The sequence below is a fragment of the Ylistrum balloti genome, unplaced genomic scaffold (assembly GCF_031769215.1).
Source record: "Ylistrum balloti isolate Yb309-2 unplaced genomic scaffold, AGI_CSIRO_Ybal_v1 Utg370824, whole genome shotgun sequence".
Taxonomy (NCBI): Eukaryota; Metazoa; Mollusca; class Bivalvia; order Pectinida; family Pectinidae; genus Ylistrum; species Ylistrum balloti.
The window spans coordinates 212374-284462 of NW_026782476.1; the positions used below are offsets into that span (position 1 = coordinate 212374).

The following is a 72089-nucleotide window of genomic DNA, read 5'->3' on the forward strand; positions in this document are numbered from 1 at the left end:
TATTATGTTGTCACCTGCTTGTCACTCTATATTAGGAGACAGATTTACAGAAGAATTGTTATACTTTTTTCTGAATCCTATTTATATTTGTAATAATGATGCACAATTATGACACGTATGAAATAAATAAAATATGTTTAAACTAACTAAGTAGGCCATTGAACCATTGTTGATGTCCTTGTCAGATAACTGAATATTGGTAGCTTGCATGTCCTGAAATAAGATGAATTATTCATGACAAATGTCATACGCGGTTCGCTGTAAGACTTTCATACAAATAATTTATTACTGATGTAAAATCAATTTCATTGTTCACAAGAACATAACGACATGGATGGTGTAGTAACGGATGCGTACTGACAGTTCGTTACCAAGTTCTACCTTGGACCCAATGTTTAACAAATAAAAATGCCCACAATATATACAAAATACCGGCCTGTCTAACTGACTCAAATAACAATGATATAAGCTGTATACAATCCCAACTATACTCTAAACTACACCCGGTAGATAATTAACATTAATTGCACCTAAACGCTGATATCTATATAGAGTCTCAACACTCAACTAAAACACTGTGTCACATATATAGCCGTCACCTGTGTCGGCAGTAAATAATCAACCTTTTACTACAACACCCATGACTGCACAACTGGACCGAGACCACAATTAATTTCACTATATGTTTCATTGTAACATTAAAATTCATAACTAAGTCCCAAAGTTTCATCTACAAATTTCCATTTCACCTGGCCAAGATCAACATCTGAGAAGCAAAATGTAAAAGTTTCAACCCATCATGTTGGGCATTTTCTGGAGATATACCTCCATGTGTGTCACCAACGTCAATTATATACATCCGGGTCAGGGGTAAAGGTGAAAACAGGACATTTTACACCGTATCCTGCAGCACAAAATACATGTTCAATATGAATGATTTACACACAGACAGTTAGATCTCTATAACACATCTACATCAAATTTACAGGCAAACATTCAATTCAAAGAGGCATATTATTTTTTTTCCCTAATATACATACATTTTTTAGGGACTTCATTTGTGGGACCTGTACCCGGAAGTATTTAATTGTGGTCTCAGTCCAACTTGACCGCGGCACACTTTGACCACGTCAGCCTTTACCGCGACACACGTGCATTGACCACGTCACCTTTTGCCGCAACAATTTTGACCAAGTCACCTACACTGTATACACTGTGCTTCGGTACCCTGTCACTGTATCTGATAAATTACACATTACCCTGTACTGTGATCTCCCGTAACTTTGTACATTTGTATAAGATGTGTAAGAGTTATTGGTTCTGATTTTAAAGGATTACAGTGGAGCCCTAGCTTATTCAGCTAGGCCCAGACTTTTTCAGCCTGGTCACTGTTACCTTTTATTTTCAGCTAGAGATCCTTCACGTTCGCCTCTCCGTATCAGAAAGAAAAACTTTTCGTCTGATGGACCCTCTCTTTATACGACTCCAATCCAATGAAACGTTTTCTTTCAAACAACTAATCAATAGTGCTTTACTTTTACAAATTACAGAAATAACTACTACAAGTCTACACTACTAATCCTTTGTTGTGTATTAAATCACAAGGAATCAGTCGTTTCACTATTTTTTCTTGGCATGTATTGTATATCTGATGGAACATTTAGTAGAATAAGTGGACATAAGTTATCAGGGGCGATCCTAATTTTAAAGACAATATGTCGTGCATATTTCCTACCGAGGGTACACAGAATAACAATAATACCCTTTCGAATAAGACAATCCGGAATCTTTTTCGTGATAAGTTTGTACTTGGCGGAATTTCGTTAGTCCTATATAATTCCAGTCATCGTGAAAACCGCATTTAGTGATATCATATATATGTATACATATATATCTTATTTAATTAAAAAGTCTTCACAATAGAATAGCTAGATGATCTACTCCCTCACTGTTGGTTGAATAACCGTTAAAGAACGGTCTTTCCAGGAAAGCAGCCATAATTAGCAGCCATTATAACATTGATCATGATATTGGTACGGAAGAAGAAAACATGCACCACATTATATCCCCCGTAATGTAGAACCAACCCATAATCGAAACTCATGATGAGCTTGAAAAGTTTAAGGCTTAAAGCGGATGCTATTGGAGTGTATCATGCACAATTAAAATCAATATTAAATTGCTCTGATATTGTGAAGCCCAAAATATGTACGAAAACAACAAATTTGACGTTATAGGCGTGTGTATCGCTTTATTATGGATATATCTTATCATTCATACGCCGAATTCTCCATTTCCCGCTTTAAACTGCTCTGATATTGTGATATCAGCAAAAATTAAGGCGCATTCCGCCTCGATGCCAAATTCAGCGGTTTGTTCAACTTTTCAAAGGGCTCATATTTATTTGTTAATTGAACAGCAGCATACAAATCGTGCAATACAAATTTGGAGTATTTTTGTGTTTAAGATAGTACTTGGCTTGGCAGATTATATTCATAAATCAGTAAGTTACCGATAATTGCGATGCAATTAACCTTGCCTTTGTACATGCCGGAGAAAAGAAACATTCAACTTCTTTCTAGTAGTATCCATAATCGAGTCCCAAGCATGATGGGCCGAAAATGTGAATAATCGCTTCAAAAGTCAATAGATTCCTACAAACATCATATTATTTGAAGAAAGAAATGTAGTGATATGTTTCCGAAGGTTCGTCAAATTCACAGTTAAATAGGTTAAAGTAAATGTATTTGTGCTTTCCAGAAACAATTGTTCATTATTTGTATTATCAGGGAAAACAAATTCCATGAACATAATAACATGCACGCGCCATTTAAAAAAAAAAATTCGTGTATAGTAACCTGAAAACAGGAAGACACGTGCGTGCACCAAAACACTTCTTATTTGAGGCTAGACTCCATTTTGCTTTCGTTCCTGCCGACGAACTTCCATATTGTTTCTCAGATTGATTATTTGATTGACATCATTTCTATAATTGTATTTACAGTCATGTGCAATTTTTGCTATATAAACGATTACCAGATGGCAGTTTACAGTCGATATCAATACCATTTTGGTAACAGACATATAGAATGTTCTAGATTGTTCTGTAAAGTCCGATAGAGACCGCTTTCATAACATACATAAACGCGTTATTAGTTTGGTACTGATGCGGCAAAGGCACTTGACAATTCAGGTTCACATTCAAATGGCATCCCAAGAAAATAGAAATAAAGAAACACAGGTTTTATAAGCTGTTAAGGAAGAGACAAGATGACCTGTTGAAATAAGGTTTCACAAAACATTTTCTTGTTTATTTCATGGAAATTTCAGTTCATTTCCATCTTTTAATATAATTAGGTATAACACGAATGTTGAAATAGAATAAAAAGCGCAACAAATAATAGTACAGCTATGATGTTTTATATAGCTGAACAGTATTATATAGCTGAACAGTATTATATAGCTGGGCAGTATTATATAGCTGAACAGTATTATATAGCTGAACAGTATTATATAGCTGGGCAGTTTTATATAGCTGAACAGTATTATATAGCTGGGCAGTTTTATATAGCTGAACAGTATTATATAGCTGAACAGTATTATATAGCTGGGCAGTTTTATATAGCTGAACAGTATTATATAGCTGAACAGTATTATATAGCTGGAGTGCTTCTTGAAAGATGGAGATATGGAGTATACGAAAGTTGACGTACATGGTTATTTAGTTTGATACTACAAACATCACTAAATGGCAATATGAAGAGTCTAGACAGTATAGGATAGATTACCGTTGACATGGTCGTGTAACAAGGTAGGCTGAACCATTGTTGATGCCCTTGTCAGATAACTGAATATTGGTAGTTTGTATGTCCTGAAAAAACCATCGGGTATCAGTAAGATGCATTATTCATTCAAATTTCATACGCGGTTCGCTTTAAGACTTTCATACAAATAATTTATTACTGATGTAAAATCAATTTCATTGTCATCAACACATCTGCTAAGTGCTGTCAGGAGAGACGTATTTTTTTTCGTCACAAGAACATAACGACATGGATGATGTACTTAGACTCTGTGTAATATTGCTATTTTTTTTTGACATATATTGTGTGTCTGATGGAACATTTAAAAGAATCAGCGGACATAAATTATCAGGCGCGAACCTAATTTTAAAGTATCAATTCAGTAACCCAATTATAGCATGTGCTGTAGAGTGTTTCCAGACCGAATGTTTGTCTATCAACTACCAAAGTGAGACTAAGGAGTGTCAGCTTAGTAAAGACTCCCCCTACACCAACCCGGTGTTAGTACAGGAGGCACAATACTGGGAAATCTACTACCTACAGAAAGGTGAAGTATGATGAGGAGAGAATCAGTAAAACTATTACATTTATAGAAGATAGACATTCGCAAGCATGGTCACTATAGTCACTTTCTCAGTTTTCGTTAAAACATTAAATCTATTTAAGGATAAAAATGAGGAACAGCATTTCCGACAGATACATTTTGATTATTCTATCATAACATAACTTTGGCCAAAATTACGTCACCGATTATCAAGTCACATTATTTTATATTATAAATAATGCGATGCAGGTGATGCCTAAAAAGAGAGCAGTTTTTGTATAAAACTTGATACATCATATATTATGTCATCATCTGCCAGTTATGTAACAGTATTTTATTTTTGAATTCATACATAAGTCAAACATGACAGAACATATTTTAAATGACATACGATTTGAAAATCAGAGCTTTGTATTTCAACCCTTAAAACCTACAATCTAACTAACCACTTCATATTCATATTATGAATTTATCTATATGTACATACTTATACAGGTTTACATATCGCCAATTTAAAACTTAACCTGGTTACGATATCATTCAAAGTGTTCATTTTAAAGAATTAAAGCTTTCTAACAATTTTTTCTCGAGGTAATAATTCTTTCTTGAAGTCAGTGTACAAGTTATACTGGGTCCAGGGCGAGCCGGGAGTGGCGTACAGGATTTCACGTAATACTGTTTTGTCAACAAAGTTATCAACATAACATTAACCGGTGGATTTTTATAGCAGGTATTCCGAACAAACTTTAATAATGATATAAACTGATGTAGCTCTCTTTCAACTACAGTAACGAATACACCACGCTCTGATTGGTTAAAGTTGTGACATTTTACAAAGGATTTTTAATGAATGCAGTAATGCCTTATGATAGCACCAGGGAGTAAAATGACTCAAATTACATATACAGAATAAAAAATAGCGGCACAGAATAGAAAATTCGTCGTGGGCAAAAAATAGTGCTAGTTTTTAAAGTTACCCTATGTAGGTCAGTTTTGCTAAATGAAAGCAGAAACAATAAACATGGTACATTTCATACCTTCTGGTTTGCAGAATGCTATTTCAATAGAGTTCTTAGTATTCTATATACATCCAGAACAATTTAGAGTGTTCAAAACAAGTGTTAATCTTTTATCAAATTGGATTGGAAAAGTGTCAAACCTACGAGTTTCTAGTGTATAAGGCTAGGACTTTCAAATCAATTATTGTTTTCATACACATAAAAATCTTTTATGATGTTAGTGTATCTTTGCACAATGTAGGTATATCCTGTTTTACACTATGGCATTTTGTAGAGACATTTTGGATTGAAACAAAACTGCATTTCACGTTGGTTTAATTGTGTTCATCCGATGTCTATACGATATATGTTTCAGGTTAAATGTAAATTTATGTTTACAAAGGTCATCCCAATCGGAAGATAAGCATGTCAAAAATGTATATGCTTGGATTACCAGTACCTTAATATCCTTAAAGACACTCTTTTCTGACTAACCGAAGTCACATAATGAGAAGAAACTAATCATTGTTTCGTTAATGAATAAATCAAATGAAATTCTCTGTTTATATATCATATTCAGAGAAGGGGGCCATTGGGTTGTACAGAAGGCATGCTAGTAAATAACATCTTTCTATACAAAGTGTCTATTAACATCAATGTCAAAAATAAACTAATCAAGTTCGAAAAGGGGAAAAATCATAGTGAATGTAAAACCTATTATAATTCCAACATGATATGTACATTATTGTAAACCTCAAACAACGTAACTAACATTTCAGTAATATATAGCATCATCAGATGGAATTCTATATTAAAAAGGTTCAAGGAATCAAGTCGATACCCAAATCAAATCGTTACGTTTATATACATATACATTAGACGACACCATTTAATGAAATAAATATATATTACTTAATTTACAGAAAATGACTGGGAGCTGGTCTTCAGAGCTCAGGCCCACAACAACATCAGTCCTTATAATGCCTGGATAGGGACGTTGTCTCTACCAACATTAGTGGAAGAGGGCTGCCTGCTATTGATGAATACATCCACGTGCACGACCATATATAGAAACGACATTCTGAACACATGGGATTCGGAGAGCATTTCTGAGGCAAGTTTATATGTATTTGCTCCATTGTTTTGAACTACACCAATTTCTGAATTATAACTTAACGTTAAGATAAAATTCCCGTAGAATCCGCGTGAGCTTTGCTTGAATTTTTTGAATACTTTTAAATGCGTGTATCTTACGATTGACACTTATAGCTTTGTGTTACAGTTTTCTGTTTTACATTTTCGTCCATGACACCACTGATGTATTCTGAAAAGACGAAACCACAGTATATTACAGTTTGCTACCATATTTTGTTTATACTGCAAGTGTTATTCACAAATGTGTTGTTTTTTCAGTTCTCTGAATGGGATCACCTGTCATGTATCAGTCACGTCCCTGTAACTGATCTTCCGGACAAAGTCCTTTTGTTTTTGAATCAACATTCGATAATTGTAATGTTTGAGTATTTTCATCGCTATTCTGGATTTGTTTGTTTATTTCTAGTACTGCGGTTGAGCATGTTTTTCGAGGTATCACATTTACCTGCTATTGTGTCTTATAATAAAGAAGAGACAGCAGAAATTTATGACCACATAAAATTATGTAACACGACACTATTATGTCGCTATAAAATGATACTTTGTTCTTGTGTTAAAGAATTATTGCGATGTTGGCTATGGAGTGATGGAACACTCATATGCTTTCAGGAACCGATCCATACTGGCTAGAAAGGTGGTCGTATTTATACTAGACATGTTAATTAACTGATGAAGTACTAATACACATTAGCTTACTAGTAAACATGGATTGAAGTATACATGAATTGTCCACAAGGTCTTGCACACATAAATGGCAATAGATTCGTCTGTTTACAACCAGATAAAATTACACTGACCATCATACAAACTGCTTAGATAGGCTTCAGGTAATTGACTTATAATGAACTAATACATGAACATGTGAAGTAGATCAGTAACGACAGAATACCTCTGGCCACTGGTCAATACATAAATGTTCACAGTAGATGTCAGTTCTAAATTAACATAGGCAGATACATTATGATGAAACATCTAACTTATGTCTAGTATAATTTTGAATCTTACATATAAAATTGTTTATAGTTCAGCTATTGTGCTGATCCATTCCTTGATTAAACTAACAGGTAAAGCTAGAACTCTACAAAGCTGGTGTCAGAGTGGTAAACATCCGCTTTGATGGTAAAGGATCGAATTATATCGATTGGTTTGGCATCGACCGATTAATAGACAGTGGCTGGGAGACCTTGACTAAGCATCGCACGTTTAATCACTTCACGCTATGGGGGTAAGTTTCTTATATATCTAGATTAAAATTGTTAGGATAAGTTTGCGAAAAATTAGCATTTAACAAGTTTAATTTGAAAAATGAAAGTGTACACTTCTCGTTAGAGTGATCAAGCTACCGTTTTCAAATTGATCTTGATACATTATATATGTTACTAGGTTCATGCTGCTATTTGATCTTATATACTACCAATCTCAATACCAATGTAAGAATATTGGATTTAAATGGCCAACTCGAAATTCCAGTGATTACTGATCTGGTTTATTTTCTATCAACTCACCTTTCAAAGATTACGCTTTAGATATAATTATTGCCAGATGTAACATCATACATGAATATTGATAAACAGGATGATAAAAGTTTAAATTACTTTTGCTTTGCTCATTGCTGTTGATATTTCATTACCTAGGTCAGAATGGAGAAGATTTTTGATTAACCAGTATTATGGTGGCTGTCCCTTTGACTCTGGTTGGATGGCAGTAATTGAATCTAATCGGAATATGGAATTTTGTGCCTGGGAGTCCTCCTCAATTAGACCAGTATTTTTGTTTGCTAGAGGAGAAGACGTTACACGATGGATAAACTATGGTAAGATTATTAATAGAAGTAATTTTATCTGTAAGGTATAGGAATGGAAATGGTTTTGAAACAATGTGGGATGATGCAAATATGTGATAAAAGTTTTGCTTTCAACAAAGGTTGGTGGTTGTGGGAGTAATACGGAAATACATGTTTGAAGAAAATATTTATTCTGAGACAAGAAGAAATTTCCTTAGCACAGCACTGTAATAATTATGCGATATACAGAAATAAGTATTAAACAGAAACCAATGGTAGCGATAATTTCTAACTCAAAGATGACTCGTCTATCAGTTCTCATCCAGGTGGAGAAAATGAAAGCCTTCTTCACATAATAACAATTAAACAGTCTCAACAATCACATATACATTGCTAAGGGTATTATCTGGTCAATCAAACATGGTCGAAATAAATGTTTAACACCGGTGTGGTGGGGGTATCACTAACCGCAATATTCAATCTAGAATATAGTTTAAACGTTGTATCTTTCTTTATAATTAGTGTCAAGATTAAGTCGTAATGTAATGGAGGCAGGTACATGCTATAATACATCTAGTATATCAGATGCCTAGAAGGTGAGATGAAGTAACCACACGTTCAATTAATTTCTTAATTGTAGAAATTGTATGATTCACATTCTAAAAATAGTATTAGCAAAAATCAATTGAATTATGAAACAATGTAATATGAATCGTGTTCAAATCTTTTCTGTGTGTGTACCTCGAATGGTGCTGATTATGACGGTTGCTAGAGTATATACAACTTAAGTCAAACATACTTTTCCTTTTTGCTACCAGAGTAAAATTCTGCTTTGACAGCGCCATTTGTGACCATTCCGTTGATGAAGATACTCAAAACAAATCTTCAAACGTATTTCTAACAACTAAAAATGTGTAATTTCTCGGTCGAATTACATATTTCCTAATTAAAGTACGTACAACACAGATGCTCTGGGAACCATTCCCGCCTTATTGGTTTATAAAGATCGATACAAACACCGTCTACTCTCATCCATCTTGAAACAAACCCTCTCAATGTTGTCCGTTTGTTTTAATGACATGTTTACTTTCAGATCACGGCTTTGCAGATGTATTAGCAGTGTTCATCAGACGTTGACTCCGTTCGACTACCACGCACACCACAGTCTGCTAATGAAAATGGAAAACCAGCTCTATAGACCAATCAAAGCGTACTTTCTGGTGGTTTTGTATAGTCTCCAATCATAACATTCCCATTGATTAAAGATTGGATAGAAAGGAAGTGATATTTATTTGGTTTAGTTAAAGATACATTTGTAAGAAATAGAGAAGAAAAGGAGCGATGACAACAACAGTGAAAGTACCACATTTCACGAAGGAAAAGCGTCTTCTGATATGACAAACTCCGTAAATGGTGTATAAGATAAAATCCATTTATACCAATCTCACTGAGAATTAAAACTCCTCTTTTTTATATTGCACTAGAAATTGTACAAGATAACACTTTGCTATGAGATAATGACGACGACTTTCAAATCATTTCACACAGTCATTATGAAAAACGAAGGAAAGCGGTTTCATTTCTGCCAAGGAACAGGTCACATCCACCGTGAATGTCCGTGTAAACTTAAAATTCACCAGGACGGTGAGTACGGCATAAACACGACAGAGAACGACGACACGAATACAATGGAAAACGACGTCGACACAATATACGTATCTAGTGTAAACAATCCAGGTGCATGTGACAAAAATAGAATAGAATCATCGCACGGCGAGCAAAAAGAACGACAGGGAGTGCCTAGTGACCCGACTGTAAATAATGTAGTTCTTGGTACATCTAATGCAAACCGTATGAACATAAAGTGTGATAAGGTGTGGAACGCTTCTATCAATGGAGCATCGTTCGCGGAAATAGACAGATTGATAGACAAGGCAAAAAACATCACAGATGAGAAGGTTGAGAATGTTATTCTACATTTGGAACAAAAGACATTCCTACAACGAAAAACGACAGGTGACAATTAAGATCATTGAGGCACTTTACAAAGTCGAAAGAGCATTTCCGGAATCAACAAACGGGATTTTTACTATCATAAAAAGAAAAGGAAAAGGGACAAGACCAACATTTTCATAAAAAAGCTGTGTAACAGTAGGGATTATTTGTTACAGACTGTTACGATGCGCTTACAAAAGACAACAATGCCGTTGGTACATTCATTGAAAAAAAACGACATGGCAGGTATACATGTGGACGAAGCTTGGGCGAATAAATGGAACACAATGTACAATTGTATGCGTACTAGCAGTGTTATTGCTTGTTTCGCTGATGGTTTGAAAACACCCGCTGGCAGGAAACTTGCTCTGAGTAATAAAATACCCCACCGGAGGACAAACTCGACAGTAAGTCACAAAAGACGGATGATTGATTGTACTTTATAGTAATACAAAATGTATATTCAATCTGTGTCACACTCTTACCAGCTTACATGTATATTGTATATATGTATATAAACATTTGTAAATTATGCTAATAATATCACAAGTAAATGTTTGCTAACTGTCATTAGTGTAAATGTAAATGGTTTGAGGGACAGTAATAAGCGAGAGAGAGTACTACAATGGATAAATAGTCAACAAATTAATATAGTGTTTACAGGAAACTCACTGTACTGAAGCAGAACAAACTGCATGGAGTAAACGATGGTAATATATGTCTAAGGGGGGTAACAGCATTTGATGCCATGGAATTAGCTCATCAAAAGGTGTAGCAATACATGGTAATGCATGCAGTCAATACATATATTGGAAACAGGCAAAGGTCAAAATGAAAGATTTATTTCTTGTACGATAAAATCTGAAAACAAAAATATTCATTTGTGTACTATATATTTGCCTCAAATATTGGGAATGAACTGAAGATTTTCTTTAATACCATTGGCAATATTATTGATGACACTAGAGATGCTTCGTCTGAGTGCATTTTGGCAGGTGATTTTAACTGTACTGTTGATAATTCTATAGATAGAATTCCAACACAAACTAAACTAGATATTGGATATATAGAGTTTATTACACTTGTAAACAATAACAATCTAGAAGACATATGGCGGTCACAACATAATAATAGCAAATATTTTACGTTTAAACGTGGATCTTCAGAGTCTAGAATTGACATAATTTTCACACCAATGGTTTTGAATCATCTCTTTACTAATCCAAGTATTAAATTTTGTCCTTATAGTGATCACAATATGATAAAGTAAAAATGTTACCACATGACATAGAACGGGGTCCTGGTAACTGAAAGATGAGTAATCAAGTAATAGAAAAGTCATTATTCTCTAAAGGCTTTGAAAAGTGTTGGAAGAAATGGATATTAGATATACCAAACTACAGGACTATTTTAGAATGATGGGAAATAGCAAAAATAAAAATTAAAGAATTTACTATGGAAATAGGCAAACTATTAAATTCAAATCACAGAGTAATTAAGGAATGAGAAAAAACAATTAGAAATCTCAGAAGAAAGGAAAGAGGAGGAAAAGATCAAAGAACTGAAAAGAAAAATTAAGGAGCATTATGATAACAGAAGTAATGCGGCAAGAGTGAGGTCAAGGGTTCAACATTTTAAAGTAAGTTTACAGCTTATTTTTTCAATTTAGAGAAGAATAATGGTCAAAATAATTTATGGTATAAAATAAAAGCTTCAGATGGTAATTACAAAAGTGGCATACAAAATATAGTAAAAGAACAAGTAAGATTTTATGAAAACCTTTTTCAAACTGAGGGATGGGACAAAGAAAAAGTTGAAAGTCTAACACAACATATAGAAAACAATATTAATGAAGAAGAAAAAAAATAGACAGAGATATAGAAAATGAAGAAATATACAATACAATGCGTTCCTTAAAAAACGATAAATCACCTGTCGAAGATGGAATAATTACAGAATTCTATAAAAGATATTGGGACATTATTGAAATATGTGTTTGAAAACAGTCTACCATCAAATTCAGTAAGTAGGGGAATACTAAAATTACTTTCCAAGAAAGAGGGAAGAGAAGACATTTAAAACTGGAAACCACTAACAATGTTTAACACAGACTATAAAATTATTGCAAAAAATAATAAGTAATAGAATTAAACTTGTTTTACCAAAAAATATTCATTGTGACAAAAAAGGATTTGTACCGGGTAGAAATATTATGGACGCAAACAGACAACTACTGGATATAATTGATTACTGTGGTAGATGAGAATGGGGCAATAATTTTTATTGACCAGCAAAAGGATTTTGATAAAGTAGAATGGAATTGGATTCTGCATTGTTTTAAAAACTTTAGTTTTGGTAATTAAAATGTTAATGTATAATGCAATAACATGTATTGAAACTAATAGTTTTACTTCTAAATATTTCAAGTTGACGAGATCATCTAGACAAGGGTGCCCGATGGCCTCAATTAAGTATATTCTGCAGGCAGAACCTCTAGCACGTATGATTCGGGCAAATTCACATATTAAAGGAATGTTTTACCCAATGCAACTGGTGCAGATGTAAAACTGGTTTTCCCGACGATTAACAACATTTACACAGAACAGAAGAATCAATCGAACAATCATTTGAAATTGTAAAAATCTATGAAAAAGCCTCGAGTTTAAAATTAAACTATGAAAAAACAGAAGGTATTTATTTAGGAAGATGGAAAAATAAAAAAAACCAGAATTAGACACGATTAAATGGACAAAAAATTCAGTGAAAATTTTGGGTATCCATCATGGATATAATAGTGATATTGATTGCGTATAGAGAGAAAAAAATTCAAAAAATAAAGAATTGTACTCATATAAGGAAAACAAGAAACCTGACATTTAAAGGCAAAGTACTTATAATTAGGTCACCAATCTTATCCACTATAAGATTTGAAATTGAGGCAAGAGGAATTCCAGAAAATGCTGTAGCAATAAACAAAATGGAGGTATAAATATGGTTGATTTAGAGAAATTCATCTTAAGTAAATATATAAAGACTTTTTACAGACTTATACACTCCAACCTAGAAAGTTGGAAGGCCTTTGGTAAGTTTTTTCTTCAAAAATTTGATATGAACTCTAATATGAAATTTTTCGTCTGTTCATGCTCTAATCATGATAGTTTCAACTTTAATATTATACCTTATTTTTTTACAAACAAGGTCTTAAGGCCTGGTCAACATTCTTAGGCAGACTTCCAGTGAATAGTAAAAAAGAAATTATAAATCAACATTTATGTGGAAATGTGTTATTTAAGGTCAAGGGGAAGTCACTCTGTTACAGCTCCTTTTTGAAAAGTGACATATCAACTATAAAAGACACCGGGAATGAAAGAGATAATTTTTTATTGATAGTACATCTCTTCTTGAGAAATTGAGAAGAAAAACCAATTGGATAGCTCAGTTTTCAAATGTTGAATTATCTATTCCCTAGATAATTATTACTATTATGACAATAACTACTTGTATGAAATACACAATACGGAAGATTAGAAACATTTTGAAATATCAACACAAAAACATAAATACAGAGTCTTCATATATAATATTTAAAGAATTATTACTTGATGATGTGAAACAGTATACAAAATCCATTTCTCTGAAGGATAAGACAGTTACATGTCACTACTTTCTTCCTTTTAATTTTTCAACTTACTAGGAAGAGTTCTGTTTACAGACATTTTTCTTGATATCTGTGTCAACTGTTATTTTGCTAACTACTGTTTTATGCATTAATTGTAATATCATTGAATTTATTTTAAAAGTTTTCAAATCAGTCAAAAGAATAACTAAATAAATGAATGAATTAATGATGAATGAAGGAATGAAAGAAAATGAATGAATGCATAATTGAATACTATTGATGGGGAATGTTCTCAATCTCTTACATGATATATGTTGGTAAATGCAGAATTGTAATATATATATAAAGGAAAGTTAGATATTCTACCATGAAAAAAACGTTTATAATGCAAGTATTTATTTAATTTAAATGTTAATAACACTAAAAAATGCGTCTTGTTTTGACAGTGTTCTGTTTGGTAGGGCTCCCCCAACCACTGGACATTGACACGGCGGAGTGTTTGTTTTTTTGTAATGTTTATATCAGACTTGACAGGTTTTTATGGTCCAAAGGGAGAAAACTTTAACTAGGAATGAAAGGAGTGTTTTAAGAGGATGAAAGTAAACATATGTCGAGTGAAAGCTCTCTTGTATGAGGACACATAATATTAACTTTTCATTGCCTTTGGTTAAATCAGTATTTTTTATCTGAAAAAAAAAAAAAACAAAAAAACAAAACAAAAACAAAAACAAAAAACATAAAAACGAGCGCATAATTTCTACTGAGAAACTTTGTCAATATAAATCATCAACATGGGCTAATGATATCATCAACAGGCGATGTGATGTAAATTTGTCAGTATCAATCGCCAACATGAACTAATGATAGCAGCAACAAGGGATGTGATGTGCATTTGTCAGTATCTCAATCATAAACGTTATAGGATCAACTGGCGATGTGAAAGAAAAGCTCATTCATTGATGCTACCTGAGAGAGATTTAGCGTTACTTTCACTTCACCGTGTTTGTCCAGCGTACTGAGTTTTTGTATCATCACCTGGAAGTGATGATGTAAGAATTCTTGTATAATTCAAAATGTAAAAAAATGGTTTCCCGCTTAGTATTTCACTTTTATAACAGAATATCTGTGTATTTTCACTCGAGTTTTAAGATATTATGTTTTATTATTTATCATACTTTATTATTATTTAGAGAAAGAAACAACACTTTTAAAAGAGTGTAGCAGTGGTCACTTATGTTTATGCATAAACAAAGCACGTTTCTCATTTAGGATTACCTCTCATATATCAACGTGCCATCCACAAACGTTGGTATAATGTGATTGTTGCCCCTATCGTACTTGATTACGTCGAAATACAATTAATTTCAGTGATACAAGAATGTATTGTTTGTTAAAATAGAATGTCTTAGATTAGGTTCGAATGAGTATACCTTGCAAGATATAGATGTGGATTCCAATGAAACCTTAAAGGTAAGACGGGGCTATATCATATTCCATCACATACCTGATTCCGCCGTGATTTGGTATTTGAAACTTACCTGCGGTTGAAGGATATATCCCGCGCTAAATTTTGATATTTTGAGTAGGCCGATCGTGACTCACGAAAGGGGTGGAACATACTCGCTAGCATGTTAAGCTCTTAGACTGAGCTGGATAATGTGAGCAGCTCATTTGAAGTGGGACATAACACAAAATGCGTTGTTTTAAAGAAGAATAAGACTTTGGTAAAGAAGAAAGTCCTTTGTCAAGTAAGGAAGACACATTGTAGTCCACATTACAGGAGTTTAACGTTCTTTAAGTACGATATGTAAATGATAATTACTATTTCTTTTACTTTTGCTGTAGGTCTACAATTTCATTTAATGTAAATGAATCTGTTTCTAAAAAGTGTTGTTGACATATTTCATTTGATGACCATAAGTAGTTGTAATCTGAGTATTTTATATGTTTTTTATCACTCTACTTTTTCATATAATTGAATGTTGTAGATAGATACACAATACATGTCTTGTGTCTTTGGTAAATGTTTTGTAAATATTAACATTTCACTTGAAATTATTGATAATTTAATGTTAGCAACTACCAGCTTTTTAGTGTTAGATTTTGTTGATATGAATTGTATATTTCTGATTACAGTAAAAAAGGAAAATTATATCTTGTACATGTAATGTTAAGATATATGTTTCGAAAACTGCATTGGAACTTATATTTACTCAAGATCTTTAAACGTGACTTTAGAGTCAATTATATGTTTACTTTTTCATACATCTGTACAATTTCAACAAGATGTCTCTAATACCCTGGTATTCTGTTTTTGAAGTCATAGATTCAGTGTCAGTGTTGTAAATATACATATGTTATTTCACAATTTGATTATATCTTGATAATCTTTCAATCAGTCAGAGTGTCTCAATGCAGTTCTATCACTTATAACCACCTGACAAAATGTAAATGTATACTTGAACTCAAGGACCTTTTTCGAATTATCTTATTTTTCATTCCAGGATTGTAAGGCCTTAAGTAAGGGTGTTCTGAAAATAATAGCTATTGATTATGTTTTGAAGACTTTTTGTGTACAGTATTTAATCTTCCTATATTAGTCAAGTGTGGCATAGTTTGTTGTCTTTTATTTTACGCTTTTGTAAAATACAAAATTTCTTTTTTTTTTTAACTTTTTGGATTAATATTTTTTCACTACAGATATTTTTTTCAGGCGTCCTTATTGTCCATAATACATAGTTGAAAGTTATGGAAGTATTCATTTGATCGACTATATATACCTGTGGCAATTATTATTATTACTTTTTTGTTTCAGTAGGTTCTTAGTGGTTTATGTATGTTAAAAGTAGTTAGAAGAGTCTAACTTAAACACAATGTTTTTTACTTTTGTTAATTAAAACATTCAAACATAATATCTTAGAATTTTTTGTCTTGTTATATACTTTGTTATCTATATTTCGCTTATTAACTTAAAAAGGGCGGATTTATGACGTTTTGAAGAAATTTTGCTTGTGGACTACGTTTTTGACGGTACAGTTAACTGAGTGATTCGGTTAAAAGCGCAGTGTAACTGTGGGACGAGCGACGTAGATTTGCACAGCAAAGAAAACACGATGTTACACTTTTTACAATATATATATTTATTTACACTACATACATGTACAAATATATGGCATAAAACAGCTAATTACACCACATCGACACACAAACACACTCCCTCTTAACACAGAAATACATATGAAAGTCTTTGAAAGTCTCTAGGGCATTCCCTCCGTCCTTCGAATATTCCCAATGTACTCCTCTGGGTGGTCTAACGCACACCAGCTATGAACACAGCAGTCCGAACACTAATCCAATATCGCCACACACAATGGCTAGCCCAGGCAAAATCAAATGTGACTCCGAGTTGCTCAAACAAGGCAACACACCATCAACCGGTGACACCAAACACATCGGTGTATATGGAAGATCTTCCAGCACATACATATGTCAGGATAGTTGGCATGATCTCCCGGTGACAACTCTGGACGATGGAGAACAAACGTCCGCCTCAGATCTACACATTAATGACTCTGTCATAATCATATCAAGGTCGTGCGTCGGCGGGTCTGGTCATATCCTCCAATTCAGGGGTAAAACTAATAAAAAGACGGAAACACGACGTAAGACATCAAATCCCGACGAAAATACCATAAATGGAACCATAACTACCATACTCACATTTCACTCACGCGCTTCCATACTTTTACAACCTAGTCAAACTGAGGTTTGTAAGTTAACAACAATAAATAGTATTTGGCATTAATAGGTAATCTAGGACATAAAGTAATCACTAATTATAAATCAATATAGACAGCAATACAAACTAACTAGATAGCAAATAGGTAGTCTTGCGGTCCACAATATAAAACAACCCTGTATATGCAACCTACGGGTCTCCATACATACTGATAATTCATATATCAAATAACATTAGGAAAGTTACCAATACTGGTATAAAATGATTAATACATTGCATTTATACTATTATTTTAATCATAACACCAATGCATAACGCTTATAGCATGCCTAAATAAACCATACACGATATTATATAAACATACGAACACAATAACAACTCAGTTACGCTTGAGAGGACCGCACTATCTGGAAATGCTCGACCGGTCGTTATCAGGTAAATACAGTTAAAAACGGGCAACATATATAAACAAGGGACAAAAAAAATCAATACTCACCACAGTCAGCTATCTGTGTTTTCAATACATTTGCGGCCTACGGATACTGTAAATAACTCCGTAGTGAAACTATAGCATGATTACCGCCATGTTTCAAAATGTATTCTCCCCTCGGAACCTCTCTCATCTTATCAAACTTACCTGATCGAGCCGGCTTCGGTAATATAGTGTGCAATCCACCAAGTTACAACATAATACATACTACACATACAAAACAACAGAATATGAATAAAATACATAAAGTTATATATGCGACCGTGACACGCAGTTTCAACGTTTTCTGGTTGCTAAGGTACTTCTCATGAGTATAACTTTGGAAGTCTTTGGTAGATTTCAACTTTTTTTAAATCAAGTGAACATCTTCACTTTTCTTCCCTTAATATCCAATCATGACCTTACTTTGTAATAAAACACGAAAAATCGTTTCAAATAAGGTTGCCACCAAAATAGCAGAGAATGTTAGTTCTTCAGAAAAAAGAATGAAAGATGGAAATGAATCAATACCTGTTACACAAATTTTGACGCCTGTGCCGGAAAAGTAATACGGCAACACACTGATTGTTTGTTTTTAATGCTCTCTCTAAAACCATGCTTTTCAAATAAAAAATTAGGAAATAAAGTTCAATACTGGACTTAAAAAGGTTTTATATAAGGCTAATTGAATGATAATGTGAGGATAGAGACATAACTAGTTCAAATCTGTACACCAACATATCATTGATGTACATATGCATATTTGATCAATATAAATTTCATGAGAAAACGATATGGGATACACACGGAATGGACTAATATGGACATGTACCTTTTAATATCCTTGAACCATACAAAATACTTAATTAAAATAATTACTATACAAACATGTACCGTTTGTACAAAGCTTCCAGATTAGATGTATTTAGAAGTGACCCTTAGTTATTACACCTCATGTTTGGTTCCTCAGTAACAATCTTGTAATTAATTAAAAACAATCTTAAAATGTAAATTACTTTACAAGATGTATGCTGATATGAACTTAAATGCATTTGCTATTCAAATATCTTAGTAGCAGATGAGCAATTCACAAAGTACTTTTCATATAATTTCAGATAAGGAAGTTGTACTCTATTACTCTATCTCTTACTAGAACTACATTTCGCAGCTGTTTCTCCACTTGCTTCGAAATCATTTCTCCGTGGAATACTGCGTTCGGGTTTCGGACCATAAAACATGAAGTCAACACATATGGAAAAGGAGATAATTATGTCAGGTCTCTGATTTTATTTCCTTACTCTATGCTCTTAATATGAATTATGGCATAGTCATTTGAAGCGAGCGACAATTTATCTGGCGACAATCATAATTCAATCTAAAGTTTCAGGAACGCTTCCTTTCTTGAATATTGCATTTAATATGTTCCTAAATAGTACATGTTGTTTTGTGTTTACTAGTTAACCCTTTCGTACAATCTCGGCAGGTTTGTCGGGCGAGATACTAATTGCTTAGTCTCGTTCTGCCAGGCCCTTGTCTGCACATCTAATGAACCATCAGGGTGGACGACACTATATGTTGCTATGGTCATCTTTACGAGTTTTCGCCATATGAACAAAGCGTTACTGGAACTTATCGTTTTAATGTGGTACGCGAAAAACTGATTTTATCTGGGATAAAGAAAAGTCAGAGGGCTTTTGGTGCCCACCTTTGTTGGATCTTTATTTGATCTTGAAAAAATAGCTCTTTTCCGTTGTTGTTTTTTTGTTAAAATGAAGGACCTTGATCCACTCTCACGGCCAAAACAGGCAAATGAGTAAAAATAGTTTAACGAATCTTCTCAATGACCAAATGGATCCGAATGTTGATATTTCTATAATCACATTCCACGAGTTCCATCGCTGATAACAATGACACCACTTCAGAACGTTGTCGTGATGTTCACTACTTCATTAGGTGATGTAAGAAAAGGGACCTGAAGCAAGCGCAACTCTCAGTCCTCTGATCTCCGACGTCTAAGTGCGTACATGAGCTCAATAATGGTAGGCAGTCTGGTGAAAACTCAACCGTGGAGCCAATATAGAATTACATATACGTATGGTGGCTGTCTTATCCACATTTAGGCCGTCCGTACAAGAGTCAAAATCCAACTGTCCCTGGTATAGTTTGAGAATGAGAATTCCATTACATCGACATCAGATATATCTAGAATGCTATGTCATTAAATGTCGCCAGCTTCTTTCGGTCATAACCTTCAAAATCAAGGATGACGGTATTTTAAATGGTCAGCAACGAAATAGATCATCGATAACATTGTATAGTTATCACATTTGGAAGTATTTAGCTGATATTCTGTATTAGATTTGAACATAATTTGTCTACATTAGATAAAAAAATAATTTTGAAAATTTCAAAAAATATCGACTGATTCTTACTCTTTTCACAACTTACGCAGGTTATGATATGGCCAATTGCAGGTTTATCTGAGAAAAAAAAAAACACTAAGAAAATACCAAAATGGCATTATAAGCATAATCTAACCTCAAATTTCATTAAACTAGGGCAAAATATATAGAAGAGAAAGACTTACAGGGAACTCCTGATAAAGTCCAAAGAGTAAGCGTCTTCTGCTTTCTGCTTACGAGCATGAAACAAGTTCACTTTATATCACACTAAAAATAGAATATTTCTCAATGAGATCACTATAGCGACCATCAAACTTCCCCCGAATTTTCATCAACTTTCGCCTTTTGAACCCACTGTTACGAGTTTGTCCGTCAATTGACGACTTCATGCACGAAAACCGGAACAGATCCTTGAATATCGAATCAACTGTGACATGTAAATGCCACAGGTAAGAGATGCTGGGATATTGCTCTACAAAAGTGGAAAATTCACAATAGGGAAATTGAAAACACCACCTTTATCATACAGCTTGGTATGTTGGTTTCGTTATAGGAAAAGAGTCTTTCGTGTCTTTGATTTCCAAATCTAGTTGATTTACGCAATGGACGTGTTCAATCAGTTTCTTGTTGTTATTTCAAGACAAGACAGAATGAATATACCTGAAAGTGAAACCAAACGACTTTGCAAAGTCTTTGTGACCTGTTTTGATTTAGCTTCGTATGAAGACGAAAACAAGTTAGACAACAGAGGGGCGCAGTTGGTTCCAATATGCCAATAATCTAGAAGATGTTGTAAACCAGAAACTCGATCATTTTTATGAAATAAAGTGAGTTGGCAACACTACACAGTCAAGCTTTACGACTGCATATTCGCTGACTCCAACTAAATCTCCATGTTTTTAGAACCAGGATGGCGGTTTCGTCAAACTTGGGTCGGATCCAAGTATTTGGTTCACAGTCTACATCCACCTTAGTGATGTTGATGTGTGTGACATTTACATCATTGACAGATCAATTTGTTTTTAGATATATTAATTGTCAAAGCATGAATGAAATTAGACAAATGCTATTGTTATTGCTGGTGGCGATTCTAAATGACTTTGGCAGAGTCGTTGGAACAATATTTTTGCGTTATCCTAGCTACCGGATGTACCGTAGTTACTCTCTTAGCAAATAACGTAGTCAAAATTAATACAATAAAGAATGAAACGATGTGAAGATATGCATTGAACATTATTGTTATTGTGTTTACGGTGTCGTGAACGCAATGGGATTAAAAAAAATCAATATATAGAATATGTATCCCATTAATTATAACACCGTGAACGCAATAAAAATGTTAAATCCATAATTCTACTTAAAAAGAACATTCCATTTGTCATTTGTCATGCTTGACATTAATAATTATTAGATACAATAATAATAATAATAAATATATATGTTTGTTTTTTGGATTATTTGTCGAAAGAACACCTGACAGTAGTATTGTATAGCGGTAGTGTTCATGAAAGATCGAGATATTGAGTATATTAAGAGTAATGTTACTTGATTTGTTACCTTTATTATGACTAAGGGTCCTAGTGTTAAATATTACCTCATCAGCCATTTCCCATATGCTCTCTTTCATTATTTGTATATATATGTGTATTGAGGAAATGTCCGATATCGACCAATCATCAATTTGATAATTGTTAATAATACATTTCCTGCTAATTAACAAAAACACTCCGCTGGCTGTTCAATATTGTTTTATTGAATAATTAAGGATGTATGATCGATAATTTTATCTGGTGGCTATTCTCAGAATTAATATGGTCCTCGTCACAAGAACATGACGACATGGGCGGTGTTCTAACACTCTATGTTGCATTTCTTTGTTTTATTAGAATATATTGTGTGTCTGATGGAACATTTAAAAGAATCAGTGGACATAAGTTATCAGGCGCGCATCTAATTTTAAAGTATCAATTCAGCAACCCAATTATAGCATGTGCAGTAGAGTGTTTCCAGACCGAATGTTTGTCTATCAACTACCACAGTGAGACTAATGAGTGTCAGCTCAGTACAGACTCTCCCTACACCAAACCGGTGTTAGTACAGCAGGCACAATACTGGGAAATCTACTACCTACAGAAAGGTGAAGTATGATGAAGAAAGAATCAGTAAAACGATTACATTGATGGAAGATAGACATTCCCAAACATGGTCACTATAGCCTTTTTCACTTTCTCAGTTTTCGTTAAAACATCTAATTTGTTTAAAGATAGAATGAAGAAAATCAATTTTTAATATCCACATAGATTAATCCAGATTACACGAAAATAACATGACGTCATTTTAATTCAATGTTTACCTATATTACGTCAACGATTAGCACGTCGTATTTGATGAGGAAATAAACCTTGATATAACAATGTAAGCCGATACAGAGAGAGAGAGAGAGAGAGAGAGAGAGAGAGAGAGAGAGAGAGAGAGAGAGAGAGAGAGAGAGAGAGAGAGAGAGAGAGAGAGAGAGAGAGAGAGAGAGAGAGAGAGATTACATTATACTAAGTTGACAGTATGATAATTTTTAAGCTCACTATTCATGCAAAATTCTCAGAATTCTTAGTAAATCGTACAAAAGACAGAATATATACGTGTATAGTAAAGGCATCAATACCAAAAGGATTCGTGATGCTATGCATCAATTAAGGGTTTACTGTAATATTTTTACTTTATTGATCCGCTGCTTATTAAAAGAGTACATCTAAGTTTTTAGTGTTATAGATCAATAAGATAATCTAGTAAATAGTAGGGACAAATGAAGGTCTACTCTACAATGTAAGCATATGTTAAAATGTGGGAGAGGAGGCTTCAGTCAAATCTGGTGTCATGAGAATGGAAATATATATCTAAAGTGTTCAAAGATACATAATTCCAAAAGAGTCGAAATCGAACACAATTTGTTTCTTTTACATATAAATATACATTTGGCAACATCAGTCCACGAAATAAAAATCTTTTACAGAAAATGACTGGGAGCTGGTCTTCAGAGCTCAGGCATACAATAACATCAGTCCTTATAATGCCTGGATGGGGACGTTGTCTCTACTAACTTCAGTGGAAGAGGGCTGCCTGCTATTGATGAATACATCCACATGCACAACCATATATAGAAACGATATTCTGAACACGTGGGATTCGGAGAGTATTTCTGAGGCAAGTATGACGTAATATCATATAATTGTTTTATTATCATATCTTACCACTACACTTCAGTGTTATATTTGAATTTGTATTTAAATTCTTCAGCCTTTATGCTATTTTATATGTTCGAATATTGAAACAAAATATTTGTGATATGTTTGAATTTCCGAATTTCTACTGCATAATAAGATTAAGTTTCCCGCAGAATGTTTGATATGAATCGCAGCATAAATGTCTTGGCACTTAATACCTTCTGTTACAGCTTTAGGATTTTCATTTCGACCATAACATCAGTGACGAATCCCAGTACATTAATTATGCCATTCACCAGAGTGCCCTTGAAGTTTTATTCCACAGTCGACTGATATCCGAATCTCTTCATTGTGAATTTTGTATTGTCCCATGTCTGTGCTTCACTAGTGTGTTTGAATTCTTGCACTTCACATGAGTGTTTTATTCGGGTTATCACATTTACCTTATATGTATTTCCTTTTGTTTTGACACACATTACATCAAACAACAAAATCAAGTTGCCATTTTAAACTCCTAGATTTCATTGACAGGTAAAGCTAGAACTCTACAAAGCCGGTGTCAGAGTGGTAAACATCCGCTTTGATGGTAAAGGATCGAATTATACCGACTGGTTTGGGATCAACAGATTAATAGACAGTGGCTGGGAGACCTTGTCTAAAAGTCGAAATTTCGCTTACTTCTCAGTGCGTGGGTATATGTACGTGCCCAACTGGCAATAACTTATATCAATAATTCCGTGAGCTAAATGAAATCTTTTATCCGTTTTCTAGGACGTAAAATACATAATTAAACAACATTTTAACTCAATTCACTCATTTTAAGTCAAATAATTGTATATACCAGGTGATCAGTAGTACATACGAGGTAAACTTTGGGATGTAGCGGTTACACAGTCAAACCATCTCTCCTCTTATAGAGCCCCATCAAGCGTTTCGGTGACCAGGAATCAACGAGTACTACTGAGTATGAGGAAATAACGGAAGACAAATCGCTAGAAAAGAGAGATATTTCTAAAAAAAAAAAATAACCATCATTACATGTAGATATTAAATTGTGTTACCACACTTAATGTTGAAATGTTTGGGGCAATATATCTTTTGACTCTAATGTGTATAATAATACTAAAAAAAAATTTTGCAGATATAATTATGAAATTGATGAAATTTGGGCATTCAAATGAACACTATAGAGAGATGGTATTGACGAAAAAACTATTTACGGACAGAAAGTATATTATCCCGTACTAAAATTGCGATATACCTTGAAATCTACTTCACTTTTTACCGCTTTGTTTTCAACAGATCATGTCAGCGGTCCTTTTACATCAATGAGCACTTCATAGGCTGCCCTTCTGACAAAGGATTGATATTAGTGAATGATCTTAACTATACCCCTTGTCAATGCACATATGACACAACGTCCAACAGACCTGAATTCATGTATGCTCCTGGAGAGGATGTCACACAATGGGAAGATTACAGTAAGTAGTGGAAATATCTTAATATACAACAAATAAACTATCCACGTATCTACACAAGTTTCCTATACTGAACATGTATGCATCAATGAAACAACTACATTAAAAAGCCATCAATCGAGAAAAAATATGCCAAATTCAAAGATTTACGAAGAGATCATTGGAAAAAGTACATTAAAGTTATACTGTGTGTTCCGGAAGGGTAAATGTCATCCGCTTCATCGACGACACACACAATTTCAATATTAGCCAATCAAAGAAAGAACCTTTTTCAAATAAGGTATCAACAATTCCATGACACTCTTACGAACATTGAACACATCTTCATATGCCAAGTAGTCTTTAACAGCCGGAATCTTTTTCACGCATTGAATTTACGATATTGCTTCATCAACGACATCCAACATGTAAACTTAGGTCGCGTTCTAAAATGAGAACAAGGTATACAGCAACGAAATCAACAGGTAAACTAACGAGAATCAAACACGCCTAGCTTCATATCGTACAAAGAAATATAATGTTTCCCAATGAGATCACTATGACGTCCATAAAACATCCCGCGAATTTCATCAACCTATCTCTTTTCAAACCCTGCGTTACGACTTTGTCCGTCAGTCGACAACTTTCACGAAAACTTGATCAAATTAACTTTGACATGTTAACATCTTAGGTTGAAGATGCAAGATAATAGCTAACCAGAAATGGACAATTCACAATAGGATAATTGAAGTCACCTCATACAGCTAGGTGGAAAGCTATCCATGTTTATATCGTTGTAGGAAAAGATCGAGATAAGCAGCTTATATAGAAGAGTTTGTCGTGGCTTTGATTTCCAATTATGGAAAGACTATACGATATACGTGCTCAAGAATATACGATATACGTGCTCAATCAATGTATTGTAAATTAAAGACAAGACATCATCAATTAATCTGAAAGTGAAATTAAACGACTTTGCAAGGTATTTGTAGCCTGTTTTGACAAGGTCTTCAATAAATTCAGCCACGTAAACAAAAACAAGTCAGTCATAGGGGTGCAGTTTGATCCCATAGGTTGTCTGTTGGAAGATCATGCCTTCAAACTCGACGGAGACGTTGTAAACCAGAAACTGGGTCATTTTATGATTTAGAACTCCTTATATATATTCTTTGATTTGGACGTATTTTTCACCAAATACACGTCAGGATAGTTCACAACCATATATATATATATATACCGCCGTTCACCTTTCTTGGAGAAGAATGTTCTTATAAAAAGAGAACAAAGGCGTTACTTCGGTTAAGAATGGGGTATGTTTTGTGTATAGAATGAAAAAATCAAATGTCCTTTTTATAGGAAAGAAAAGATCTGTTTAAAAGAGAGTGTTGAATATTGGTCAAAAGCTGTACGGAGTTCTTAAAAACCCACATATTATTAATTCCGCTTCTTGAGTAAACAGTATCACAGTAAGACTGTAACCCAGACTTGACAGTACTTGATATAACGGCTCGACGAGCCACCAATAAAAGATTGTTCATATTGCTTTTTGTGAAATTTGGGAGTCCAATATGAACGAAAAAGGGTATTCCCTTATCATTAATTGACGGTCGATCTGAATGTTATTGATACAGAAGTTACAGATACAGCTTGCATTTTCGTCTATGTAATGATTATATGTGTAGACATAGCTTCATTTTGCTTGCAGATGAAATAGTGTTTGCAGACAACCTTAAAATCATTTGTTGCCTTATATGCGAAGTTCAGATCTGTATATTGATAGCATTCAGCCATTATACATTATAATAGACACATGGATTAGCTTTCAATGAAAGTGATTTGAGATGTTTTGGAATAAAAATCAGCTATGTGTAATATTGATATTATGAAAAATTCAACGCAAAATATTTTATGAGGACGAGAAAATTTTGAATGTAGGAAGCCTGATCTTAATAACAGATAATTCAGGGTGTGGTGTCAGAGGAAGAATTAAATAGTGTGGTGGACAAACCTGCTCTTGAGCTAGAGTCAGAAAATGTAAAAACCTATAGTATGAGCATTTCCAAAGTGGAATAGTCTAAGATGTAGGATGCTAAAACCATTTTCATACATGTTGTTTTTACACTCGCTAAATTAGTAGTTCATAATATTCCTGTGTATATCTTTAAGGGTGGAGTATATCGTTTATCGCAATATTTTCACCCTAGGTAATTTTTTGCCCTTATTCCATTATACCCAAATTCGCCCCATGTTCATTTCGTCATCTCAAGTTATATAAAACGGTTATATAGGTGTACAAATGTTCGCACTCGTCTAAAAATCCACGAAAAGGGCGAGAATTAAACCTGGCGAAAATTTCCTGACAAACCGTATTTGAACTTGGTGAACAAGGAAATAGTTTCTGGACATTAAATGCTTTCTGAAAAATATGGCAGAGAATGATCACATGATGAACAGGAGTTGTTTGAAAACCATGCTGCCAACTATGTGAAATATGTGAAAATCAAGAAATAATAAAGGCATTTTTATGAATAAACATGTATATATAATATAATTAAGATTGATCAATTCGTCCGTGTTAACGAATTACGAATGATACCTTATTGGTTATCTTTTTCATACATAATTTTACCACAAGTTACCACTGCAAACACCTCTTTCATGGACATGTAATCACGATTAATCATGAAAGGTTATTAGGTGTGCCGTGGACTGTGTTAGCAAGTGATTCATTGCCCACCTTTTGCATTGTGTGAGATGTAAAGGTACATATATTCAACTTTCTTTGTTCATTTTTCCGTTTACGTTATGAAGTATAATGCACCTAAATTTGTTCGATTCTCTCAATAGATTTTTTACCAAACAGATACTACCCTAGAATAGTGTTTAAATGTGTTCGATTTTTCCCTACAGATTATGGCCGAGCGGATGTGTTAGCAGTGTTCATCAAACGATGATAGACTCTACAGAAACATTTGTCTCGGAAAAACAGCATGTGGTATTTGGAGGCATAAATTTGTGGACGGTATGTTTCTAGTGACTAACTGTCAAACCAAACGACCTGTTGGAAAATCGCGCAACCTACTGACAAATTTAATGACTTACTGGCAATTCAAGCGATCTGTTGGAAAACAACGCCAACTACTGGCAGATCTATTGACTATTGCTTTACTGCCAACTGAAGCAACCTGCTGTAAAACCAGGACCCACTACTTACAGATTAGGTGACTTACTAAAAAATCAAGCGAACTATTGCCAAATCAAAGCGGATATCATGAATGAATATGATTGAGTAAATCCAGTAATAGGAACATTGAATGGTTGACAAGATCATTGTTACATCAAAATATGGCAAGATTTTATAGTCCCATTATTACATAGATCATATGGTGTTGTTACCATGACATTGCAGTAGCAATGTAATATTTATATAACTGAAAAGGTCTTAGACAGGTTTCGACAAAATTTATTGTTAACTTAAAACTGGTGAATTCTTGCACGAGAGGTTAGCATGATATATTGATAGCCTTGTCTATAAGTAGTAAGGTTAGGTTCGCCAATACGTAACTTCGACTGAATAGGGACATTTTTTATACCTTATCATATAACAATGCTTTAGAAAAGTGATATTCCTTCGGACTCTGAGATTTCACCTTTCGACAAATCCTAGTATTAACATTAGAAAACAATAGCTTTGCAATGCTGTGTGTTAACGCCATGTGCTTAGTAAACATATATGGTATTATTGACAACATTGTTTAATACAGGTACACATGATCGGAAGTAATTGTGATGTATTAAATGACGTTAACAACGCAGGTGATCGCTTATATTTAAGCAATTAAATATTTATCACGTTAGCCATTACCCAACGATAGAGACTTTGAGTGATCTCTCTTCCTTAAATATTCTAAAGAGCCCAAAAGGGTTGCATTTTAGCAATGAATCAAAACTTTAGCACTCGCATTCGTCTAACCATTGTATAGACTTCGAAGCCTGGAAAAGCAGGGAAAACGACATAACCTAGTGACCAACTCCGGGTAGGATGAAATCGGTTTAGTATTCTTTCGGAATTCGGTCACGCTTAAGGGCAGCGGACATGACATCCTGAAAGGGCAAACTTTTGAGAAGGGCCCTAAGACGCAGGGAGAGCCCTAACCGCATGAGCCCGCACTTTCCATCTCGCTCGAACCTGATCCGCAGAATGATCATATTTAAACATATTGACCTGACAAAGCCACTTAGACACAGACTGGAAAGGGATGTTCGGGTTAACTTGCTGAATAGGCATATACAGACTATGTCTAGTGTCCTCCTTCATCCTGCTTTTATCGTGGAAAACCTATGTGTCCGACAATTCCTTTTCGGACTAAACAAATTTAATTCCTTGAATCATTCTGGCTGTATATGAAATATAACATTTGATTTGATGAAACTCTTACTTTTGATGAACTAGAAACAATGTTGATGTTATGGAAATCAAACTTTTGAAGAATTATAAGTGAAATCAAAGCGTTTTAAAATAGATTGTTATGGTATTATATATATATATTTTGATGCACTGGAGGAAATGCTGATACACATGTAGATGTTATGGACATCTTACTTTTGATGAACTGGAAACAATGTTGATGTTATGGAAATCAAACCTTTGATGAACTGGAAACAATGTTGATGTTATGGAAATCTGATATAGGATTTCATATTACGTACTAATATAAAAAATATTCTGTTGTTTACTGTGTATAATATATATTACAAACTAGCCATATTGCTATGTAGCAGGTGTATGTTTATGTTGGTACCGTGTAGTGAGAGGTGAAAAGGTTGTTGAACAACATAGTGCCGATAATGCAGCTTTCATTGTTAAATGTAGCAGGTGCAGTAAATTAACCAAAGCAGATTCTTCTGACAAATGTTGATGTGACAATGTATTTTGTTTACATGGATAGCTTGAACCATGATATCAGTCAACAAGTATGGCCGAATCGTAGGCTTTATATTTTGATTAGACCATATTGGCTCCAAATTGTCTGGAATTAAATTCAAAATTGGAAATGATTTGACAGCCTTGGTTAATTCGGGTTATCCATCCAATTTGGCAGTCACGTAGGCCTTAGGGATAAATAGAGGCTAGTGAGACAGCCCTTCACTTCGGTCACTGGACCCGGCAGAGAACACACTAGACCGTTGTCTACTATTATACGATCACATAAGTATATTTAGGTTAGAAAGTTCAGGTTAATTGTGACAGAGAAAACTTTTGTTGTGAATACCTTAGACGATTAAAATTCGCCAGTAAGAAACCGAGGACTTTTTTCTTTAGTTCTCCCCACCACACAGCAACACGTGGCTCCTTGGAACAGAGGGTCACACCATCCGATAATATGGCATTGCCGAGCATTGTGAGAACACGTTCATGATTTATGAATTAACCCTTGGCGCACAACTCTAAGGACTTATTTCAGGGTCATATTTTTGAAATCTCAACTCAATAACCTTATACAAACTCTTACTAGACATTGTTATACACTGTTTTATATCATTGATATTGAATACCAGGGATACCTTTAGCTGCCTTTTTTACACATACCGAATCATTGTGAATGGCAGTACACAGTCTCGTATACTTAATTGTATGATTGTATGATAAGCGTAATTATATTTTGTTTTTTTATATTTACAAATTTTATGTTCATTAGTTTTCCGGTTGTTCATTATCAATCATCAACATGGGCTAATTATAGCAGCAACAGGCGATGTGATGTAAATTTTTCAGTATCAATCATCAATATGGGCTAATGATATCACTTTACTTTGTTTGTCCAGCGTACTGAGTTTTTGTATCATCACCTGGAAGTGATGATGTAAGAATTCATATATTATTTAAAATGTCAAAAAAAAGTTGAATGGTTTCCCGTTTAGTATTTCACTTTTATGACAGAATATCTGTGTACTTTTCACTCGGGTTTCAAGATATTGCATTATCTATATTATATCATACTCTATTATTATATAGAAAAAGAAACAACACTTTTAAAATAGTGTAGCAGTGCTCATTTGTGTTGATGCAGAAACGAAGTACGTTTTTCATTTGGGTTACCTCCCTTATATCAACGTGCCACCCACAAACGTTGCTATGATGCGACTGTTATCCCTTTCTTATTTGATTACGTCGAAATACAACTAATTTCAGTGATACAAGAACATATTGTTTGTGTATATTTAATACAAAATTAATAACAATTTTAGTTGCGTTTTTTTTTTTTTTTCGTTTCAAATTAAGAATGTCTTAGATAAGGTTCGAATAGAGAATACCTTGCAACATATAAATAGATATGGATTCCAATGCAACCATACAGGCAAGGCGGGGTTATACCATATATTGTTGAACCATATTCCGGCGAGATTTGGCGTTTGAAACTTACCTGCGGTTGAAGGATATATCCCGTGCTAAATTTTGATATTTTGAGTAGGCCTATCGTGAATCACGAAACAGGCGGAACATACTCGTTAGCATATTAAGCTCTTTGACTGAGCTGGATAATGAGGACAGCTCATTTGAAGTGGGACATAACACAAAATTCGTTGTTTTAAAGAAGAATAAGACTTTGGTAAAGACGAAAATCCTTTGTCAAGTAAGTGAAGACATCACAGGAGTTTAATGTTCTTTTAGTACGATATGTAAATGATAATTACTATTTCTTTCACTTTTACTGTAGGTCTTCAATTCCATTTAATGGAAATGAATCTGTTTCTAAAAAGTGTTGTTGACATATTACATTTGATGACCATAAGTAGTTGTAATCTGAGTATTTTATATGTTTCTTATCACTGTACCTTTTTATATAATTGAATGTTGTTGATACAGACATAATACATGTCTTGTGTCTTTGGTAAATGTTTGGTAAATATTAACATGTCACTTGTGAGTATTGATAATTTAATGTTACATAGTCTCCTGTAGGTCAGACAAGGCTGGACATTTACGTATATATAAAGAACACTTTGTCAGAGTATTAAATATAAGCTGTACTTTGGTGAGGGTTAAGAAAGGCAACATTGGCGTATATAATTATATGTCACCTAGCTGTATGCAACCAGCAAGCTTTTGAACAATGTCCATCCCATATCTCACAACACTGATTTGAACAATAAACTAGCACCATTGATATTTTGTTGATATATAACGTAGAATTCTGAATACAGTAAAAAAGACAGTTATATCTTGTACATGTAATTTGAAGTTATAAATAGTTCGAAAACTACATTGGAACTCATATGTACTCATTATCTTTAAAAGTGACTTTAAAGTCATTAATATGTTTACTTTTTCATACATCTGTACAATTTCAACAAAATGTCTCTAATACCCTTATATTCTGTTTTTGAAGTCATACATATGTTCTTTCGCAATTTGATAATGGCTTGACAATCTTTCAATCAGTCGAGTGTCTCAATGCAGTTTTCTCACTTATAACCACCTGACAAAATGTAAATGTATACCCTTTTACACAAGGTCATTGACATGCAATCGTTAGATGATTGTTAAGGCCCGCGGACCTTTTTTTAAATATCTTATTTTTCATTCCAGGACTGTAAGGCCCTAATTAAGGCTGTTCTGATTATGATGGCTATTGATTATGTTTTACGTACAATATTAACCTTTCTATATTAGTCAAATGTGGCATGGTTTGTTTCTTTTGTTTTACGCTTTTGTAAAATACAATACTTATTTTTTTAATCTTTTTGGATTCATATGATTTGCACTACAGATATTTTTTAGATGTGCTGATTGTCCATAATACATAGTTTAAAGTTATAGAAGTATTCATTTGAATGACTATATATACCTGTGGCAATTATTATTATTACATTTTTGTTTCAGTAGGTTCTTAGTGGTTTATGTATGTTAAAAGTAGTTACAAGAATCTAACTTTAAAATGTTACATTTCGTTACTGAAAAGACACCTGATTCAGTATCAAATGAATTCCAACATAATATCATTGACTTTTTTGTCTTTTATATACTTAAGCATCTATATTTCGCGTATAAACTTTAAAAGGGAGAATTTTATGACGTTTTGAATAAATTTTACTTGTGGACTACTTTTTGACGGTGAATTGACTGAGTGATTCGGTTAAAAGCGCAATTTCAACGTTTTCTGGTTGCTAAGGTGCTTTTCATGAGTATGACGTTGGACGTCTTGGGTAGATTTCAACTATTCAAGAATGTCGACTTGATGATCACTTTCCAAATTTCGAAGGACTCATAAATATATATTTCAGCTAGTTCCATGTTAAAGGAACTGGCTTTTTGAGGAAAACATATAGCTAAGACACAGCCACCCCCTTTTCTAATCATGAAAAGTATCTTAGAAATTTTCTGTATCAAAACTTTAAGTCTCCAAAAACGTTTTGTACTGAAAGATGGCCAAAAGGTTAATGTCATTTTGGATTTTTTTTATGTTTTGGTTGCTCTGGAGTTTAAAACTTTAAATCAAGTGAACATTTTCACATTTTTTCTTAATATCCAATCATGCCCTTACTGTAATGAGAAACGAAAAAAACGTTTCATAAAGGTTGCCACAAAAATAGCAGAGAATATTTGTTCTTCAGAAAAAAATAATAATAAATGAAAATAAACCATTTCCTGTTACACAAATTCTGACGCTTGTGCCGGAAAAGTAATACAGGAACATACTGATTTCTTAATGCACTTTCTAAAATCATGCTTTTCAAAACAAAATTAGGCAAAAAAGTTTAATACTGGATGTTTTTTACTTCTCAGATGAGTTCACTTTTCAGGCTACTTTTTTCTACAAACTATACTCTGTGTTATTTGTCCACAGTAACCACTATCAGTATTAACTTTTAAGTTTCAGATGTTTCCTATATATACAGTTATATTTATATCTATTGAATGAAAGAAGATCAATGTATATCTAATGATACTGTGAACAAACCAATCAGTCAGGTTTATATGGCAGGTCACCTATTTTTTAATATTGACGCAAATAGGCAACGGCATGACACGAAAAAGAAAACCTTGAAAGGTCCTATACAAGAATAATTGAATGATAATGTGAAGTAGAGACATAACTCTGTGTGAGTAAACGATGCAGTAAAAATCTGTACTCCAACATATTATCAATCTGCATAGGCATATTTGACCAATAGAAATTTCATGAGAAAACTATATGGGATACGATGACTTCAAAAATAGATGTTCTCCATTTTTCACACACACGAAGTGATATGGACATGCATCTTTTAATATCCTTGAACCATACAAAATACTTAATTAAAATAATTACTATACAAACATGTACCGTTTGTACAAAGCTTCCAGATTAGATGTATTTAGAAGTGACCCTTGGTTATTACACCTCATGTTTGGTACCTCATTAACAATCTTGTAATTAATTACAAAAAATCTTAAAATCTTAATTACTTTACAAGATGTATGCTGATATGAACTTAAATGCATTGGCTATTCAAATATCTCGGTACCGGAAGAGCAATTCAACAAAGTACTTTTCATATAATTTCAGATAAGGAAGTTATACTCTACATCTTACTAGAACGACATTTCGCAGCAGTTTCTCCACTTCCTTCGAAATTATTTCTCCGTGGAATACTGCTTTTCGGATCGAATCATCAATACATATGGAAAAGGAGATGATTGTGTCAGGTCTCAGATTTTATTTCCGTACTCTATGCTCTTAATATGAATTTTGGCACAGTGATTTGAAGCGAGCGACAATTTATCTGGCGACAATAATAATTCAATCTAAAGTTTCATAAACTTGAATATTGTATTTAATATGTTCCTAATTAGTACATGTTGTTTTGATCCGGGTGAACGGCACTATATGTTGCTATGGTCATCTTTACGAGTTTTCGCCATTTGAGCAAAGCATTAATGGAACTTATCGTTTTAATGTGATACGAGAAAAACTGATTTTATCTGGGATAAAGAGAACACAGAGTGTTCTTGGCACCCACCTTTGTTGGATCTTGAGAAGTTAGCTCTTTTCCATTCTTATTATTTTCCATTTGTTCAAATGAAATACCTTGATCCACTTTCAAGGCCAAAAGAGGTAAATGAGTGAAAATGTTTTAATGAATCTCCTCAATGACCAAATGGCTCCGGATGTAGTATGATGGGCTAAAGAGCAGTCAAGTTTGTTAAATTGACCCTAATTCCAGGTGATCGGAGTCCAATGTGTTCAATGTCCTGTAACCGTTGATGAATGTTTTTCAAGATGGCGGACGTAGACGGTCACAAAATGTAGAGCCCACTTAAAGCTAAAACATCACTGGTTTATGCATACAATTTGACCAGGACAAAAACCAGGCGAAACGAAGAGATACTCGAAATTTGTATTACACCCTTTGTATGGTGTTGTTATGGTCATAAATAATTGTGAGCGCTTCGTGAAGTCGAGCGAAGTGCTGGATTCGGCGGTGCGTGACTTGCTGTGAACTTTTGCTTATATCGAAGTATTTAATCAGCCTAAGGTTTATTTGCACTTTCAGTGAGACAATCCAATAACATCCATTTTTCAGCGATATATTATTTATGTTCATCGCCCATTAATATTCACGGTCCACGGGTTCCATCGCTGATAACAATGACACAACTTCAGAACGCTGACGTCTTGTACAATACTGCATTGTGTAAAGAGCACTGAAGTCCTCTAAACTCCAACGTCTACGTGCGTACATGAGCTCAATAATGGTAGGCAGTCTGGTGACAACTCAACCATGAAGTCAATATAGAATTACATATACATATGCTGACTGCCTTATCCACATTTAGGCCATCCGTACAATGGTCAAAATCCCACTGTCCCTGGTATAGTTTGAGAATGAGAATTCCATTACATCGACATCAGATATATCTAGAATTCTCTGTCATTAAAAGTCGCCAGATTCTTTCGGTCATAGCAATAAGAATGTTAAATCCATAATTCTACTTGAAAAAGAACACTCCATTTGTCATGCAGGGTTGATTGTCTGATTTTCATGATAATGATACATTACTGAAATTGGTATAAATATTTCTGTTAATTGTTTCCCGGATTATTCGTCGAAAATGTTTATGGCTACCTGGCTTGTTACCTTTATTATGACAAGATAAAAGGTCTAAATGAAGCAGGTAAAATGATAGATTGAACTAATTGTCGCTGTCCTAGTATTAAATATTAAACCATCAGCCATGTCCTATATGCCCTCTTTCATTCTTTGTATGTATATATGTATTGAGGAAATGTCGGATATAGACCAATCATCAATTGGACAATTGTTAATAATGCATTTCCTGTTAATTAATAAAAAATACTCCGCTGGCTGTTAGTGTTTATTGAATAATTACCTATGTGTGATCGATCTTATTGCACTTAACGTATCTGGTGGCAATTGTCAGAATTAGTATGTTCCTCGTCAAAAGAACATGACGACATGGGCGGTGTACTAACACTCTATGTTGCATTTCTTTGTTTTATTAGAATATATTGTGAGTCTGATGGAACATTTAAAAGAATCAGTGGACATAAGTTATCAGGCGCGAACCTTATTTTAAAGTATCAATTCAGTAACCCAATTATAGCATGTGCAGTAGAGTGTTTCCAGACCGAATGTTTATCTATCAACTACCACAGTGAGACTAAGGAGTGTCAGCTTTGTAAAGATTCCCCCTACACCAACCCGGTGTTAGTACAGGAGGCACAATACTGGGAAATCTACTACCTACAGAAAGGTGAAGTATAATGAGGAGAGAATCAGTAAAGCTATCACATTGATGGAAGATAGACATCCAAAGCATGGTTACTATAGCCTATTCACTTTCTCAGTTTTTGTTAAAACCTAAAATTTGTTTAAGGATAGAATGAAGAAAATCGAAATTTTAATATCCATATAGATTACTCTACATTACAAGAAAATGAATGACGTCATTTTGACTCAGTGTTTATCGACATTACGTCAACGATTAGAACGTCATATTTGATGACGCACAGTTTGAAGAAGCTATTTGAGACGATAAACCTTTATACAATAATATAAGATGCAACAGGCGATGCCTGGAGAGAGAGAGAGAGAGAGAGAGAGAGAGAGAGAGAGAGAGAGAGAGAGAGAGAGAGAGAGAGAGAGAGAGAGAGAGAGAGAGAGAGAGAGAGAGAATCAGACAGACAGACAGACAGACAGAGTGCATTATACTAAGTTGACAGTATGATGATTTTTAAGCTCACTATTGATGCAAAATTCTCAGAAATCATACAAAAGACAAAATATATACGTGTATAGTAAAGGCATCGATACCAAAAGGATTCGTGATGCTATGCGGTTTACTGTAATATTTTTACTTCATTGATACGCGGTTTATTAAAAGAGTACATCCAAGTTTTTAGTGTTATAGATCAATAACGTAAATCAATCACAGTTGATCCTGATAATCTAATTTTAACTAATAACAAAAAGATAATATAGTAAATAGTAAGAAGAAATGAAGGTCTACTCTACAATGTAAGCATATGTTAAAATGTGGGAGAGGAGGCTTCAGTCCAATCTGGCGTCATGAGAATGGAAATATTTATCTAAAGTGTTCAAAGATACATAATTCCAAATGAGTCGAAATCGAACACAATTTCTTACTTTTACATATAAATATACATTTGGCAACATCAGTTCACGAAATAAAGATATGTTACTTAATTCAAAGAAAATGACTGGGAGCTGGTCTTCAGAGCTCAGGCCTACAACAACATCAGTCCTTATAATGCCTGGATGGGGACGTTGTCTCTACCAACATTAGTGGAAGAGGGCTGCCTGCTATTGATGAATACATCCACGTGCACAACCATATATAGAAACGATATTCTGAACACATGGGATTCGGAGAGTATTTCTGAGGCAAGTATGACGTAATATCATATAATTGTTTTATTATCATATATCAACACTACACTTCAGTGTTATATTTGAATTTGTATTTAAATTCTTCAGCCTTTATGCTATTTTATTTGTTCGAATATTGAAACAAAATATTTGTGATATGTTTGAATTTCCGAATTTCTATTGCATAATAAGATTAAGTTTCCCGCAGAATGTTTGATATGAATCGCAGCATAAATGTCTTGGCACTTAATACCTTCTGTTACAGCTTTAGGATTTTCATTTCGACCATAACATCAGTGACGAATCCCAGTATATTAATTATGCCATTCACCAGCGTGCCCTCAAAGTTTTATTCCTCAGTCGACAGATATTCGAATCTCTTCATTCTCAATTTTGTATTGTCCCATGTTTGTGCTTCACTAGTGTGTTTGAATTCTTGCACTTCACATGAGTGTTTTATTCGGGTTATCACATTTACCTTATATGTATTTCCTTTTGTTTTGACACAAATTACATCAAGCAACAAAATCAAGTTGCCATTTTAAACTCCTAGATTTCATTGACAGGTTAAGCTAGAACTCTACAAAGCCGGTGTCAGAGTGGTAAACATCCGATTTAATGGTACAAGGTCAACGTATACCGACTGGTTTGGGATCAACAGATTGATAGACAGTGGCTGGGAGACCTTGTCTCAAAGTCGACACTTCCCTAACTTCTCAGTGCGTGGGTATGTGTACGTGCCCAACTGGGAATAACTTATATCAATATTTATAGTCAGCTGATTGAAATCTTTAATCCCCTTTCAAGACGTAAAATACATAATTAAACGACATTGTGACTCGTACGTCAAATAATCGTATATACCAGGTGATAAGTAGTACATACGAGGTAAACTTTTGGATGTAGCGGTTAAACAGTCAAACCATCTCTCCTCTTATAGAGCCCCATCAAGCGTTTCGGTGACCAGGAATCAGCGAGTACTACTGAGTATGAGGAAATAACGGAAGATAAATCGCTAGAAAAGAGAGATCTTTCTAAACAAATAAACATCATTACATGTAGATATTAAATTGTGTTACCACACTTAATGTTGAAATGTTTGGGGCAATATATCTTTTGACTCTAATGTGTATAATAATACTAAAACCTTGATGAAATTAGGGCATCCAAATCAAGATTATAGGGAGATGGTATTGGCGAAAAATCTATTCACTTTTAAAGTTTTGTTTTCAACAGACCATGTCAGCGGTCCTTTTACATCAATCAGTACTTCAGAGGCTGCCGTTATGACAAAGGATTGATATTAGTGAATGATCTTAACTATAACCCTTGTCCATGCACATATGACACAACGTCCAACAGACCTGAATTCATGTATGCTCCTGGAGAGGATGTCACACAATGGGAAGATTACAGTAAGTAGTGGAAATATCTTAATATACAACAAATAAACTATCCACGTATCTACACAAGTTTCCTATACTGGACATGTATGCATCAATGAAATAACTAGAATACCGAAAAGTTTATAGTTAATAAGTTAAAAAGCTATCAATCGAGAGAAAATATGCCCAAATTCAAAGATTTACAAAGAGATCATTGGAAAAAGTACATTTAAGTTATACTGTATGTTCCGGAAGGGTAAATGTCATCTTCATTGAACACATCTTCATATGCCAAGTAGTCTTTAACAGCCGGAATCTTTATCTCACATTGAATTTACGATATTGCTTCATCAACGACACCCACCATGTAAACTTAGGTCGCGTTCTAAAATGAGAACAAGGTATACAGCAACGAAATCAACGGGTAAACTAACGAGAATCAAACACGCCTAGCTTCATATCGTACAAAGAAATATAATGTTTCCCAATGAGATCACTATGACGTCCATAAAACATCCCGCGATTTTCATCAACCTATCTCTTTTCAAACCCTGCGTTACGACTTTGTCCGTCAGTCGACATCTTTCACGAAAACTTGATAATGGGAACCTTGAATATCAAATTAACTTTGACATATTAATACCTTAGTTTGGAGATGCAAGATAATAGCTATCCAGAAATGGAAAATTCACAATAGGATAATTGAAGTCACCTCATACAGCTAGGTGGAAAGTTATCCATGTTTATGTCGTTGTAGGAAAAGATCGAGATAAACAGCTTATATAGAAAAGTTTGTCGTGGCTTTGAGTTCCAATTATGGAAAGAATATACGATATACGTGCTCAATCAATGTATTGTAAATTAAAGACAAGACATCATCAATTAATCTGAAAGTGAAATTAAACGACTTTGCAAGGTCTTTTTGGCCTGTTTTGACAAGCACTTCAATAAATTCAGCCACGTAAACAAAAACAACTCAGTCATAGGGGTGCAGTTTGATCCCATAGGTATGCCATTAGTCTGTTGGAAGATCATGCCACCAAACTCAACGGAGACTTTGTAAACCAGAAACTGGTGTAACAAAATGAGTTAAAAAAAGGTTTAATGATAACTTTGGAATGGTGTGTATCGTAGAGAGCAGCATCTTAGTTTAAAGTACATCAGGTCAACAGTCAGTCAATGCTGGACCGAGGTAAAAAAAAAACCCGTGAGTGATAGATAGTGATGCACGCCTGGTAACGGGCGGGGTGTGTACCCAAGTGGTGAAGCACCGTGGCAGAATATCGCCAGCATAATTGATCAGGACAGATAGATGGTCTCTTTTGTATGCCTCGCGCAAGTAAACACGTGCCTTCATAATTAGATGCTCCGGGGGCTGGGTTATTGTTGGGACTAGGCTTAAATTAAGTATTTGGGTATTATTTATACAAAGACAATAGCCAGAGAAAGTCGAGTCGAGTCTGGGATCGAGTAGCTAGAGAGAGTTGGAAGTCGGACGTGGAGACGGGCAGAGTCCCGTATGGGACCTGCTCCGCGATGGAGCGGGCCCTGGCCAAGTTGGCGAATGGACATTTGTATGGAACTCTTTGATATGGACGGGCAGGTGTTTAGTTTTGTCTGCCTTACACGGGTGGTTATTTTTGGTGCCATGACATGCTGCTGTATGTTGATTAGGAACTATCGTTTGTAATGGATATTAACGCGAAGTACTAACTATGGAAAACCACTATACGATTAAATAAACGTTTCGGTCAACCCAAGTAAACACCGTGTTTAGTCATTGTGTAACACTGGGTCATTTTATGAATTCAAACTCCTTATATTTATTCTTTGATTTGGGCGTATTTTTCACGAAATTCGCTTTAGTAAAGTTCGCAACCATATATACTCAACAAAAAAAAGAAAGGTTAACATGTTTCCTTGGCGAATACCTGTAAATGAGTGAAAACAAAATGACGTTTGTGCAATATTAGAAAATGGTAATGTTTTACATTACAAAATCCAAGGGGGTTACCAAAATCATTCAAGCGTGAAAGTCTGTATTAGCGAAAGAGCTGCACGAGGTTTTCTGCGACTTACCTATATCTTCGCTTGAATTTCATGAACATTCAAACTGACAACTGTTCCTTAGATTCTTATGACTTAGAAATCACCGAATCTTGCTTTCTATCAACTTTATCATTATGCCCCGGCTGTCACAAGTACAGAGAGAAAGGGCTGTAGGCATGATCCAGGCTGTCGAGTTGCACGGCATTTTGGTTGCAGTGTTAAGACAATTTGCCAGTTGGCAAATCGTTTAAACCAAACTGGGTCAACATGCGATCGTCCCCGAAGCGGCCGACCCCGTAAAACGACCGTCAGGGATGACCGTCGTATACGATTGATACACTTGCGCAATCGATTCGTAACCGCAGTAGAGACGACAAGGACATTGTTTGGGCGTCGTGTGTCTCCCCAAACAGTCCGCAACAGGTTGAGGGCCTACCAATTGAAAGCGCGGCGTCCCTACACTGGTCCCAATTTGTTGCGACGTCACCGTAATAATCGGCGTAACTGGACCCGTGTTCACCGTCGTTGGGCCCTACGACAATGGAACAATGTTCTGTTTTCAGATGAGTCCATGTTTTGTCTGCAACACGGTGACGAAATGCGCAGAGTGTGGAGGCGACGAGGGGAGCGTTTTGCGAATTGCTGCGTCGCAGAACGGGACCGCTTTGGCGGCGGAAGTGTAATGGTTTGGGGTGGTATTTGTGGGGCGACTCGTACCAGGCTTGTTATGTTAAATGGCAATTTAACCGGCATTCGATATCGGGACGAAATTTTAAGACCAGTGGTTCTGCCATTCTTAAGACGCCATGACGTTGGCGCCATTTTTCAACAGGATAACGCACCAGCGCACACCAGTCGCGTCAGCAGAACTTTCTTGCAGCAGAATAAGGTACAGGTGTTAGATTAGCCATCTAAATCACCTGATTTGTCACCGATTGAGCATGTCTGGGACGTTCTTGGGCGACGCGTGAGAGAACGTCAAAATTAGCCATCAAACTTGCAGGAGCTGGCCCAAGCCTTGATCGCTGAATGGAACAACATCTCTCCTCGAATTATCCTCCGGTTTACGAGTTCCATGCGACGACGCTGCAATGCTGTTTACTTCGCAAACGGTGGCCATACCCGTTACTAATGGTGTTACCTTTGAAATTGACCCCAACGTCTTTTACAGTCGAATAAAATCAACTGAACGCAAAGTTTGATAATGAACCATGACTGCAGTTTAATCAGAATTGATCAGTTATTTTATTCGCACATGATTGGTAAGGATTTATGAAGGAGTTAACTAATTAATCACCGAATAAAGTAGTGTTACCTTTCTTTTTTGTTTAGTATATCTATACCGCCATTCACTTTTCTTGGAGAAGAAAGTTCTCATAAAAAGAGAACGAATGCGTTGCTTTGGTTTAAATTCGGTATGCTTGGTGTATAGAATGGAAACATCAAATGGTGAACAAGGAAATAGTTTCTGGACATCACATGTTGTTTGAAAACCATGCTGCCAACTGTGTGAAATATGTGAAAATCAAGAAATAAAAAGGCTTTTTTATGAATGAACATGTATATATAATATAATTAAGATTGATCAATTCGTCCGTGTTAACGAATTACGAATGATACCTTATTGGTTATCTTTTTCATACATATTTTTACCAAAGGTTACCACTACACACACCTCTTTCATGGACATGTAATCACGATTAATCATGAAAGGTAATTACGTGTGCCGTGGACTGTGTTAGCAAGCGATTCAATGCCCACATTTTACATTGTGTGAGATGTAAAGGTACATATATACAACTTCCTTTGTTCATTTTTCCGTTTACGTTATGAAGTATAATGCGCCTAAATTTGTTCAATTCTCTTAATAGTTTTTTTTACCAGATACTACCCAAGTATAGAGTTTAAATGTATTCGATTTTTCCCTACAGATTATGGCCAAGCGGATGTGTTAGCAGTGTTCATCAAACGATGATGGATTCTACAGAAACAACTGACTTGGACAAACAGCATGTGGTATTTGGAAGCATACATTTGTGGACGGTATGTTTCTAGTAACTAACTGTCAAACCAAACGACCTGTTGGAAAATCGCGCAACCTACTGGCAAATTTAGTGACTTACTGGAAATTAAAGCGACCTGTGGGAGAACAACGCCTTTCACTGGCAGATCTATTGACTTACTGGCAACTCAAGCGACCTGTTGGAAAGCCACGCCAACTACTGGCAGATTAGGTGACTTACTGGAAAATCAAGCGAATTACCGCCAAACCAAAGCGGATATCATGAATGAATATGATTGAGTAAATCCAGTAATAGGCACATTGAACGGTTGACAAGATCATTGTTACATCACAACATGGCAAGATTTTATAGTCTCATTATTACATAGATCATCTGGTGTTACTACCATGATATGGCGGTAGCAATGTATTTTTATATAACTGAAAAGGTCTTCGACAGGTTTCGACAAAATTTATTGTTAACTTAAAACTAGTGAATACTTGCACGAGAGGTTAGCATGACATATTGATAGCCTTGTCTATAAATAGTAAGGCTAGGTTCGCCAATACGTAACTTCGACTGGATAGGGACATTTTTGATACCTTATCATATAACAATGCTTTAGAAAAATGATATTCTTTCGGACTCTGGGATTTCACCTTTCGACAAATCCTAGTGTTAACATTAGAAAACAATAGTTTTGCAAGCCTGTGTGTTAACGCCATGTGCTTAGTAAACATATATGGTATTATTGACAACATTGTTTAATCCAGGTACACATGATCGGAAGTAATTGTGATGTATTGAATGACGTTAACAAGGCAGGTGATCGCTTATATTTAAGCAATGAAATGTTTATCACGTGAGCCATTACCCAACGATAGAGACTTAGAGTGATCTCTCTTCCTTAAATATGCTAAAGAGCCCAAAAGGGTTGTGAGACTCATGAAAATTGGCTTTACCTGAAAAACCTAAATTTCACTTTAGCAATGAATCATAACTTTAGCACACGGATTCGTGTAACCGCAGTAGAGACTTCGAAGCCTGGAAAAGCAGGGAAAACGACATAACCTTTCGGAATTCGGTCACGCCAAAGGGCAGCGGACATGACATCCTGAAAGGGCAAACTTTTGAGTAGGACTCTCAGACGCAGGAAGGGCCCTAACCGCATGAGCCCGCACTTTCCATCTCGCCCGACCCTGATCCGCATAATGATCATATTTAAACATATTGACCTAACAAAGCCACTTAGACACAGACTGGAAAGGGATGTTCGGGTTAACTTGCTGAATAGGCATATACAGACTATGTCTAGTGTCCTCCTTCATCCTGCTTTTATCGTGGTAAAACCTATGTGCCCGACAATTCCTTTTAGGACTTAAAGACTTAATTCCTTTAATCATTATGGATGTATTATATGAAATATAACATTAAAAGGAGTTGGTGACTGATGATTATCTGTTACGACTAAATTTGGTACTATTGTGAAGAAATTTGCCTTAAAACGACAAATATGGTGAAAGACTATTATACGTGAAATCAAAGTGTTTTAAAGTATTTAATGTTCCATAGAACCATATATATGTTACAACTGTGTGAGGAAACTACGTGAAATCAAAGTGTTGATTTTATGTAAATCTGACCTTTGATGAACTGGAAACAATGCAGATGTTATGGGCATCTGACTTTTGATGAACTGGAAGCAATGTTGTAAAGTAATGTTGATGTTATAGAAATCTGATATAGGATTTTATATTACTTACTAATATAAAAATATTCTTTGGCATTAATTGTTGTGTATGGCATTTTATTTAACACATAAACCCATGTGGTACGGTTTGTAGTAACTGTCGCACAGAAAGTTGTATCCTTTTACCTTTTCTTTATATTCTTAAATTTTATTCTCCGGCTTTCCACCATGGCTTCGGATGGGGGATGATTTTGCGTCACTTTTGCTTTACCTTATTTATGCATAAGGTTTGCAGAAATCATTGTGGCAGATTATGAGCCCCATCTAAGACTTGTTCGGTAAATTTTAAATGATAAACTTTGAACTAAATAACAAATGTCGTTTACTATAATAAACGGCCAGATTCAATTCACATCTTGTGTTCTAGTTGTTATTTCTATGACGGTTTTACTAGCTTGCCATGGTGGAGGTCCGGTATAAATGCAAATTAAAACAAGTTTAAATGTCATTTATACAGGCTGATTGTGTTTATATGTAAGGATTCTATTATTAGCGGAAGGAGGTAATTTGGGGTTGGAGCAAGGTGGTCCAACTGTCGCCCGCGCGCACTAATTCGGTGGCTATTTTTAGACCGCTATAAATATAAATGACGCAGCATTTTCTATTCAGATGCTGACAGCAGAATATGGCGGAACAAGGTTCGTACGGTCAAGGCCAGTTTATTTGATTTATATTAGTCTATTTATATCATTGGAAAACTAAAACATTTTCATACAATTTTAGCCCACCACCATCCCCTACTTTCCTCCGTTCCTTTTTTTAGTTTTTATCCCTTGTTTATTGTTCTTTCAAGGCCTGTTATATTTGTTCCAAACTTGGTTGATGAGATCTTTTCATTAGTTTCAATCTTACATCAAATATGTATAGGAAGTATCCTTCATAAAATTGTTCCAAGCGTTTTATGCTTATGTACATGACTCGTCATATCCACTCTGTTAAGTTTGTGTAATTTCATAAAGTCATTACCTAAGTTGTTGATTAGGTTACTCAGAGATGTATATATATATATACGTCTCTGGGTTACGGAACTTGTACCATCCAATAATTCACAATTGATGGTAATTTTCTTACCCTGGAGTATAGCATCCAGGTATGTCATGTACTTGTTATATGCTGTAAAATTTTCCTTCTTTAAATTTCATATCTAATAAATTTGTACGATGTTTGTTTTTCTTAACTTGAGCTGTACTGTCTTATGTTTATGTATAATGTCAAATTTTCCTTCTATGATTGGGTATATTTACGTATGATGTGGTGGCAGATTATGAGCCCCATCTAAGACTTGTTCGGTAAATTTTAAATGATAAACTTTGAACTAAATAACAAATGTCGTTTACTATAATAAACGGCCAGATTCAATTCACATCTTGTGTTCTAGTTGTTTCTATGACGGTCTTACTAGCTTGCCATGGTGGAGGTTCGGTATAAAGGATTTTATATTACTTACTAATATAAAGATATACTGTAGTTTACTGTGTATAATATATATTACAGATTAGCCATATTGCTCTGTAGCAGGTGTATGTTTATGTTGTTACCGTGTAGTGAGAGGTGAAAAGGTTGTTGAACAACATAGTGCCGATAATGCAGCTTTCATTGTTAAATGTAGCAGGTGCAGTAAATTAACTAAAGCAGATTCTTCTGACAAATGTTAATGTGACAATGTATTTTGTTCACATGGATAGCTCGAACCAAGATATCAGTCAAAAGTATAGCCGAATTGTAGCCTTTACATTTTGAGTAGACCCTATTGGACTCTACTATTATACGATCACATTAGTATATTTAGGTTAGAAAGTTCAGATTAATTGTGACAGGGAAAACTTTTGTTGTGCATACCTTAGACGATTAAATTTCGCCAGCAAGAAACCGAGGACTATTTTCTTTTGTTCTCCCAACCACACAGCAACACGCAGCTCCTTGGAACAGAGGGTCACATCATCCGATAATATGGCATTGCCAAGCATTTTGAGAACACATTCATGATTTATGAATTTACCCTTGTGTGGCACAACTCTAAGGACTTATTTCCGGGTCATATTTTTGAAATCTCAATTCGATAACCTTATACAAACTCTTACTAGGCATGGAAAAAGAAAGACGATCTTGACATAAGAATTTACCCATTGGTCTTGCCCTATCAAAGAGTGTAAGTGACTGGACTGTAATTGGAAATATTTGACGTATAGGCATGTATAAGTTGTATACCACTGCTCGTGTTTCTAAAGTCTTTTGTCTTTCTTGTTTAAGATTCTGTCTGAATCACTGTACTACTTATATGTAATCACATGTATCGCTGCTTTGTTATAGTCTGTTTTATATCATAAATATTCAATGCCAGGGATACGTTTAGCTGGCTTTTTTTACACAGACCGAATCATTGTGAATGGCAGCACACAGTCTCGTATACTTAATTGTATGATCGTATGATAAGCGTGATCATGCTCGAAATATATTATTTCTCTTCCTCTCTCCGTGCTACGAAGACTTCGGTGGATTCAGCTTATACTGCTTCTAGTGACCTATGGAAAGTAGGTTGGAGACTTCACAACATAATTTATAAATGTTTTTAAAACCTGTACGTACAGATACCCCAAGTACTCCAACAACTCGACAATTTATGACAGCTGTGTTTGCAAAAGCAATATTGTACATCAGAAGGCTGTTCAAGCTATCATCCCACCATACTTTCAATGTACCACTCCGTCAGTTAGCTCTTGCTTTCAATCTACTGATGGTCTAACTGGACACTGGCGATTTATGCTTTGCTGAAATGTTAAACTAAGAGAGTTTTTCATATTGGGTCCTAAATACTGTGAAAACCCGTCCACTAATTGGAATATGATTTTTGTTTTAATGAATTCCGTTGCAAACTGCCAGAGAATTGATGGAACGAGAACATACTGCAATGGATTCCCTTTCAGAATGGGTTAGTCCCTTTGGCTCGTCATTCTTAAAATAATTAGTTGCTTAAAATATCAAATAAAAACAAAACAGGCTTTTTTGGAATTTGTTCACAAATAGTAGTATATAATTTTGATTTAGAAACTGTACATAGCTAATTCCATTACTCTCATTAAACATTCCATGGCAATTAAACTTGTTTTTGTGATAAGATATATAATGATTCAATATACGTGTATATAAAGTAAAGACTGTAAAGCAGTATATGATTTCAGTATTGAACTTAGCCAACAAAACAATAAAAAAAACATGAGAGTATGGAACATTGAAGTCAAATAATACCTTTTTCTATTAATGATTGGCATTAATAAAAACACTTCAGAATTGGTAATAGTGAAATGATGAAAATAACACTTCTTCATGAGCGCATAACAGCAAAATTATTATAAGAATGCTTCAGTATTGACGAAAGAAGTCACGATAATAATACTAGGGCATTACAGCGAATTTTGTACAAACGACACACAAGTTAATACCACATTTTAGTACAAGTTCAGATAAGATGCATTAGAGCCAACAAAATAATTTAAACCGTCCAATACAGCTGTTTCATCAACGTATTGCTCTTCAATGGCGCTAAGGGCCCAGGAGGCGACTTGGGAATCTAAAGTGATCCAAAGAAAGTTTTTCTGACAAAGAAAGCACAACGTCACTTTGCTGTTGTGGTGGTGGGAGAGGGCCTGATAAATAAAAGCTTGAGCTGACCATAACCCCTGTTTCCTCCCTAGTCGTAATTTTGAAGAGTATGATTTTCTGAAAGTTTATGAAAAATTCTACAAGAAAATCAATGTTTACCATCTGGCCGTTGGTGCTTTTGGGCGTGGCACCATTGCTAATTACCAACCCTGCATATTTATGAATATTAATGATTCTGTTCAAAATGGCCGACATTTTTTAGAACTTAATTCATATTTTTTACCTCTATAGTGTTATATTTCCTACTGGCATGTTTTTATTAGTTTAATATTAACGTAAATTTCATCTAGGACATTTTAAGCTATGTTTGAATTTGGAATGTTGAACCGTTTATGTGTGACGTCATTTTAAAAATCAAGCCACCCCTAAGAGTTTGCAAACGTGCAACAGAATATAAAGACATAAGATTTTGTGATATCTTGCTTGATTTCAGAACTAGAGTTGTATTTTTGTTAATTGTATGATGTCTGGTTTGATTAACTGCTAAAATATGTAAACTAACTCATTTGCATCATACGTTGCCATGAGGATTTATGATGTGATGAAGAAGTCGGGGACTTACGGAGATCGGATTTAGCAAGATCAAAGAAGTTGCTAGGGAAAGATTAATGTATGCATCACGTAAAGACAGGCTGGAAAACTTGTCACTAAATCTTCCAGATGCCTTTGGCCTCGTCAGGCATGGGACCCACAGAAAATGCTACCTACGATATATAAATATGAATTAACCTCAGAAAAGGAAATTGACTCCATAGATACTGAATGTGCAGCAAGTTCATCAAAGCGCCCATTTCTCTCCTCTTCTTGCAGCAATGTTCTGTTTCCAGCTGACCAGTGCTATATTTTGTGATAAGTAACAGGTAAAACACAATCACTGACAAAGTGTGTGAGAAAATGTGCGGAAGAGTCGATTAAATTAGCAGTCACTAACAACTGTGATGATAATTTGTGTGGTAAAGTCCCAAACCAAGATTAAGTGGCAAGAAAAGCCTGACACCGCAATGTTTGTAGAAGGAAATACACTAGAAGTAACAACACAAGACATGTCTCTCACAAAGAATCCAGAACAACCCAATCCATAGAAGCTAACTAAGATGCATTTGAGCATATTTGCAAATATATAGAAACACATATCGTCGAAAGCTAGAATGTAGAGAGACTAACAATGCTAAGAGGACGTTATCTTGACTTCTTGTTAGAACAGTTTCCAACAATCTACAATGAAAACTACAAAACATACAAACTCAAAGAAAAGTTACTTAAGCATTTCCAGCAAAGAATACAGTACTGGAGACCGGAATCATCCCAAATTACATCAGATTTGGTGTACAGCGCAGATATTCATGGTAGTGCTTTTGAAAAAGGCATTTGATCTTGCATCATGATAGAGAGGCGTGGTCAAGAGTCAGCAATGATATTAAGGTGGCACATCAATGATGTTCGCATAAACTTCAGACTGATGTCTTGACCACCATCTTCGGACTGAATTCTCTCTGGAGAAAGAAAGTCACCCGAAAGCCTTTTAAGTTCATTATACAGCTGATTGGAGGTAAAACCGAAAAAAAAAATAGTGAGTGTTAAAACAAGACGAACTGCTTACTCTATCTCGGAGGACATTTGCTATGCTGCCTTTAATAAGTAAGGCATTTAACTGGAAATGCTGAACTCGTCACCATGTTGGTCACTCTCAATCATACATCAAAGTGATGGAACTTGAAACAGCTATGTGCAATGCAGTAACAGCATCCGAATCAGGATTTCCTGAACACTGTCTTACCGGCTGTGATACTATGAGCACCTTTGTTCGCAGATTAAAGATATCCTCACAAACTTGTTGAAAAAGAACACTGACATTATATCTACGATTTCCAAGCTTGGCTAAGAACATGAATACAACAGTGAATTACTGAAAGAAACTGAAAAAGCTAGTTTGCGCTATGTACTTTCAAGCATACATCTGGTTCCATGCTGATGACAAGCGACCAGAACTCCTGCACAGTCAAAGAAGTGGCTGGAGATATGGACAAGTTGTGCAAATGTGCCACATGATTTGGTTGACATCATATGTGCTTCAAATGCGTTTGACAGCAAAAATGAGGACGAAGTTGAAGTGGAAATGAACAGTCTTGTCGATGAAATATTTTATGAAGAAAGTGACGATGACACTGACTGAAAAAATTACATCTTCAATGCATTACTTTGACAGCCATATAAATCATACTGGATGGGTTGAAGTTCAGTGCCGAAGTACCATTTGTCCTAAATGGAACTTTGGTTGTAGAAAAGATTTAAGATTTAAACTTTATAAGTGAAAAGACTCGTTTTTATTAAACAACTAATTGTAGTAACTTAATTGATATTCATAAATATGCAAATGAGCCAAATTTCATATTTTAGCATTTTATTCAACCAGATATCATACCATTCATTAGATATCATTAGGACAACATTAGGAACAAACGTGTTTCTGGATCATGGCCTAGACCTATAGAGTATGGTGGTGTTTGGTATATACGCACTGGACCTTCTAGGTTTGCTTCCAACTCCTAAGTAATAAGCGATAAAGCGGTTTTGGAGACCAGTCCGTTAACTTTAAAAGTCAAGAGTCAAGAGAACGCTGTCGTGTCACGTCAGGTCATTCTATGGGCGATAACTCCCACAGTTATCACTACAAGCACCTTGTATGCAAATGAGTCTACACCAACACAGGCGACTTCAAGAAACAAATATAATTAATAACACCAAAGGGTGGATGGTGGGCGAGTTATTACTTAGAATGGAGTTTGCCTGCTTCAAAGCGGCAATATATCCAACTTTGTACATTCTTGGTTCCCATCGGCTGTGAAGCTTATAGCTCTACGACTGAAAATGGGGCGTGGCATGATATCTTTCAAGTAGTACTACTCACTCTTCGTGTAGGCACGCGGCGTTCTGACTATCGAAGGTAATCAGAGAAATGCCCGTTCAAACAATCCAAGTAAAATATAGTATGTAACCAGTGCGCCACCCGACCAACCTTGTGATGATAATGAGGATGGTGGCTGTGATGATGATTCAACGGTGTCTAGAAGGAAAAGAATTTGATGACGTCAAACATTGCTGTATGTGGATATGTCGCCGTGTGTCTTGTTAAAATCTTGCACAATTTAAGGAAAATTGATAAAATAAAATTAAAAAAAAATAAACAAACATACTTTAGTGAATTCACTAATTCGTCGTTTAAAATGTGTCTCTTTTTCCTCACATTGCTCGCTTTATTACTGCTTTTAGGCAGTGACTATTTCATATGACCCGTACACTCATTGTTATACATAGGTATATGTTGTATCCTCCGTAATAGTACGGTACATAACATATCTGACCAAAACAAATTCGCCATTTGTCCTTACCCGTTGGCATTGTCTGGGTACAATCGATCCCGTATCGTTCTTTAGGCATATCTGAAGATCAAGAGGATACACTTGCTGACCCCGAGGACACACCTGATGACCATGAGTGATGACAACGTGTATCTGTCTCTTAGAAATCTTACTGCAGTTCAGACACAATAAACTACATGGTAGATGCTGTTTCCTCATGACCTGAAAATCGCTGGGAACGCGATGACGGAATTGACACTTTAAACCAATGATAATAGCCCCGCTATTGTGGTTGTCAAATGCACCGAACGCGTGTTTATTTGAAATTCGGGTTTTTGTGAAATCGGTTAAAAAGTCTTCATCGTCACAAAACATCATGGTTAATCATCTTTCAGTTACAGATTACAGAGTTTTGTTTGATAAATGTGATATTGTCTATAAAAACGTCTGCAGTGTACAGAGCTGATACTGATGTCGAACGGAGTAGTGATCAATAGAAAGGGTTTTAGTGCGAGCCCATGTCGTTTAGACCTAAGGGGACACAATAGAGAGGTATATATGTAATGTTGAACTTTGCTACCCAAATTAATTATGCTTTTTAGCATGAACTCTCTTCGGGAAAATGTTGCAGTTTTAAGGAACGCCTACTAACTTTTATTTAAATAAAGACTGAAAAGACAACTAGATATCAAGGAAAGCTCTTAGTACCATCCTAACATCATCAAACGCCGAGGACACTAAATGTACCAGATCTGTACCTGGATAGCATTTGGTTCATATTTTTTATCTAAAACGCGAAGACGTCTACTATGGTACCCTGATATCTTCATATCATGAAATATAATTATATTAAACACAGCCACGAAGCACAAAATACTAGACAGCAAATAGTATATGAATATAGAAGAAAAAACACTGGAAAAGGTAGACCGAATAGCATGTGACAACATAGAATCAGCATATGAAATTATGAAACATTAACAATGATATGGGCCACTTACGAGTCGTATTATAGAAACAATATCGACGAATACATGTGACCTAAAGAAGGAAGATAAAAAATGTAGATACCTTTTGGAGAATGTGTATTAAGATAAAACAACATCATGAAGAAATAACTTTAGTAATGATTAGGTATTTTCACATCTTACATTCTTTATCTGTGGGATACATTTATCTCCCACCATTCATTAGATTAACAAACCGTACCAGAATGAGTGTAACAAACACGAGTTACCTACCCTCTTTTGATAAAACAGATCGACAAATCTTAGGAAACAAAACCTAAAAACTCTTGTCGAAACGACGAGACATACACTTGACGGGATCGATTTGATTCATTCATTGGTAATATGAACTTAAATGTTGTGTCAAAATACCATTTCAGTACTATCGAATCTTCCTCCAAGACTACACAAAAAATCAATACTAAACCCAGCACTCTACCTAAACGTTCGGGTAGTTCAGACATGTATAGCTTTTGTTTATTGTAAAAAAAATGTAACAAAAATAAATAATAAAACTCTAAACTAGCACCTCATGTTGTACACGTGTTCCCACGAGCTGCCAAATGGCCACCACGTGCACGAGCACAACACACCGGTGACGAAAAGAGAAGAAAAAAAAGAAAGAAATATCAACATACAAGTCAGTTTCGCCGAATTCTGACACCAAACGTAGAGAATGTGGTATTCGGTTTACATACTGGACCTTCTAGGGTTGCTTCCAGCTCCTAACCAATAAGTGATACAGCGATTTTGGAGACAAGTCCGTTTACTTTAAAAGTCAAGAGAGCGCTGTCGTGTCACGTCAGTTCATACTAAGGGCGATAACTCCCACAGTTATCATTACAAGCACCTTGTATGCAAATGAAAGTGGATGGTGGGAGTGTTATTAAGCCCGTTAAAACTGGACCAATGACGTTAAGTTCCAGAGAAAGAAAGTGGATGGTGAATGAGTTATTGCTTAGAATGATTTTGCCGGCTTCACAGCGGATACGTCTTCAACAAGAAGCCAACTGTGATCGAGCACAAAAAAACCGGTGACGACAAAAAAATATCAACATTTCGCCGAATTCTGAAACCAAAGGTGGTAGTAGAAAAAGAATAAATAATGTTATACTTGTTGGTAAGACAGAGGAAACTCTATCCTAAAAATAACATGAAGTTTCAAACACTCGGCAAACCACTTATTTGATAATAAAAAATCTTTCCCCTGGTGATGCTTTTCTAAGTAGCATCATGTTCTTAACATGACAAGAACACTTGGGGTTCAGTTTCATCTTTATTCAAGCATTTATCAAGAGTATTTCTGATAGTGTCATACTTGTAGTAAACAGAAAGAATTTGACAAAATCAGAAGAGATGTCTCAGAATCATCTTCTTATATCCACTTGAAAACTTAAGTATTGATAATAAGAGCCCAGACACCCAATAATTACTTCATTTCGACATTACAATTTTGAGATGTTGTGACTCTATATCCCTGTCTTATTGTTGTAATTGAAACACAGGTAAGTTTACTGACGATCCGAATATATTATCTAACACTATCAAAGATGATGTATGGCTATCATAACGCAGAAATTGATAAGCCCATATCGGATGTTCATGTGCAGACAAGTAACAATGATAGACTCCCGGTTAACCTCAGCTCACATGTTTACTTTATAGCTGTAAATTTTACTTATGGGAGTTATGCTTTCTACGTTGTAAACACTATTTTGTATAATGAAATTGATTGTTTTTGGAGCTACTGGACCTACCGGTCAGTTTGTTGTAAAGCAGGCACTGGCTAAAGGTCATCACGTGCATGCTTTGGTGAGAAACCCAGGGGGACTTATCATAGCAGACAAACTCCTAACCGTAAGTAATTAAGGGACTGGTACTGTCGTAGGTAGGAAACCTATTTATGTATTTGTTGAGTTAACTTTCTGCAAAAAAAAAAAAATCTTTCGTTTTCGTTTTATGCATATTAAGCGTGAAATATATATGCAGTTTCAACAGTTATGACTAAACAGAAAAAGATAAATGTAGTGCTGAGAGACCTTCACATGATCAGCTTCCTGAAGGGATGGTCATAAATATATTGATGATTTTCAATAATACTCAAATAATAATAAATTGAATAATTAACGAAAATAATGTGCAGTACAACTTTAAGGAATATTCAAGTTCCTGAATAAGAGAATCTGCACGAGATTTCCAGTCATTTCTTCTATTTGGGTGAAATTTAATTTTGAATGCTACATTCCTATCTATAGGGCGAGTTCTATTTGGAAAATTGCTGAGTGATGCAGTTCAACATTTGGCTCTATGTTATCAAATTCACTTGTATGTCTGTAATACAGTCTTTGTAACGGTACCTTATATGTTATCATATTGATTATTTCATAACATTTTATTTCTAAAAAAAACGAATTTCTGTTTTAATAAAATTCTTGTTCGCTTACACAAGTGCATGTCACATAATGGACTTTTCCGTATCTCTGAATTACATGGAGAATAGTATCTGTTGATCTATACAAAATCATCACATTTTCTTTCCGCTTGAAATATTTCATTATCGAGGTAATAAAATAAGCACGTAGTTGTATAGTATAGGTAGAAATCAAAAGACATAATTTCTGTATAAATCACAAATTTGTTTCTTTTTATTCTCTGATCATTACCAGTGAATCGTAGTAAATCATGATATACGTTGCCCTTGTACAGTTATACACGAATACGCCTTAAGTTCGTTTCGCTTTCTGAAGATTGTATAAAAGGGTTGCATAAGTGGAACAAATTTCCCCTCCCTCTCCATGGACGACAAGGTCGAAAATTAATCGACGGCAAAAATTGGACGGTATACTGAATGTAACATCTGAAACTAAAATGTAGCAAAAAATTCCTCTCTTTTGCAGAAAACGAAAGTAGATATATTCCGACCAGAGGATATATCCGCACATTTAAGTGGGAGTGATGCAGTAGTATCATGTCTTGGAACCAGAAAGCAGGCATTATTTCAGAGGTCAAGGACCACGTTTTACACTGAATCTCTACAGAGCATCGTTGAAGCTATGCGAATGTCCGAGACCAAAAGACTCGTCTGTCTATCATCATGGGGAACGAAAAGTTAGCCAATAACACATATCGCATATTTTAATTAGACACAAAATAGGATTTGGCTCTATGAATCTAGTATATTATTTCTGTATTCGGCAAACGACTGATATTACTAAAGACTTTGTCTCTTGGTTTGAAATTATTTAAAATAATTTATTGTTTTATAATCCCGATCAAATGATATGAATTTACACGTTTAGGACCAATGTATTTGGAGTGGACCATGCGAAACTTTCCAATCGGCAAACTGCTGGATAACATGCTGGAGATGGAAGAATATCTAGATAAGCATTGTTCAGATATACACTACACCATTGTTAAACCAGCTGGTCTCCTCAACAAAGACACTTCCGGTAAGTGCTTCCGGTTTTATTTACAATGAACAGTGAACACGTGCGAACACAAACAGACAAACAACGTCAGCTCGTTTAAATCAATGGGTTGATTTTAATAATTAATTGCTTTTGTGCTTAAAGTTTTTACTCCTTAAATTGTCCTTTGTGTGCAAGTCACCGTATTTGTGATAGGTTTCAATGAAGCGGTTTTTAACTTCTGAGCCCAATGTGATTTCATCATCTGAGAGAGTGACACGACTAGTTAGTATTGGGACTCTTTGGTAATATAGCAGATTTATTTCATGATTAATAACTTTCTGTTCTGAATTTTGGTCCTAGGTGTCGGTACAATACTACAGACTCCAAGCACCAAAAGTAAGAATAAATGTAAAATGCATATACTAACTTGTTTGAAATTTTACAATCGAAAGTATCATAAACAAATCAAATGTGCGATTGTATGATTGGTGTTTAAAAGTTTGTTAACTAGGATATTCAAGAATAGTCATCCCTCTTTGTCTTAGAATGTAAGTATTGCAGCATAAATCTAAATATAATAAAAATATGCTACTGTTTAAAAACAGATAGACATATGAGATGAGATGTCATTTTGATGCTAAGGAGCAATTACAAAGCTTCTCCGATCCAAGAAAATATATAAGGCGTGCAGCCCGGAAGATATTTCACTAGAGTTAGAGAAGGAAAATACCGATACGTTAACCATATTTAACTCAAATTCAAAATACATAAAAAATAAACAAAAGACAGATTTTCACCGACTCCTGAAAAGTTAAAGGAGAATAAGACATTGCGTTCCGGAAGGGTAAGTGTCTTCTGTTTGATCGAAGATACTCGCCATGTTGGCCAATATACGTAAGAAATGACCTGTTCCAAAATGAAAACAGGTTAACAACAACGGAACACACTAACAAGCATCAAACTCGTCCATCTTTATATTTCAGAAGGAAATATATGTCATTGTGACGCCCATATAACGACTCCATGATCTTTATCAACCAATATATCTCGAAACCCTGCGATTATCGAATCAACTGCGAAATGTAAACACCTTTTAAAAGAGGGAATTTTACAATATGAAAATGGGGGGTTTGTTCCCATGATAATAGTCTGTTGGCAAGATCGTATCACTATGTTGACTAAATATTTAATGAGTTAACAATATCACATTAGGACTCTTCCTAATTCAAAGTACTAAAAATCCTACTAAACTTCCATGAAGGTCTTGTTAAACAATTAGTGGAGTCACCTATAAACGTGATCAAGCCAGTTCGGATAGCCGATATCGTCAATATCACTATAACTATTAGGTTCTATCACTACACTGAACAGGTGAACTAACCAGAATAGACAATGGATGTCACGTTTTTCATTGCTTTTGGCAGATTTACCGTTGGAGACGTCTCAAGAACGTGTAAAAGGTTGCAAAATGACAATACCTCGAGGAGACGTAGCAAGGTTTGCGCTTCAGTGCGTGGAACAAAACACTTGGATTAACTCACGTGTGTCCATTGGAATAGGGAGGTGGAAGTAGTCATTCACACTATTTCAATGTTGTATATTTTCATTAAAATTTGCAAAATTAAATTCAGGAATCCAATAGGTATTGCAGATCTGTTTCAGGATGAGAATCCATATTTTCTTTTCTGTTGGTATCATTTAACACGAGCTACAGGGAAAATACAACTTTTACAAACCGTGTAATAAATTCAGGATAACTGTCATAAAAATTGGTAAATGGTGAGTTTGTTTCATTGCTGTGAATTCCTCACGGTCTAATTTACAAGACTCACAATTCGGGTCCTGGTAATGCGATATATCACGCCACGTTCCGTCTACTTTCCGTTCTGTATCATACTTGTGGGAATATTTGGGACTTTAAAGTTTTTATATATCCTTCATAACGTGTAATAATATGTTTACAAGGTCAAGGAATTGGCTTTGTCGTGTATAATTGTGATGATGAAAAAACCGTGACCACGTGTATGTAAACTTGTTGGCTTAACTGTCTGTACAACAATTTATCGAAAATACAAATACCATAGGGATACGATTTCTGAGCTACAGACACTGTGAAGTATTGAAAGTTGTCCAATATTTATTGGATGTCATCACCGTAACGGATTGGCAACACATTTTTGAATATGTCGAATGATGGTGAAACTTGAAAACGACTACGGAAATAAATTTGAGAAAAGACGATAATGGCGATGTCACATATTCCAGTATGACCAATACAAATTATGAAGATGAGAATGATATTAAAGATGAAAATTAACCAGAAATCCCAGAGCAATCAATCACTTGGCTCTTATCATTGTCTCTGTTCTCTAAATGCTTAACCTTTTCCCTTCTTTGTTATTCCACTTAATTATACGAAATTCCCTTTCAAGAAACATTGACAATTAACTTTATCCAAGATGGTCGTCTGCCGTTTTCCATCTCTGTTCAGTCCCAAAATCGAAAGGGAACAACTGCAGAGCAAGAGCACCCCACATATTAAATTTGACATAAGATGCATTTCGTACATTTAGTACCAGAAATGGCATAGCAAACTTTTTTCCCCTAAAAAGTTGCACCACTAAAAGGTCATAACTTGTGTCCAGGTAAAGCGACAAATGTATTTTGACAAAGAGCCATCCAGAATTCTCCAGAATCAGAAAAACCCGAACTTTCATTGTCATAATCCATGATGGCCGTCTGTCATCCATTTTTAGATCTGACCAGTCGCTTATTCAAAAGGGCAAAGCAAGGACAATGGGGAATCTACATTCGAAATTTGAGAAAGATCCACTTAGAACAAGTATTTGATAACCGATTCGATGAAATTATTTTTGTTGCGTTTCGAGTAAATTTGAATCAGAAAATACAAATATTTTTTGATATGTATTGACGTTAGTGTATTTGCTCATTTCAATGCTGCACCCAACATGTCTTTTCTTTAATAGGCATCAATCAATGATGCACTATGCTTGAATTGTTTATTTACATGTCTGTTAATATCAGCTGGAGTTCAACATTCTCCTGTATAAGGACAAGAGGCATTTTCAACAGCCCCAACATATGTTAACACTTCATCTCCTATATATATAAAAGACAAGAGTAGAAACACAATTAAGCTTTTAATGTGAAATGTCTTTATATGGTTTACAAACTGTCTCCATTCAACAAATAAATACTTCTCAGTGATTATCAGAGAGAGTTTACTATTACAAACCAGATAATGTCTCAATGTTGACAGTGGAGATTTTAGTCTCTTGTACTCTGTTCTTCATGTGTGTTATAGGATTCTACTTTGCTATTTATTGTCCTATCCAGGAACTATAGATCTCCTTACAGGACACCATAAATCTGTTGTATTTAGGGTAAACCATATATTTCCTTGTGTATCTTGGCAGAGATGACCATTCCAGAATCTCTGCTCCACATTTGTTCATTTATTTCGACTCCTCAGTGGAAGCTACAAGGAGAGAATGAGAAATTTCTTAGGATCATTCCTACACCTATTATCTATATAGTTATCTCAAACTCAGTGGGACCATGGGAAAACTTCGAGATAACCATGTATTTGATTAAAGCGAGTTCAAATGGTTTTTGTAAAGTTGTCATGGATTGATGAAATGCTTCAAATAAACCAGGGTCTTCAATTATATGGGTTCGAGTAACGATGTTTGACTGTATAATGTGTATGAGTTCGAGTAACAATGTTTGACTGTTTATTATGTAACCGTGAAAATATATATTTTAAATACGTCACACCAATGTTTTCATTTTGATTCATACAATATCCCTATTAGTTTTTGGAGTCACTCACCTTGTTTTGTGTAGCAGTGACATGTTTACTCAACAGGATATTTCAACCCAGCATTTCTCCATTACGGCCAACACCTGAAGTACCACATGAATGAAAGCATTATTAAATCATATGCTTTTAAATTGCAAATCAGTGGGACTAAATTTCAATCTCTACAAAAAAAAAAAAAAAAGTTCAAGTTCATCAAAATATAAAGCTATTCATATCACGTAAGCAACTAAAAATATACAGATTTGCTCAAGTTTTTATCACAGTAAATGAAAGAAGGTCAGGAATATGACTGAAAAAATATATATATATTGGTTATGTATTTAAAAAGATACATTGTCCCAAAACAAACCAACTCACCCTTTTCTGGAGAGTAAATCCTCAAATGTTCGGCAATAGAGTGGTGGAGTGATAAAGCATCTAATGAAGCATCACAGATTGACGAGTCATCAACCTTTAAATATGTTATAAACTGGTTAAAACATAAACTATTTAAACACTTCCACAAAACAACAGGTACATAAAAATAGACTTATATACAATCACACATAAAACTGATCAAATCAAATTTGAAAAGAAAAATTTTCTGTCTTTCATCCAAGTTTTTAGATAACAAACTTCCTTGTACTATCAAATCTTTATTCCTTAGTCTTATTTCATTTTTTTTTTTTTTTTTTATTTCTTTTAAATATTTCATACAATGCAATATAATTAAATGATAATGAAAATATCTGGAGCCTCTGGAACACAGCTGAAATAGCAGCAGATTAATGTTAAACAGCACCTTAATTCTTTTTTCATAACTTCATACCAGAATCATATTGTTATTGATATGTCTATATATTTAAATGAGGATATATATATTTAAAATGATGCTGTAATGGACAGTAGTGCTTTAAAGTGAACCAAATAAAAGACATTGAGGTACTGTAAATTATTGCTGTTCACGGACATATCTGAAAGAGAAACAAAGTCAGTTAGAAATTCCTTTTTCTCTATCAAACCGGCGCCTACGTTGAAATGCCTTTGCTCCTCTTGTTTCCAAACTCCTTGTTGCTGATGCAAGCATGGCATTGGCCAGCTTGTAATGAGGTTTCCAATGAAGCATAGCAACTTTCCTCCAAATTGCAGAGTATTTAATCCTTTAGAGATTGCAGCCTGTGCTAAAAATTGATTGCAGCAGCGTATATAAGGGTAGATATCGAAGTTTGACAGGTATTACATACCCTTTATTTTCAAACGTGCAACTAGTTGCCATGCTCAAGGTTTGAGCTTTTTCCGTTGGTTCTTTTTTCAACGCGATCATTGGATTTCTATAGACATGAAAAAAATCCATGTTCAGCCAAAACCAATCAAGTTAACAAAGAATTTCTTTTCAATTCGTAAAATATTTTGATGTCCGAAAAGAGTTCTTCAAAGAAAAGAATATCAGGAATTTTAAGGAATACAACATATGCTGTGTGGTAATTAAATCTGGAATTTCAAATAGTTTTTTTTTTACACATATTCTAAATCTTAAATTTACAACATGTTGTACATCCTTCACAGTTACCTGTCCAAATGAAGCAATACCGTGCTGATGAAATTCTCTGGGAGCCAGATAGGTGTTAAACTCTGTCCTATCTTAGCTCCTCTTGCGATAAGATCATATCGAGCGACACTTTTGTTGTCTTATCAATTCCTGTTGATATCCTTCCATTTTGTGTTGTTCTGTGGAGCAAACACAGTCAATGGCAAAAACTACATGTACATATAGTGTACTTTGAATTTCTTAAACATGAAAACATACAGGGTAATACAGCCAGGGAGAGGAAATTGTTTTAAACAAAATTGTTTTATTCTAATATATATCATCCAATTTTTTGTTTTATTGTATGATCAAAATACAAAGATCTAAAGCCTAACATTTGAACAATACCTATCATGGCTGTTTGGTTAGTTCGACGGCTTGAATGGGTGGATGATAAGGTGCACTGGCCCATCTTAACATTGATATACAAGGAAACATTACCATCCTTCAATTTCGGTGAAATCTTCAGTACTTTATGACAAGTAGATGTTTCTCCTTTGCTGTAAATTCCAGTTCTTTTCTCCTTATTCCTTCCATATGTCGTATGTACGTTTCTGCTGTACAATCGTTCTTTTCATCTTCCGACAAAGTTCAAGCTGATGACAGCAATTTCAGTTCTTCAATTTTTTCCCTTCATATTTAAGAATAGTTTTGCAACTTTTGAATATTTGCAGTGATCCAATAATTCCATTAATCATGGTCATCATTTAAGCCAAAATGAATAAGTTCATAGCATTTTTTTTTTTTTTTAATGCAAAAGAAGCCAATCTGTTCCAATAAATCAGAATTGTTTCAATTTTGTAGAAATTTTGAGTTATTAGTTGCAAAACTTTGAATACATTGTTAATTTAACATCATTTTTCTTCAGTGTTTTCAAGTAGACTTCCTGTACACAGGGTTGCTGGTAGTGTACCATATCACATGTCACAAGTATTTGGTAAAATGCTGAACATTTTTGGTCTAAATTATACAAGCAATCTGCAGATTACTTTGACTTTTAACCCTGTATTTTACTTTTGTGCAAATAACTTTCATTTTTTACCAACTCAATTTGGTATATTGAATAGTAAAGCAAAATGCGAAATCAATTTTTTGAAATTTAAGTATTCATTACCAAAATATAATCATTGGACAAAGTACATTAAATAATCTGCAGTATTTGACAGAAATAAAGTCACTCGAGAGTATTTTTCTGACAAAGATTACCTATAGAAATAAACTGATAGTGTTTGATAGACATTAAATAACTTAGATTCTCTATAGAAATATATTATCCAAGAGTAGAAGCATTCTGTAAGAATTGTTAAGTAATATGTAAAGCTCTACATGTATTTTACATTACTACTGGAGACATTTTAAATGCTAATAGCAAAATTTCTTGAGACATCTTATATAGAAAAGCATATCATCATAGACTACGTGATTAAAGCAGAATACATTGTATTTCATTTATCTAAAAGAAAAACAAGTAATTTATATCATGAAAGGAAAAGAGACGTGTAATAAATTGGCTCATAAGACATTTAAAGAATAAAGATTTGTTAATTCAATAATCCTACATGTACACAGTAATACATTACTAAATGGAACAGCAAATTACCAAATACTGTTTTCACATGTATACTTACCTCAATACAATACATCTGATATCGTGTTCCACCAAGATTCAATAATTATTTTCCAGTGTTTTTATTCCTTTTTTTCCTGGTAGATCTTGATATTCATATCCTTTCTCCTGTAATTGCAGGTTATTTGCAGTCTGTTCAAATATTATTACCATTCTCAGGTTTTCGATGCTCAGTGCTCCAATTCTGATGGTCTTTTGGTGTATTTATCGATACCCACCTTCTTCCGTGACTTTTTGATCAGATATGACATGGTGTTGCTTATTATACCTTTCCTGTATTTATCATGAACTCCTAAGCAGAAATTTCCATCAGTTGTTATTTACAAAATCTTCCATTAATGCAGCTTCTTAATATTATTTCAAAATATTATATACAAATTTAACTTCTTTCACATACGGTTTTCAGATTGTAATATTGAGAAAAAACCCATCCCTTATTCAAGATGTCACTGTTGTTATTAATATTGAATGATTTCCTTTTTAAAACCAATCAAAAAAGGAACAGACCGAAATTTTCATGCCAATGATATTTTGCAGCAATACAAAAAAAAATTTAAAAAAAAAAAAAAAAATTTATTTTGAGTTATACACCCAATATTGCTATTCTAGAATAAGATATATATGATTTCAAAAGCATCAGCCTTTCAAACAATTTGTAATTGTTTCCGTTTCCTTCACCGAAAGGTATGACATGTAGGTACAAGAATAAGTTGCTTCATGTTGGATATTGTATGTTGGTACGAGAATAAGTTCCTTCATGATGGATATGCTTTGCGTTGAACAAGGTACGAGTATAAGAATTCTGCAGTGAAGAACGTGGTATATTTGAGAATGAGTTCAACTGTCCTGTGGATGTACTATGTTCAATAGTTGTATCTCTACCGAAAAATCTATGAAATCTGATCTTTAAATTCCACTCTTAAATTTCAATCGGTTCTTTTGAGGTAAATTTTTGGGTTTATCTTGCCAACAGTAACTATTAACTGTATTATGTTTCATCCTGTGTTGTAGTAAGAATTCTTCAATATGGACTTATTTCAATTCTTGTTTCCAAGGCTGCGATCCTCCTTGCTGACATATCCAGGGCAAGACGATTGGTCATAACAACGGTTGTTTGTACATGAAGACAATCCATTTATTTCTAATGTTTTACTACATAATGAAGTTGACAGTCACAAGACCAATATTGAATGATAAATGTTACAACAGTTCTATGCATAAAAATTATCTTACACACCAAGATTATATCTTATTAAAGATAGTTCTCCATTATTTTACTTTTTCTGTTTATCATTAACTCCTTGTGTTTCCGTCTCTGTCAAGCGGTTTTTTGACCATGACTGAACCAATGAGTAAAATTTCCATAACAACTTATTATGACCATTAAAATAAAAACAATGGATATAAAAAAGAATTAAAATTTCTAATTCAAGAGCCACAAGTTAGTTTTACAATAAAATTCACATGATGATAGATTTTACTCTTGAAATAGACAATGTCTTTTATTTTCCCTAACTCTGACTTTCAATAATCCTGGTTTCATCGCCTGAAGGGAGGACCACCTCCCCTTGACGGAACGCCCGGGCGTGGTCTTTTCATGGGGGGTCCTCGTGAGTCTGATGGTGGAGGGCGCCTACTTCCAGCCCCAAATCCATCCCTACTCCTGTCCTCTCTAGGAGGGGCTCCTCGGGAACCACTTGGTGGTCCCCTTTGGGGAGGACCCCGTGATGTAGGGAGTCCATGGGATGTTGGGGAATTGTACGGTCCTCCTCGAGAGGACGTCGGTCTTCCTGATATTCCATTGTCTCTGCCTGAACCTAAATTGATGGGAGATGGGAGAAACAAAATGCAACAAGTGCAATCAAGTGTAATTTGATTTTTTTTTTTCACGTAAAATTTCACAAATTTCAAAGATGCAAAGTTCATTCCAGATGAAGAAGAACCATCAGTTTGCTGCTTGATGAATCTATATTCTTAAAACATGATTTTTAACTCAAGCTTACTATTTTCGTTTTCTGAAGTAAAAATTTAAGGCTCATACCAGATACTACTTTCCCATATAAATACTTCTGAGACATTTTTTGTAACTTGGTAAATCAAGAATCATGAAATGAATTGGGCTCTTAGTCCTTCAGTCCAATTTTGAGTGAGAGTTTCTCTGAATAATCTGGCAGATTTCCAAGCACACTATAACCCACCACTAATAATTTCAGAATTTACCACACTGGAATTTATTTCACACAGACCTGCACTTATGTTTTTTTAAAATAAACTTTTGTCCCCCACTTGCTACCTTGTAATTTCAGAATTTACCAGACTGTAGAATTAACTATGTACAGACTTGTACTTACGGATTTTTCAAATAACTTAAGAATAAACAAACTATGATTAGAATGATGTGCATAACTAATTAAAGTACCAGTCAGTGGGAATCAATTTAATTTTGTGAAATCAAACTTTTACAAACCAACTGAGATTCTGACTGATAGTGACCAGCTGATTCCAGTATAACCCACAGAATGATCGATTGGGGCATGATACAGGCCTTATGTACAATTATCAAGAGTAGAAATTTCAATATTGTCATTTAATAATTGTATACACTGAAATTTTATACTTGGAATAAATAATTATGCAATTTTAAGTGAAGTGTATGTACTTATTCACTTGTAATTTAACAATATGTTAATTGGATCGTTGCAGAATTACTCCCCACACAACATCTGAATATATGAGTTTCAAATTTTTGCACTACTGATTATGGTGATATTGAGTAATCATTAGCTACAAATAAACTGATCTGACACATCTGGAACAAACTCTGTTCAGGTATCATCTGCCATTAAGTTCAAATGGGTCATATTAATAAAATGCGCTTTGTACAGTTTGACAATAACAATTGTAAAATATATTTATCAGAAAATACTTCTTCTACCAAGCCTAAATATTTTTTTTTTGTTTAATTTAAAAATCATTCTTTTCAATTTCATAGCAAAAGCATGCACCATTATTGACCATTTATAAAAAAAAACTAAAACATGGCCAATTTTTTTATACTTATCTGATCCATGAATCTTAGAAAGTTGGCATATGATGTTCCTTTCAAACTACACAGAGATGATGATTTAGAATCCATTAATATTGAAACAAGGCAATAGAAGATTCACGAAATTCCATCGCTTTGACACGCGTCCTGCAGTGTTTGACATGATTTCCTGTTTGATATTAAGAATGTGACTGGTCCTGTGATTCTCAGAGGTTTTTTGTTGAATCCCAAGTATTGAAAAATTCACCGATATCAAAATTAATCCATCCTTCCGTTATATTGTCATCCAATAGAAAAGGCAACTTCCATAATTTTACTTGGCTGTTCACATTTTACGATGAAAGGCTATATTCACACTCTTTGTTTTCCATAGTTTTTTTCCAATGTGGCTTGAACAGATCCTATTTGACAATATCCTTGTGATCCGGTTACATATATTTCTTAGTCACTGAAAGCCAAACCAATAAAAGCCAACATAATTTGATCACAAATTCCACATGTACTTACCACTTGCACCACCGAAACCACGGCTAGGAGGCCCACTTGGTCGTGATGGTGGACCACTTTGACGTCCATTTTCTAAGATAAATTTAAAAAGTTCATCATTATTCGAGTATAATATCTAAGAGAAAGTGCTTTGATCACTTTGGTTTGTAGGAATAAATAAACAGAATGCCTGAAATTACAGTACTGTTCTCTGCACATTATAAAGATCATTTGAAATCAACAAAAACATATCTAAAGAAATGTCTGCCAGCATTAAAATCACTACAATAACACAATTTTTATAAATAGATTTGGTTTTGTATTGTTTATAACACCCCAGTAACAGCTAGGGTCATTTAAAGACAGATTCACTTTGTATGCATGGTGCATGCATGAGTTGAATGCATCTTTTTAGAAGGCTGAGATATGTTTGGGTAAGCCTCTTTGTAATAGTGCAAAACTCAAGCTAACTTAATAGCATATGTTGGCTGTTATGCCACAAATACTAGCACAATAATAACGTTCAACTGAGTATGTGTAATGCTCTCACTTAGTAGTATGCTTCTTAACAACACATTTTTTGAAACAATCTCTCTGGAGGGGAGTTGATTATCACATCTGGAGTGATTAATTTGAGAGAGACATCTCAACATATCTGAGATAACATCTAAAAAGTCTATTAAAGGAAGACTTAGAATATTACAGCCAGTCTCTATACTGACAGAAAATGTGAAAGTCTCACATGTGGACAGAAGATACAAGCAACATAAAAAGGGTACTACAACATATATACAACAGCACAATCCTGTTATGTTTCTGAGATGAAACTATGTACTTCATTGATGTGTTGAACATTACCTCTATAAGAATCATATTCTCTAGATGGTGGAGGACCTCGATCATATTCACTTCTAGAAGATATTGTTCTACTTGAACTGAAGTCTCTTGAATAGGTATTACTGAAAAATCAATATTTGGTAAACAAACTGTAAGTATTCACTATCAAAGCAACCATTCCTGGTGACTTTTTATATTATCTAGTACTTCGGGTTTGAAGCATTATGATTTTACATGTCTTTGTTATGAAATATCTTTAAGATACTGGACATTAAAACTTCATGTGTAGATCAAAATAAGCTTATTGTTCTGAAAATTTTATAAATATCAAATTAGGCAACAAAGTTTTAAACTTGCTGAAAATTTAATAACCACTGCAAATCAACTCCAAAACATTTGCCCTTCCCTCACCTTGAAAGTCCATACTCTCTACTGGCTGGTTCTGATCGGAAGGAATCACGACCACTACTGTATTCATCTCTTGGTGTCAGTATAGGTTCCCTACTTGGAGCTCCAAAGCTGCTTCTACTGGGGGCTGCACTACTGTAGGTATCTCTACTACTTGTCATTCCATATTCTCTGTAATGTTATAGGTTTCTTCTGTCAGTCATTTTACATGCTTCAATTTTATGCTTTATAATGCAGGTAAGTCCTAAGTTTCAGTCAAATCTGTCTTTCAGATTGCTCTAATTGAAATAGAGAACAACTGTGAATTAAAACTCATACCTTAAATCTGCACCAAATATATTAATGTTTTCTTACAGTGTAGTTTATTTAGAGGTAAATTACAACTTGGAAGGTTTTACTACCATTAAGTAAGATACATATAATTTACATATTAAAAACAAGTTTATTTCATAATGTATAATACTTTTAATTATGATTAAATAAAAGTTTGAAGAACAAATTTTACATTAGATAAGTATACCAAAATCCAGAGAATCAACAGAACAATTCAAAATGTTGGAAAGTTGTAAACATGAAAACCAACACAAGCTTTTCAATTTCATGCCTATTTGATTCTATTGAAGGATTCTTAATTAAATGTATAACTATATTTTGACATTTTAAGAAGTATTCCAATTGTCTTTTAACAAAAAGATAACAAAAAAAAAAAAAAACAATAGGCTCATGGGCTTTAATGGTCACCTGAGTCTTCAGATCTTTGATCATTTTTTAAAACTTGTCCATAAGTCCTAGCATTTGGGCAGGCAGAACAGAACTAATATATGCATACTTAAAATGTTTTATTGTTTCTAAGTTTAAAGGCTTAATATTCAAATGAAACTGATATCATTCTGTTGTTGTAGTTAAGCATATTTTACCCCTGTGATCTTAAATAAAGGTCAAAGTAATCCATTTGAACAAACATGATAGACCTTCATCCTAGCATGCTACTAGCCTAATATCAGCACCTTAGGTCTTTTGGTTATTGAAAAGAAGTCATTCATATAAATAATGCAATTAAAATCAAATACATATTATCACAATTTTCCTCTAAAATAGCATCAAGCATGATGTAGTCATCCAATCACTTATCCTTGATATCATTAAATTTTTTTATTTTTCATTTTTTTTTAAAAACCCATTTGATATCTTACAGGAAGATTCCAACCGTGACTAAGCCTTTGTATAATATCTTCAACAAGGAAGGGGTAATAATTTATCTTTGAATAATTTGAGTGAAAACATTCTACATCATAAGAGTCAAATAAATTTGTTTCATCGTTTATATGTGGTTATTCAGGTCATAAACATTTAACATTTACATGACTGACATCTGATACTTTACCAGAATAGCCATTACCAAATTTGTCATGAAATATATTTGCAAAACAGTTGCAATATGAAAATGCAAAATAAATCTATCCTTACCTGGAATATTCATAGTTTGTGCTGAAGAGAAAATGAAGAGAGAAAATCAGTTTGAATGACAATTCTTGAAAAATCCAACATCAAGCACAAAGGAATAAGAATGTCAGATTTAGGTTTAAATCATCTGATAAAAGTTAGGACAACAATTTATTTCCAGTTGAATTTTTCATTGATCGCACATATACATATCTACAAACACACATGAAATCTACAATTGCCGAAAAGTTGACAGAATATCTCTCTTTGTTGAATTGTCAGTTGGGTTAGTAAAATTACATAACACTGAGAAAATTAAGTTAAATAAATCTGGAAGAAGTTTATTTTTTCAAAACATGCATGTGATAAATGTTGCTAGTTAAACTTTCGTTGTCATCATTCACAGAATGAAATTTCAGCACTGAATATCCAGTTTACACTGTACATACATTTATATCAAAACAAATGAACATTATAAAAAATTAATGAAGGACCTCATTATGTTTGCACTGAAAGAAATGGCAAAATGATTCAAAAGGAATGATATAGAGGTCTTGTAGCTCTTTTTGTTCAAAGGGCAATCTCTCCCTCCTCCTCTGGAAGAAGAATTTTGAACAATACTGTCTATTCAGTTTTCTGAAATACATGAAGAAAGTTAACCTAACGCACCTGGCAGGGGCTCTGTCACGTGCTGCTGGTGGGGCTCTATCCCGGGGACCAGGAGCTCGGTCATAGCTGCTGTAACTATCCCTGGAGGGGTAGTCCCTGGATGGGGCAGGTGGTGAGTATTCCCTAGTGGGAGGAGGGTAATCTCGTGAGTTCTGTGAATAATCTCTAGCTGACCCACGACTGGGGGGCATGCGACTGCAAAACACAATCATCAACAAACACTACAAACAAAATATCATGCTGTTATTATGAGACAAATACTGAAGCAAATCCATACACAGCAAGGCAAGCATTGTTAGCAAAATCTAAGGGGATGAAACATAATTTATTTCTAAAATTGGAAAAGTGCATAAAACATGCTTCTTGTTTATTCACCATGTTGAAAATCTAAACAGGCAAGAACATGTTGAAACACAGATGGCCAAATAGACCTACATAGCTGATCTGAATAACATATAGTGGGTTGTTTTCGCAGCAATAGTATTTTCGCCATTTTGCAGTACATTAACGTGACAGCAAAAATTCAATCCGTGAAATCATAAGACACAGGCATATTAATATCCTTTGACATGCAGATTGTAAGAATTTAATTTCTTACAAGTTATAATAATCGTTTTACAAAAAAATTGTGTAAACTTCTCTAGATAATTACCAGCTATATCGTATTTCAACTATCATGGCAAAATATTTCCCTTTGTAGTTCTTTACATCCATTAGTATTTATGCTACAAAATTTAATATTTCTTCATTTACTACAGCATTAAGTCTTTTCAATTTGTTGTTCATAATAATTTTCGACATTCAGATCTCTAGTTTTTCAAACTGTATTATAGCATTCTTCATGCCCTGATCATAAAACATAAAAGGAAGCTTCAGATCCCCTTTATACAATCCTTTCATCTGTTTAAAATAGTTGATATTAAAGACTTTTGGACCCAATCTCTCCTCCCCATATTAAGAGCCTGACCTTTTCATACATATTGATTTTTTTTTTAACCAATCATTGTTCCAAACCATCTTTGGTCAACAGCCCCTACACCTTCATCACTTTTTCCCCTATCGGGGCTCAATTCACTACACTAAAGGAGAGTATATTTTGCATTCTTAAAACACAGGCTGACTTTAAAAACAAATATTAAAATATGGCTAAAATTCTGATTTCAACAAAGCATTGAAATTGTTCAAAATTTCTTTTTTCTCCTTTCAGAATATGAAGTAACTAGAGATAAGGCAACTGATATCTGATGCTTCTTTTCCACAAATTTATCAAATCACAGATAATGGTATTGTTATCATTACATTATATCATCACAAAATTATTTTACCTGTCGACTGGAGGACCCCGACCATAGTCACGTGTCGGTGATGGGTATGAGTCCCTACGGGGCGGTGCTCCTCTGTCCATCCTCTCTTGTCTATCCATCCTGTCCATTCTCTCCATTCGGTCAAAATTATTG

General features: G+C 34.5%; 5 protein-coding genes across 9 annotated transcripts in view; 4 read left to right on the top strand and 1 right to left on the bottom strand.

The window, feature by feature from the left end:
- The first annotated feature begins 3756 nt into the window (after window positions 1–3756).
- Window positions 3757–9420, top strand: LOC132558770 (uncharacterized). Its single transcript, XM_060223372.1, has 6 exons — window positions 3757–3772; window positions 4201–4350; window positions 6269–6459; window positions 7565–7725; window positions 8135–8313; window positions 9377–9420. The coding sequence occupies exons 1-6, from the start codon at window positions 3757–3759 to the stop codon at window positions 9418–9420; spliced, it is 741 nt and encodes a 246-aa protein (XP_060079355.1).
- A 7847-nt stretch (window positions 9421–17267) lies between these two features.
- Window positions 17268–28136, top strand: LOC132558771 (uncharacterized). The gene is made up of 6 exons (XM_060223373.1): window positions 17268–17559; window positions 22495–22644; window positions 23515–23705; window positions 24257–24417; window positions 25028–25206; window positions 28093–28136. The coding sequence occupies exons 1-6, from the start codon at window positions 17268–17270 to the stop codon at window positions 28134–28136; spliced, it is 1017 nt and encodes a 338-aa protein (XP_060079356.1).
- Window positions 28137–35447: 7311 nt separating this feature from the next.
- Window positions 35448–43488, top strand: LOC132558772 (uncharacterized). The gene is made up of 6 exons (XM_060223374.1): window positions 35448–35473; window positions 36693–36943; window positions 37904–38094; window positions 38646–38806; window positions 39316–39494; window positions 43445–43488. Exons 1-6 carry the CDS (start codon window positions 35448–35450, stop codon window positions 43486–43488), a joined length of 852 nt encoding a protein of 283 aa, XP_060079357.1.
- Window positions 43489–55014: 11526 nt separating this feature from the next.
- On the top strand, window positions 55015–58278 carry LOC132558765 (uncharacterized). Its single transcript, XM_060223364.1, has 4 exons — window positions 55015–55149; window positions 56190–56400; window positions 56592–56744; window positions 58130–58278. The coding sequence occupies exons 1-4, from the start codon at window positions 55015–55017 to the stop codon at window positions 58276–58278; spliced, it is 648 nt and encodes a 215-aa protein (XP_060079347.1).
- Window positions 58279–59853: 1575 nt separating this feature from the next.
- Window positions 59854–72089, bottom strand: part of LOC132558766 (RNA-binding motif protein, X chromosome-like) — a 20968-nt gene continuing 8732 nt past the window's right edge. For 2 of the 5 annotated variants that reach the window (XM_060223365.1, XM_060223366.1), the window contains 7 exons: window positions 71958–72089; window positions 70633–70827; window positions 69988–70008; window positions 68524–68691; window positions 68134–68234; window positions 67297–67368; window positions 64854–65560 (listed from right to left, as the gene is read on the bottom strand). The exon at window positions 71958–72089 is cut by the window's right edge and continues 22 nt beyond it. In XM_060223365.1, the coding sequence (XP_060079348.1) occupies window positions 65283–65560; window positions 67297–67368; window positions 68134–68234; window positions 68524–68691; window positions 69988–70008; window positions 70633–70827; window positions 71958–72089 (967 nt within the window). In that variant the 3' untranslated portion in view covers window positions 64854–65282. Of the gene's footprint in view, window positions 60205–60558; window positions 60633–60906; window positions 61001–64853; window positions 65561–67296; window positions 67369–68133; window positions 68235–68523; window positions 68692–69987; window positions 70009–70632; window positions 70828–71957 lie in introns of those variants that run through there. The other 3 variants (XR_009554569.1, XM_060223367.1, XM_060223368.1) reach the window with 3 other exon arrangements.

Coding starts and splice junctions, on each gene's coding strand:
- LOC132558770 (XM_060223372.1), top strand. Junction 4,351..6,268: donor AATCTACTACCTACAGAAAG/GTGAAGTATGAT, acceptor CTTAATTTACAG/AAAATGACTGGGAGCTGGTC. Junction 8,314..9,376: donor TACACGATGGATAAACTATG/GTAAGATTATTA, acceptor GTTTACTTTCAG/ATCACGGCTTTGCAGATGTA.
- LOC132558771 (XM_060223373.1), top strand. CDS start 17,268: ATGGCTAGCCCAGGCAAAATCAAATGTGACTCCGAGTTGCTCAAACAA. Junction 23,706..24,256: donor ATTCGGAGAGTATTTCTGAG/GCAAGTATGACG, acceptor TTTCATTGACAG/GTAAAGCTAGAACTCTACAA. Junction 24,418..25,027: donor GCTTACTTCTCAGTGCGTGG/GTATATGTACGT, acceptor TGTTTTCAACAG/ATCATGTCAGCGGTCCTTTT.
- LOC132558772 (XM_060223374.1), top strand. CDS start 35,448: ATGGCGGACGTAGACGGTCACAAAAT. Junction 36,944..37,903: donor AATCTACTACCTACAGAAAG/GTGAAGTATAAT, acceptor CTTAATTCAAAG/AAAATGACTGGGAGCTGGTC. Junction 39,495..43,444: donor CACACAATGGGAAGATTACA/GTAAGTAGTGGA, acceptor TTTTCCCTACAG/ATTATGGCCAAGCGGATGTG.
- LOC132558765 (XM_060223364.1), top strand. CDS start 55,015: ATGAAATTGATTGTTTTTGGAGCTACTGGACCTACCGGTCAGTTTGTT. Junction 55,150..56,189: donor TAGCAGACAAACTCCTAACC/GTAAGTAATTAA, acceptor TCTCTTTTGCAG/AAAACGAAAGTAGATATATT. Junction 56,401..56,591: donor ATCATCATGGGGAACGAAAA/GTTAGCCAATAA, acceptor TTACACGTTTAG/GACCAATGTATTTGGAGTGG.